At 35.6% G+C, this 66,787-nt stretch overlaps 1 protein-coding gene across 1 annotated transcript; it reads left to right on the top strand.

Annotated features, from left to right (window-relative positions):
• The first annotated feature begins 8,999 nt into the window (after positions 1–8,999).
• ITSN1 (intersectin 1) lies at positions 9,000–63,521 on the top strand. The gene is given in 24 exon segments (XM_010723076.3): positions 9,000–9,097; positions 13,562–13,654; positions 15,738–15,801; positions 22,374–22,534; positions 23,937–24,116; positions 24,729–24,822; positions 26,798–26,898; positions 27,570–27,633; positions 29,773–29,910; positions 30,844–30,959; positions 33,463–33,725; positions 34,515–34,664; positions 34,834–34,974; positions 39,025–39,112; positions 39,287–39,426; positions 48,692–48,813; positions 49,908–49,981; positions 49,984–50,136; positions 51,432–51,553; positions 57,945–58,186; positions 59,117–59,276; positions 60,114–60,319; positions 61,005–61,087; positions 63,262–63,521. Coding segments are annotated over 24 exon segments (3,228 nt in total). The 5' UTR covers positions 9,000–9,069; the 3' UTR covers positions 63,507–63,521.
• Positions 63,522–66,787: the final 3,266 nt, after the last annotated feature.

Here is a 66,787-nt window from a genome sequence, read left to right as displayed (position 1 = left end):
AAAAAAAAGAGGAGGTTGGGGGTCTTTAGCTGCAGGAGGAGTATGGTAGATGATAGATTAATGTATGATTAATGATAGATTAAAATGATGCATGAGAAGGCAGGGACACCGGGGTAACATGGTAAAAAATGGGGGAGTTCATGAAGAATTGTGTTGTTCTATCAGTAAAACTCTGGTGTACTTATGAGTTCCTTGACTTGCAAGTAATACAGCAGTGTACTCCTCCTGGCCCAGGAGAACTGAAAGCATTTTGCCTTGATACTCGGTACAGGAATAAGGAAAGAGTTAATCTACAGGACAAGAAAAGAAAAAAAAAAGTAAGTAGTTATCATACTATTCTATAACTGGGCTATTTTTTGCTGAGGCAGTGAAGGAAGAAACAAGGTTACTTGTTATGTGGATTGGAAAGGTTAGAAATCTGACAAGGGAAAAATGCCTAGTGAAATAGAAGTCAGCCAGTGCTGCTTTGGGCTTTCAGAACAACTGTGTTCAACTCTCTGAAAAAGCTAAAAAGTCAAAGATGGCTGAGTTGAAACTATGATGTGATTGTCAGCCTTTCCTTAGAATTATATACCAGTATATACGTAACATAAAACATGTACTTAGATGTTGAAGAACACACAGACTTTGTCAGAAATTGTTTTCGTTTGGCTAAGGCTGAACTCTGGACTTTCTCCACTTTTCTCTTTTGTTCCTAGTATATCTTTTAAGACATTGCCACTACTTAGTGATCCTTGAGCCTTGGAGACAGCCAGATTAACAGTTCTGTAATAAAGGATCACTGTTTCGTTTTGCCTAAGGTAAATGGCAGAACCAATCTTCTTTATCTGATTCTGTTAGCATTCACTATAACTACAAATGAATACTTACTTTACTAGCAATTGAAATCACTGCTCAAGTACATGTTTGTAAAATAAGACAGACTTTAAGAGTCTAAGAGAACATGATACTTTCATATCTAGCAGTGTGTCATGCATTTCCTTGTCCTTCTTACTAAATTCTTCTCAAAGTAAATGCATGGCTATTATTAAGGTTATCTTTCAGCTATAGTATGTATTTCTAACTCCATAATTTGTGTTTCAGAATTTCAGTGTAACAACTTCAGTGATGAAGGAGGATGAGTCAGAACTTCTCAACTGCAGTTATGTTAATGCAGCTTTTTACTATAAGAAGCACCTGTGTAAATAAGGCAACTATTAAAAAATGAAGTTGTAAGTTTTCAGAAACTTCTTAAAAGTCCATTCTAAATAACAAAAAAAAAAGAAGAGTCAAAAATTCACATCTTACAAGGTCTGGTGGTTCAGAATGAAGTCAGCAAATACTAAAGTGAAAATAAACCAAGATTTTTATTTTATTTCTCCATGAAGATTTTTAGAACTAGTCAATTGATACAGTAGATTACATTAAATCTTTTTAAATGAAGACCTGCCATCTTTTTAAAAAAGATACTGTAATTCAGACACAGTTCACTCATGACTGGAATTATTGGATGAAATGCTGTCAGGATTAAAAGCTGTATATATGTATATAATTAGAAACAGCAATTCAAATACTGCTGGCTAGACTATACAACAAAATGCTCTTGTCACTGCAGCCTTTGCTTGCTTTCCTCCCAGTGCTAATTCCATTTGATTAAATTGGGAACTGCTTAAGGGAGAGGCTTTTGCTTGCTTATATAGTCCTTAGTGTACTGAAATATTTTAAATACTGTGCTTGGGAGCTCTTTGAGTACTGCTGGTAATATGTAGTCATCAGCATATTTCTTATCTGGATGAGGTTGCTGAATGTAATCACATTGGAAGATATTTAACTTTCTATTTCCAACTTGATCATTTAGTTTATCTGCTCCTTGTGGTTCCCTTGTGCAAAATATGTTCTTGTGGTTCACGATAAGAATGAAGTAGGTTTCTGTTCCAAGTTACACTATTAACTTCTACCTTGAATTAGAATAGAATAATTGTTCAGATGGAAGGGAACTACAAATCAAATCCAACTGCCTGACCTCTTAATGGCTAACCATAAGTTCAAGTGTGTTGTTAAGGGCATTATCCCAATTCCTTTTGAATGCTGACAGGCACGGGGCATGAACTACCTCTCTGGAGTCTCCCTGAGGTCACCTCTTGGCTTTCTTTTTTCCCAGTCTTTACCTGTGTCCAGCATTACTCTATCCCTCTTGTCCCTCCAGGAAGTCAACAGCATCTCTAGTTTAGTATTGTAAGTGAACTTGCTAAGGGTACACTTCAGTCCTGCATGCAGACCATTGATAAAAGCATTAACAAGACTGGTCCTAGCATTAAGCCCTGACAAATGCTGCTGGTGACAGTGCCAGCCAGATGTAGGTCAGTTTAAAACATCCCCATGAGCTCTGCTGTTCAACCAGTTTATTGTTCAAAAACTTTTCCAAGAGCTAAGGTTAGTCTAACATTTCTGTAGTTTCCTGGGCTTTCTCTCATACCTATTTGGTAGCTGAGTGTAATTCTGGCTAGCTTGAAATGAGCCAGGACCTCTCCAGACTCCTGTGACTTTTGGTAAATTGGTGAGAAAGGTCCAGCTAGAACATCCACCCTCAGCACTCTGGTGTGAATCCTGTCAGGTCTCGTAGACTTATGAATGGAAAGTCACTGTTTCCCTAGTCATGGTTCTCCAACTCGGAGGAGATGGAGAAATGGAAAGTCACTGTTTCCCTAGGCATGGTTCTCCAACTCGGAGGACCAGAAAGCCCAAAATCTGTCATTAATATTAAAAGCTGAAGTGAAAAAAGGCATTAAATCCTTCTGTATTTTGTTCTCCCTTATTTGTTAATTGACCATTTCTGTAAGTATTAGTGCAGTGTTTTCATTTGACCTCCCCTTGCTATTAACATACTTAGAAAAGCTGCTTTTGTTACCTGGCACAACAGAGGCCAGCACAAACTCAAATTGCTTTTTGGCTTTCCTCGTTTTCCCATTACAGATGTAAACTGCAGCTCTGTACTCACTGTATGAAGCTAGACCGTGCTTCCAGAGCTCATGTATTTTCTTGTTCTGCCCTAGTTCCAGGAGAAGCTCTGTGCAGCCAGGCTTACATTCTACACCTTTTGCTTGATATGTGGGATTGCCTGCTCCTGGACTGTTAAAAGATGGTTCTTGAAAGGCAACTAACTCCCATGGACCTCTAAATCTGCTTCAGCAGATTCCCAGGGGGACACAGCTAACTAGCTACCTGGGAAGCTGAAAGTTTGCTCTCTGAAATTCCAGGGTGGCAATTCTGCTGACCTTTTTTCTCATATTCACTTTATGTCTGGGAAATTGAAGTCTCCCTTAAGGATGAGGGCAATTGATGCTGTCTCATCTTTCCCTTACATACAACACCTGTTCCACCTGTCCTTCCTGAGCAGCTTATATCCCTCCTTTCCAGCATTTATGGAACTCATCCTACCAAGTCTCCCTGATGCCAATGAGGTTGTAGTTCTGAGAAAGAACCAAAGCTTCCATTTTGCCCCCTTTGTTCCTCAGGCTGGGCATGTTGGTATGCAGGCATTTCAGATGTGTCTGATTCCCTGTGGAGCAGCAGCAGAGGCAACCCCTTAAACCCTGCCATCCCCAGGCAGTGCCACACCAGCCCTTGGCCAAAGCTCAGTGTTCCTAATGGTATCCCCTTCTCTAGTTGCTCCTAGTTTAAGGCCCTCAGTTGGTCTCACCAGGCTACAAGAATCTTTTCTCCCACTGACTGCCATTGCTTCCTGAGCTTTGGGATGGGGATTGTCATTCTTGTTTGCTTTAGAAGAATAATGCTAGTGCTTGTAAGAAGTTACTTGATTGCTTCTCATTCACTGGAAGAAAAATGGAATACATTTTCAGAGAACCTGTGAAGTTGCTCTGAAAAAATAGTCTTGAATAAAAGAATATCCTGAACACATTGCTTACTGGTTAAATTAGGAATTATTAATGTAAGTATTTTCAGGTTAATTGAAGAAATGAACTCACACCTGAAAGTGTGAGCTACTGTAGTTTGGAAAACCAAGTAGTGTTTTGGTGAAAGGGAAACTGGAGAAAACAGCAAGCCAGTTATTGGTCTGGATAGCAAAGAAGTCTCCTGTCTGAACTTTGATAAAGATATCTCTGAGCATTAAGGGTCTGATTTGACCAAGAATGTTCTTCATAACATTTCTCTTGAACTTTGATCTAAAGTGTTGAAGAAATAAAATGTATTTGGGGCATTGTATCCCTTAGGCAGCCAGAAGAGACAAAAATCTCATAGATCCTGGAAGAGATTGAGATCTTTCTTCCAAAACCACTCATAGCAGAGTGACAGAACAAGATAGAATGATAGTACAAAGCAATAAACAATGGCCATAATTGCTTGCAAGTTTATTGTACACAGAAACATCATTTTTGTTTTTTTTCCCGGGTCTTCCACTGCTGTTGTCAACATCAGGTTGATGAATGTCTCAATTTTTCCTGTTTTTAGGAAGTAAGGAGTTTGTTCTTTGTTAGAGTCCTGAGCAATTTTCTGATTTGGAGCAGAGCAAAGAGAAGAGCGCTTTGTTACAGCACCTTTTGCCTACCTGCTGAGTTTGTAGTGATTTTTCTTCCATTTGTGGCCAGCTTACTCTTTTTAGCAGGACATAGATACTATATTTACAAAAGTGACCTTCTCAGCCCTTTTGATTATTGCTACAGTAATGTGAACAGCATCTGCTACTGTCCCTAGCCTTGTTAGTCTGCTGCTGCTTAGCAAAAAAACACAAGAAACAGTAGAACTTCCTGACGTCTGGGATGGTGTTTCAGGATAGTAAACGATTCTTGTGAAGAGCTGAAACTCTGAAAAGTTGCCTGAAACTGGTAACTGTATTCATGATTTGATCTCCAAAGAGCAAGAGTCAGACTCCCCATGAATTCCTCAACAATATCTATCTAAAATAACCAGGCTTTGAAATTGTTGATGTCCTTTTATTAATAGTAGTCTAAGGACTTTTGCATGTAACGTGGGAAAGCAACAAAACCTGCTGTTAGTCTGATACTCTCACATGACATCCTGCTTGGGGGTATTTGGCCATAACTTGGAATTCTTGAAAAGGATGTGGTTTATCTGGTTTTCTTTTTCTTTCTTTCTTTCTTTTTTTTTTTTTTATACTTTTTTTTTTTTCTTTTTTTCCTTGCAGGAGGAGGAAGGTGACCGATAAGTTGCTTCAGGGATTACTGTATGTTTTGTATGCCCAATTTACCTTGTGAATTACCGTTTTGGAATAGAAATGTTATGAGGCATTTTGAGGAGAGTAAAAATACAGGATTTTTTTCTAGTGAAACTTTTCCATTCAAGGCCAGGCTGAATGTGGCTCTGAGCAGCTTGGTCTAGTTGTTGGTGACCCTGCATATAGTAGGGGGGTTGAAACTAGATGATCATTGTGGTCCTTTTCAACCCAGGCCATTCTATGGTTCATATAAAGACATATAGCACAGAAACAGTTAAATTGCACTTAATTTATATCTATTTTTAATTTTTTAGTTTTTTTCCTTTTTTTCAGTTTTGTACGTTAATGTTCTTCTAAGAGTACAGGCAACTTTGAATAGAAATAAAAGCAAAGTTTTGAGACGTTTTCTGTACGTAACATATAGGGGAGGGAATTTTTGTACATTTGATTTCTGTGTTTAAGCGTTGTTAATGTCATTGTTTTCAACTTGATTACTTTTCAAAAGTGATTTCAAAATTGTTTTCAAAATTTGAAATAAGATGTAAGTACTTAAGTTTACACCACCACCACGCTCATGTATGGGGAAAGCTTCATTTTGCTCTGAAGCCCATGGGGAATCATGGATGGGAGGACTGGGTTTATTAAAGTAGGGTTGACTCAATAGAAGAGAATCTGGGCTGAGAACATGTCTCCAAGTATTGTCTATAGAATCATAGAATGGACTGGGTTGAAAAGGACCACAATAATGATCTAGTTTCAATCCCCCTGCTATGTGGAGGGTTGCCAACCACCAGACCAGGCTTCCCAGAGCCACATCCAGCCTGGCCTTGAATGGACAAGTTTCACTAGAAAAAAAACTGCTATTTCATTTTATCAACCCCGTTATTTTGATAATTAATACACTCTTCTCCTATTTTCCTTATTGGAAGTGGGCACTCCCAGTCTTTGTGGGTTTTTCACCTCTGTATGCCAGAGAGGCTCTTTTAAGCTCTTTTTGTAGGCAGGTGAAGATTTGTGGCTCAGAGCTTTCTATTGCTCTTTCTAAAGGAAACAAACTATCTGAGCAAAACAAAATATTTGATGAACCTTTAACATTTTTTTACTTCCAGAATTTCGCTTATGTTGTTAAGGGTTTGAGGCTGGCTTTCTAATGACAGTGCTTACTAGAGATGCAGTTATGGTTCCCCTTATGGTTTCTTCTACTTCCTGCTTGAGTAACTTTTGAACTCTTGGTCAACTGCAATCAAATCTATTAGAGAATTAAAAATACATTGGAAAGAAAAAAAAAAAAGCCAAAATAAGAATCGCAGAATGACAGAATGACCAGGGTTGGAAGGGACCTCAAGGATCATGAATCTCCAACCCCCTGCCACATGCAGGGTCACCAACCTCCCCATTTCATACTAGACCAGGCTGCCCAGGTCCCCATCCAATTTGGCCTTGAACACCTCCAGGGACGGGGCATCCACAACCTCTCTGGGCAGCCTGTGCCAGCACCTCACCACTCCCTCTGTAAAGAACTTCCTCCTGACATCCAGCCTAAATCTTCCCTCCCTAGAAGTCCCTACAAATACGAATACTGGTAGCTCATTAGAGAGATCCTACAGTTTTTTTTGAAGGTAACTGGTGTGTTTACCCATACTGTTTTGCTACCGTCTTTCTGGCCCCTACATAATTTTTGTTTCACCATGCTACGTGTTCTTGTTGGGAGGATCAAAGAAGGCAGAGGAAGGAGCTCACGCAGCAGAGATTGGGGAGTAAAGAATACTGATTTAAACCAACTTGTTACTACTTCAAAATGGTGTTGCAAATTGAAATGTCAATGCTTGTATTTCCATTACAATAATTCTGAATACACGGTAAGTTTATAATGTAATGAATATGCCAGATGGTTTTCAGATAAATAATATCTGCTCTCCATCCCAGAATTCTTCAACTCAAACATTAATCAACCAAAAAACCTACAAAGTTAGTCAGCATTAGACTCTTTTAACCTTCATTTTCATGTGTAACAAACCTTGAGCTGCTGGAATCAGCTGTCTGCATTTACAGAGTTTAATTTCTGCAGAGATAGAGCCCTTGGGTATGTACCCCTTGGGGCTCAAATGAAATGTAAAATGAAATCTCTGGTTATGGAAGATGGATGTAAATTGGTAATAAAGAGCAAACAAATTAATCTCTCACTGGAGAATATTGATCTTTTATTTCTGTTTTAAACTCTAAGTTGTCTTCTCAAGTCTGAAAAGAAGTCTTGTCTTTCTGCTCCTATCCTCCCGTGTGTCTGCCTGCCTTAAATGCCTTTCTTGTCCTTCTGCATAGTGTGGGAAATGGAAGCAGGGAGAAAATCTCTGCTCTGCTTGTGTCTCTCCTGCTCTCTTTTTGACTTGAGTGTAAAAGCTGCCGTACGGTTCAATGTTACATCTGTGGTAGTTATGAGAACTCTTTTCTTACAGGGTTTGCTTGTAGTTTTGAAAAATAGAAGCATAGTAATAAAGATAGTGAGTACACTTCAGAGATTGGAAATACCATATGGGTATATGTGTGATTTTAAACTTTTGAGATGATGCTTTCTGTGCATGAAATTAGTATTGGACACATCGCCTGGCGTTTGGGTGAAGGTTTCTGAGTTACGTACCGTGCTTGATTGCTTTGCCAAATTATGAGGGAAAAAATCAGTATTTTTTTCATGAATTGCAACTGATGGGGAGAGTGATGCACAGAACTGCTGGGTTTTTGTTGTTGTTGTGGTTTCATTGGTTTTTTTTTTTCTTTTTTTTTTCAGTGACATCTGTGGAGTGTATGTATAGTAGGTTCCCAAGTTGGAAGCTAGAGGAGTACGTGGGAAGTGTGAAAGGGGGCTGGGGAGAGGGGAACAAACCAGAAATTCAGACAAAAGGAAATTGTTGGTTAATGCCTCTTTTTAGTGATATTGATAAATTTCTGCCGCTGCTCAAGCAGTCTAAATAATTCTCCTTCTGATTCTGCTTCCTTTGCTTTTCTCCTGTTGCCTGGAAAACATGAGTGGAATCTAGTAGGACAAGAGGCTGCTTTCGCATTGTTTGGTGGCTCGGTGGCTAGCTATTGTCCCCTTGGCTCAGGCAATTCATGTCAGTCTTTGTGTGGAGCAAGAAAAATGTTTTCCCTGTGCTTTTTTTTCGTTAAAGATTAAATTTCTGGACTCTAGGCTGCTTTTATTTGAAAAGCAAGCAGCGTTAAGAGTCTCGCCCACCGACTAAAGTGTTTTTCCTTATGATGTCAGCTTTAGCACTGTATTCATCTAAACACACTTATTAAATTCGTGAGCTAATTGAGGGGTAAAGGAGTCTTGCCATCTAATTTCGTTTTTTAATGTACTTTGTTTAAACAAAGGGACTTTAAGCAAGGCAGTGCATTACATGATTTTTTGGTCAGGAGTGAAAAACAGATCTCTGCCAACTTTGTATGATTTCAACAGTTGGAACCAGAGCCAGTTTTGCTCTTTAGTAGGAGCAGAACTGTTACACTTGGTAAAGTAATGCAGCATTGGGCAGTGTCACTGAGATCTTGTCAGTTGTGGCTGACTTAATTCTGTTCTTTACTACATCGCTGATTATTTATAAATGAAGATCATTTTTGAGGACATTGCTTGAACAGAACCAAAACATATCTATTTTCTCCTATTAAGACACTCATGGATGTATAGGGTAGTGGAAGAAATTAAACATTTAGATCTTACGTAAGTAGCTGTTCTTACAAGTAGCATTTATACTGCTGCTTCATTGCCTTGGTTTGTCCTGTACTAATTGATTATGTGGTGGTACAGTTAATACATTGAAAATGGAAGATGCTGTAACTGTGACTGTGTTTTTCTTTTAAAATTTTCAGGCATCCATTAATAAGCTAAAAGTGAAAGAACCATGGCTCAGTTTCCAACACCTTTTGGGGGTAAGTTGTTTATAGTGTATTCTGATACATTCTTATATGCAAAAATTCTGCATGAATGCGTTGTCTTCCAAATATGTTCTGTATTGAAATGTTTTTTGGTCATGTGTCTTTCTGAAGCGATACCTTACCTGTGATGTTTTTGCAGACCCATTAGAGAACATGCTTGAAATCTTGCAAAGGCATTTTGGGAGGGTCAAGCAGAAAAGTTGCACCATTTCCCTTTTTGCACATTGTTCCATTGCAGTCCTCAGTTTGTAACTAGGGCAGATCCAGGTGACTCAGCCACTAACAGCAGTGCTTATCAACATTCTAAAGGTACCTGGTTTTATCTGCCTAAGTTTCCCTGCTCGGGCCTGTCTTTTTTTTTTCCCTCAGAGGAAATTCTAAAATGCTACTTAATTATGATAAATTCTTGTTTCACAAGCACTGTTGGTGATTGAGAAACAGATGTGATTTTTGTTTTAGGACTCTTGGACTTTTTCATTGCTAAAGCATATGGTAGATGCCTTTGTATGCCATCACTTCGTACATTATCCCAAAATCTGTGTTTGGATTGGAAACGAAATGTTAGTAACTATTGGAACTTGTTTGATTCCACTTGAATGATGCATCTGTTGTGGACTTTTTTCTGAAAACGCAGATATGATTCTCATATATATGTATATGTTTATGTATGCAGATGCAAATATACATAAATAAACAAAAATGCTTACATGTGTTTACATATATAAATATACAAATATATATAAATGGATGTCTAGTTTTTGGGATATGAAATAGCTAGGAACTAAATTTCTATCTAGTGTTAAGAGTTTCAGTTAGAGATTGCAGTAAAAAAAGCACATTGTTCAAAATATGTTGGAGAGAGACAGTTGTTTGGATGCAATCTCTGCCACTGTGAAAAAGCACATGAAACATATCAGAAGAAATTTCTCTTTGCAATTGACAGCCAGAACAAATATATAATAGGAAGCTGCCATTCTCTGCCTTGATTATCCATCTCTTTGGAATTACATCTTGTTTGGTGCCAGACATACTCAGTTGTGAGCAAAACTGGCTACTGAAAGTTTTCATCAAATAAATTCACTGATCAAGTCCTGTAGGATACACCTCTAGATTATATAAAAAGGTATGAAAAGCTTCATTTTATTCTGATTTTCACTCTCTGAGATGAGTCATGATGTGAATGGAATCTACTGGTTTGGACTCATATATTTCCTTGTGTTTATGGTTAGGGCTGTGCTTTGCATGCACCCACATTTAAACACATACATTCTTACAAAAACTCTTGTCTTCAAAGCATTTTAATCCACCATCTTCAGAGAGTTCTTATTGCATTGCAGATGGATACCAGCTTTCTTTTTTCGACTTTATGTATTACCATTTGATCTTGCACATGTTGTCCAGGATCTTGTTAACTGTACTATGTGGCTTTAAGAAGGAAGGAATTTACATTTCTTCTCATACAGCTTTTCCAATCTGGCTGCTCTACAGCAAGCAGCTTAAAATAAGCATGTGGTTAATGTAGTTTCTGGAGTATCTTTAATTTCAAACATGGTATGAGAAATGCCTGTTACAATATTTGTACTAAAACCAAATCTACCAGGCAGCATCATACCTACTCTTAGAAAAATGACAGGAAAAATCTAAGATTGTTATGAGAGGAAACAAATGGGGTTGTAAAGAAATTTTCAGTTCTTGTGGGGGAATTATTCCCCTATTCAAGAATCTGTCATTTACTGTTACCTGCAGTCGCTGTTCAAGATGCAGGTGAAATTTATGCGATCTCCATCTGGGGAGAGCTCTTGCTCCAAATGTATAATGTCCAGTATTCACCTCCATGCAAATATAAATAATTCTAGTTCTGTTTTTATTTCACTTCTTTCCTTTTAAAGAATATTCCAGTCTTCTTGGGGAATGGGAACAGAAAGAGCACAGCACCCACCATTTAAATTGGAGTGACTCACGGACGTTCTAGAACACTGCTCATTTTAAGGATGACTATCTCAATGAAGTGAATGTGCATAATAGGCTTTTTTATAATTGTTGGGGAGAATGTGGTGTGTTCAACCTTCTGTTTATTTGTTCATGAGAAGAAAATGCCCATTTCATGTATGAGAGTGCACTGCATCACTTTTGCAGATGTGATGATTGCCAAGCCTTTTATAAGAAAAGAAGCTTAGAGGGCTTGCTGCTGCCTTCAAGAATAACTTTCTGATGAGTCAGTTTTGTGGTTTGGTGGCTGCTTTCCTTGCATTCAAAGATACTGCAGTGCACTACAACTTCTGCAGTGGCATCCAGGATCTGGAGCCATGAATGATGTCTTGGTGCTGGGAAAGATCCTACTTCATGCTCTCCCATAGATCTCATTGTTTCCTCAAATATCAAAAGATGGAGATGAGGCATCAGAGATGCCATTCATAGCTCTCCTGAAGAGACTATTACACTTGCTTGACTTAGCTTCAGCTCTTTTGATGTTTACATCCCCCAGAGGAGATCTACTGTTTTAATACTGACTAAATCTCTATTGGGAAGAAGAAAATACAGTCATTTGTTTTAGTTTCAAGGAATCCAGAGAAAAAAGCATTAATTTTTGTTTTGAAATAGTTAATAACATTTTTGATTATCTCAGATCAAAAGAGTTTTAGTTTGGGGTTTATTTCTTTTGGGAATAGATAGGAAGAGCTGTTTTTTGCTTTTTTTGTGGTGTTTTCAGTGGGGGAGAGGTTTACTGGAGTCACGTATATCTCAAATTGGGCTAGAGCAAGTCAGAGAATCATTACAAATGCCATGGTATTTTTCTTTTACTCAAACTATATTCAAGAAATTTTCTCTGCATGTGCACCCTACCGCATCCAGCTTTTTGATCTTATGCCAGACAAGAGCAGTCATGTTTCCATTACAGGCAGATGCTCATCTGCTGTTAGTTGGCCTAGGCTGCATATTGGTCATAAAGTCTTGTCACCAATTTTTTTCTCCTGCCAGAAGTTTGTGGGGGAAATTATTGCTTTTACTAACTGTTGTGTTTTGGAGCATTCATATTCAAAGGAGAATCCAATTTAATTCATACAGGCAGCACAGCTCTGAAAGCTGTTTACAGTGCCTCTGTTTCTTTGGAGTACTATTGAATAAACAAATGTCCTTTCTTTGAATGAGTTATTATCAACCTGCCTTCTTCTAGAAATTCATAGATTATCTGAAGCAGAGATGAGAATTTGTTACCAAAAATGTAGTTTTTATGTAATTAATGAAACGTAACATTTAAAAGGATGTTTCTCTCACAATTGTCCATTTCATTTTCTCTCAAAGTACATTTTGCCGCATGAAAGTAGTTTTTAATTAGAAAACATTTAGGAGGCAGGAAATCCTCTTGTTCCTCTTATCTGCTGAGTTTGATTCTGCCTCACCCTGCAAGCAGTTTGAAATGCTTGCTGTAGAGATTTGTGGGGCCTATTGCCTGAAATTGAGTCTCTGAGAGTTTAGTGCTGAGACAGAGTGAATGTTAACTCTCCTCTTTATTCCCACAAAACAGTAGTTCCATTAACTTAGATGCCTTCAGATCATTGCATGTGTATACAGTAGGAGTTACAGGAGGTTGCACCAACATAAAATACTTCTCAGGATGTTGAAATCACAATGTGTTACTGGTCTACAAATTGTTGAGACGAGTCTGCAATACATTATTAGTGAAATGTCTGGAAGAGGGGAGAAACTGCTGAAAAAATGAAAGTAGAACTAAGGAACACTTTGGAGCATAGTCCTGTAGAAGGTGTAGTAAATCTTAATGCAAACTAAATACATCCAATTTACAAGCATGGTGTGAAGAATCTGGGCTGCGTAACACGATCTGATTACTCAGACTTCTCAGTTTCAGAGGAAGGAGGAGTGTACTCCTGAACTGTTTCTCAAATGGTGCTCTTGTTGCCCATGAAAATTGTTAGCTGTCTTGTTGCATCACTCTTCTAGACAAGTGTGGAGTTCTCCTCTTACAAGAGTAGAGAACTACATAGTGCACATCTCATGAATTGACATACCTTTTCAGTTAGAAGAACTTGAGTTGCGTGGTATGTGCTCTTTGGGGCAGGTGGCCCCCTGCCCGCTGAATATTTAGTTTTGTAATTTTTCTGTGTTATATCCTCTGATGTTGTCTTTTAACAGCCCGTTTTAAAGTTTGATTGCACTTTAGGTGGCCTAGTTGTGACTTAAGATTCCCCTGAGCCACTTGAGTGAATTAGTGTTCAGCAGTCATCGTAATTTGTTAACATGTAGTTCTACTGTGATCACAAGTACCAACTAGCTGTTTAAGAATTCATAGAGCTTTCAGCTAGAGACTTTGGAGGAATAGCTTCTGCGTATTTGTATGTTGTTTTCATAGGTCCAATATGGGATGATATACTCAGAAATAAGGAAGGTTTTTTTCAGACAATATTTTTTAATTATATTTCTCCATCTCTTTTCAACTAGGCAACCTGGATATCTGGGCTATTACTGTGGAGGAGAGAGCTAAACATGATCAACAGTTCCACAGTCTGAAACCAACATCTGGATTTATCACTGGTAATGGAAGAGATTTCACTTCTAATTTCATTTAATTGCATCTTAGGTAATGAGCCTAAGTATGTACAGAGCTGCCTAGGAGAAAATAGGGCATAAGAATTTAGAAAATCGAACATCTCATGTTCACTCTGCATCACTTTGTTATTTGTATGCCTCACTGTTGACTCCACCATTTCTGATACTATCCTATATACACACACTATTCCTGGTTTATGCCACTTGATTTTTAAGTACAATTAAAATTGTTTGTAACTGGCTTTATAAAGCAGCTCTGTTGTGTAGAGCCAGCTGTTACTGTAGTAATAATTCAGCATGTGGAATCACCTCTATACACGGTAATATTTATAGTGTTTCTAATATCCTTAATGAAGTAACTCACTGTCCCGAGTCTGGCTGAGATGGAATTAAACTTCTTCAGGGCAACCCTTATGGTGCTATATTTTCCATTTGTGACTAAAGCAGCAGAACCTGCTTTGGCAGGGGGTTTGGTCTCAATAATCTCTAGAGGTCCCTTCCAACCCCTACAATTCTGTGATTCTGTGATTAATAATACCATTTCGGCTATTGCTGAGCAGCACTTATATGGCCTCAGGACTTTGTTTGTTTCTCATGCTGCCCCCTGCAGTAAGTAGGCTGGGGGTGGATAATAAGTTGTGAGGGGACACTGCCAAGTCAGTTGTCCTAAACCATCCAGAGACATATGCTTTATCGGCGTGCTCAACAAAAACAACAAAAAAATAGGATTATAAGGGTTCAGTTGTCTTCCAAAGTAGCTGTTGCTCAGAAACAGGCTGGGCGCTGGTTGCCCGTGGGAAGTGGTGAGAGTTTTTACCTGTGTACTACTTGTATTTTTTTTTCCATGTTTCAATTATCTGTATCTTGACCAACAAGCTTCCCAAGTTTTCACACTTTTCCAATTTCCTCTCATCTTGTTGTGCGGAGGGAAATGACTGAATTATTAATTTCTGCCCAGGAACAACCTGTTACACTAACAGACCAAGAGAACAAGAAGTCTATTCAAAAAATTTGTCAACTTAACTGAAGTCTGATTCAGAAACTGCGCATAAAGTTATGAAATCGGTGTGGATGACCTCTTAAAAAATCTAAATGGCAAAAACTGGTATAAATTGAGGGAAGCAAGGCTGAAGTAAAGGCTGCACTGTTCCCACTAATTTTGTGTTAAGACCCACTGATTTGTTTTGGCTTTAAAGGCACTATGATGTCTGCTATTTTTGTTTGTTTTGTTTTACTACATTAAAATATCTTCAGTCCTATCTAAACTCCACACTCAATGAACTGTGAGGCATATCAATATGTTACCTTTTTTTGCTGTCCACTCCATCAAAGTTCCAGAGTATCAAATCAGTATCACATATCACACTAATGCATACCTCCAGTTTTATTGTTTCTGCTCTGTTATGTGACAGATTTGATATAAAATCTGTTACAGTTCAGTGTGCAAGTTAGTACTGTTTCATTGACCTCTTCTGATGTTTAGTGCTATTTCTAGTTTGTTTACAAATCTCCTTTACAGGTCACAATATTTCCAAGTGCCCAATTTTTTTGTAATTGTTTTTCTTTCCTTACTTTTAATTCATACTTGGAAAAATGAAGTGCACTATTATTTTCTCTAAAGGCAGCTTATCAGACTCACATCAGGATGAAGACCACTTTAGTTAGTTAGTGCCAGCTGACTGGCACGGTGCTAACAAAATATCAGGAAGTTTGTATTGGTATAAATCTTCTTGGGAAGAAACATTTTTTTGTTCTCCCAAAGAGTATGTTGCTCAAAGAGAGCCATTGACACAGATTAGGGACTGTGAGTTTCCCATTATCCTGAATGTTTATGTCCAGTTGTCTTCAGGTGGTGCTGACTGTAGCAGCGTGAAACAGCGCGTGCTTGCTGGAAACATCTTGTAGTGACAAACCCAATTTAAATCTCTTGTTCTGTTGTGTATGTGTAGCATTAAGTATTTATGGCTTTACTGTTGCTTCTGATTTAGATATTTTGATTCATAATTTCCTCCTTACTCTTAGATGTATTTTTAGCATTTTCTGAAATGATGTCCTATTTATTTTGTAGGTGATCAAGCTAGAAACTTTTTTTTTCAGTCTGGGTTACCTCAGCCGGTGTTAGCACAGATATGGTGAGTATATGCAGTGGGGGAAGATTGCAGTTGTCAGCGTGAAGCTTATTAGTACAGACTTGGACACTAATCATATTCTATATACTGGCATTTAAAATCACCCATTTTGTCGTGTGTGCTTCCTGAAGTCTACAGTGCTTTCTAGTATAATTTAGCATGAGTTTTTAAGTTACTTTATGAGCTGTTGGAAGTAGCCATCCTACAAATGGCGTTTCTGAAGTTAATGATTTGGAAACTTCATTTCAAACCTCTGAACGCTTTCTGCTTTGTTAAAACTTCACTAACAAAATTATTAAGCATAGTAAGTAGTAGTAAAAATATTTTTTATTGGAAATTTAGTAACAAAATTTGTTACTAAATTAAGATTGGCAGTAGACTGTGTCTGTTGTAGTTAGAAATACAGTTTGAAATATTGAAATTTTTACTACTTCTTGGTGAATTTAAATATCTTAAAATGTACATTGCGTGTATTATGCATCACAGGCATTTCTACAGTCTCCCAGTTCTTAATGCTGGAGAATTTCCTCTTCAAATTACATGAACCTTCTGGATTCAGAAATGCTAACTTACATTGGCCGTTCATAATTTTTGTTAGTTGAGTTACTACAGGAACTTTCTAGATTGGAAAACTTACAAGAGCAACTTTTGGCAAAATATGTTAACTTTTTCTCTGATGTTAACTGTTGAAAAGAGAGAGTGGTTTATTGCACTTACAAAAACTTTTTGTTGTAATAAGGGCTTCTAAAGGCAGAGTCCTACACAGAATGGAGAAGGAATGTCATTTTCATTCAAGAAAAACATTTGCTTTGGAAATATGTGTGCCTTAAAGAAGGGCTGAGTTTACATGGCTTTTAAATAAATAGTTTATTTTGGTTTCGAATTACTTTTGTCTTACAAATATCAAATCTGATCTGGTTACCTTAGTTGCAGGGAGACTCAGTGAAAGTTCAAGTGTCCCTGTGGAACTTCTCTTGCCTCTTAATTAAAAAGCAAAAGAAGTTTTGTCTTAAACAAAAAAGCCTTTCTCCAAAATCATTCCATAGGCATGAGCTTTAAATAGGTGTTAACAAAACTAAACAGTTGTAAATAGTCTGACTTAAAAATCTCTTCCTCTCTGAATTATTCAGTTTTTCAGCCTCTTGAGAGGGAGAGAATCATTCCACTAGTTCTGTAGTTGTCATAGAGACAAGACCTGAACTTGCACAATTTTTAAATAAAGCTGAACTAAAACTTATTCATGCTGCCTTTGTAAGTCATACAAAACAATGTAGATATCTCTCCTTTTCACCATCTCTTCTTTTTTCAATTATCTCTGAATTAAGAGAAGTAATTACCTAAGTTAAAATCTAGATCACTTGTATGCATTCTCAGTTGGAATTAGAGTAACCAAGTAAGACAGTGTTTGCTTAGTGGTTATAAAAATAAGAATCCTTAAAAAAAAAAAAAAAAAAAGAATAAATAAAAAGAGAAAAAGAAAAGAAAAAAGAAAAGAAAATCCTTATTTTCCCACCACTTGAATTATTTAACTCTTTTGATGAATCGGTGAATGCTTGTAACCTCCCATGTATTAATACTGTCCCACAGAAACAATAGTAGTCAGACTGTTAGTGACACGAAGTCCATTTCAGTCGCCGAAGGATGTCACAGTATGTTCCAGACCACACTGAAAAATGTGGATCATTGTTTGCTTTAAGTCCCAGGGTTAAGACTTGGAAGTGGCATACTTGCTTTGAGAATCTAGAAGTTCATAGCAGTATCCTAAGGCTATTATTCTGAATTTGAGCAACTTACACAAATCTTCAAATTACTTTTCTGATCCTGGAAATGTGGAATTGTATGCATGTTGAGTGTTGCAAGCATTTTTCTATTTTTAATTTCTATTTTCTATTTTATTTCTACTTACTTGAATACAGCTTATTACATCAATAACAGATGCAGACAAGAGCGTAGTATTTGTTTTGTAAAGCAATCTTATCTATCTGTGTGACATAATAGAATGGTATCTATGTGTATATAAGCCTATGCTAATAGAAAGTTTTGTCTGTTTTATTGGCTGTGGAAGTTCTTATATAGAAAAACACAACTAGGAAAGGAATTGTGGAGGGGATTGGCCTAATGAGTGACTGGCCAGCTTTCTGCAGAAAAAGCAAGCCCTCTGGGAATTTCCAAACGTATTATCTCTTGAGAGAGAGTTTTGTTTTAGTGAGCAGTGTCATGACAGTAGCTATCTTATGTTTTAATTTTAAATCAAACTAAGCTGCCATTTTTTTATCACGGGAAAACACTTCAAGAAACACCAAACACCAGCTGGCTGAAGCATCAGTTAAATGTCTTCTTCAAGGGCTGCTTTGAGGATATTCTGCAGTTGGTGGAACTGTTCTCTGAGATGCACCTCCAAAGAGTGTATCTTATTTTAATTTCTGTTCTTAGTCTAAGCTTCCCTGGAATTCATATTCCTAATAGTATCATATTTTCTGGCACAGAGAATTCCTATGTCCCTTCTTCTCAATATTCATGTAAGAAAGAAATCTCTGGGTCCTCAGTGTAGCAAATTAGTGGAATTATTATGGTCTGTCATGTATGGTACTATTCAATCCTTTATAAACTTTGCAGTATGCCAAGCTGGTAATCTATTAGGAAGCCTCTAAGTAAGCTTTGAATTAAGAGTGCAGTGGCTTGAAAGATAGCTGTTTTTAAGTAGGTTATAATCTGGCTTTCTTCTAAAGCTCTCCTGAGTGGTGGCCTTTAAAAGCATTTTCTGTGTAGCCTGTCTCTCTTGAATTAAATGGGAACGAAAGTAATCAATGCCAGCTGCTTTCATCCATTTGGAGTTATTTGTTTTATTTGGGACAAACTAAAGCCACTGGTTGACACTACTTTTCCCAGACATAGGCTTCCTTTGCAAGTTCACAACTTATTTTCATGGAGATGGATATCTTGTAGCCTAATAATAAGCACATTTGAAAGAAAAAAAAATAGCTTGCGTGCTTAGTTTCTGCCTTTCATAGATGCAGAAATAATCAAGTTGTTTCTGCATTCTGCAGAACAGAGGAGAAAAAAGCAAGGACAGATTTGTAGGGAAAGAATCTGACCAGCACCTGAAATCAAGCATTGTGATGAATCCCACAGTAATTTTTATCATTAAAAAAACCCTGTTGTAAATACAGGCATGTATATGAAATATAATCAATATTTAGTTAATGTTTAATCCATTTACTGCTCTCTACAGGTTTCTGGCCAGATGTTAAGTGAAACAAATTTAAGGACATTACATTTTTCCAAATTTCATTATAAGCAGAACAGTGTAATTAGGTAGTGTTTACTGTCAGCCACTTGCTGCCTTGAAGGTGATGTTTATTCAAAATCAGCACTGTAATCTAACAATATGACAACTAGCTTCAATCATTAGAAATGGAACTTTGTCCTGTGTATTCACTAAAGATTTTGCCAGAAAAAAGCTGATTTTGTTAACAAGCTGTAAGAAATGGTATAAATTTTATAGGATGTACTTTATCTTTTTTTCACTGAAATTCATACTCTTCAATTAACTAACAAAGTCATTGGTACAGAATAAGTGAGCTGAACCAGCAATAAGGCTGGTGCATGTTAAAGTTTCTTAATACTGGTCAATTCATATTTTCTGACGTTGAATGCAAAGGCTTACGTGTTCTTACAATAGGTAGTGTCTGTAGAATCAAGGTTGCCTACAGTAGAACTTATTATTCTTATGCTTTTTCATGGCCTTGTGTTTCACCATGCCTTTGCTTCAGCGATGAAGGGCCTTCACTTGTATAAATCAATGTAGTTGCATATTTGGAGAAGGCACTTGGGTTGAATAAATAAGAAAATTATAAATAAATCTTTGCTTAAAGATGCAGAGATGTAAGGAACATTGAAACTATTAGTTTGAGTTGTCAGTGCCAGTTGGTCTCAGTGGAGGTGGCTGACTCCTCCATGTATTGAGGAAGGTGTCTCCTTTGGGAGGACTACTGGCTAATTGGGGTGCAGTCAAAAATCTGCTAGAATAGGTTTCTCCAGACTCTCTTCTCTGACATTGTATGAACATCTGCATATCTTCTACCTATATAAACCTGTTTTTTGTTCTCCCTTTTCCACTAGGCATCCGACAGGAAAATGACTAAGCAACCACTGAACTAAACTTTTATTAAAAGAACACACATTTTCCCTATTGATGTTTTTGTGTTTTCTTTAGTTGCCTTCAGAAATGTGTGGTGTCTGCTTGTAAGCATCAATTAAATGAAACTAATTATCTTCTCCTAGCTTCCATTGTTTTTTTAATACTCTTTATTTTCTAATGAAATTATTTTACCCTGTTTGTTTACTGTATGTTGGTTTAATTTCTAATACAAAACCCACAGAAGAGAGCACCTCAGAAAATAAATTTAGCAATTAAGTTTTTGACATTCTCACTCTCCACATAACTTTTTTCATCTTCACCTGTGAATATTTCAGGCTTGTAAGACTTGCAGTCTATTTTTCTCCCAAGTGAGACTTTTAGAAATCTGACATCACTGTTCATACGTGGTAACGAATGTATATGAACTGTTTTGGGTCTGAAAAGAAAAATGTATGTGAGGAAGCAAATTAAAATATCCTGAGAAATACTGTTCATTATAAGCCCGAGTGATTGTTTTGGACACATTTATTATTTACTATAATTGCAGTCTAACCTTGCCACTTCCTCTGCCTTCACTAGGGTACTCTCACTCATTTCTGCAAGTTGCATGAAAACAAAAGTATTACATTTCTGTTTTACTTTAGCCAGCCCATTGCTTCAGGTGGTACCAATATTTTATTTGCTCTTTGTGGAGGAGTGGTCAGAGGCTGAGATTCCAGAGCAGTGGTTCTCTGCAAGGAAGGGATACTCATTCCAAAGTTTTGGTTCAGTATTGCCATGCTAGTTTTGTCTGTTCCTTTTACTGGTTGGACTACTAGATACGAAGTCTGACTACTGCAGTAGGCTACTTTTAACTGAATATTAGTGAAATGAATTGCATACTAGGCTGTGAAACTTGAATCCAAATTGCATTATGCTTTGTGTAACCCAGAACCAATTTTGACTACAAATTTGGGTTTCAAAGGCTATGTGGAATTAAGGCAAAGTTTAAAGTTAATGAAAAGCAGACAGCTTTGATATGTAAATTAAATTTCACTGTGATACAGAGCTTCAGAAGACAACATTTAGATATTCACACAGCCAAAACTTGTTCTTGAATGGAATGTATGTATTAATTCAGTATTTTAGAGGGAGTAGTGTAATGCACATTTCTCTTTCTGACTGTAAGTCCCAGCATCTCCCTCAGTTCACTCTTAGGACTTTCATCTTTAAATAATGCTGGCAGATTCTTTGTAGTGTTTCTTTATTTTACTCCACCATGGTAAGAAGGTTGCTACACTGGTGAAAATGTATTGAAAGTATTAGTTTTTCTAGTTTTCACAGAATGCTACTGGCACTCTAAACCAGGCTTAAGATGTGTGATTGGTCTGCTGAGATCCTAGGTTTCTTTTCTTTTTGACATAGACTGGGAGGGTTTTCATTAGTTTGAATGCTATGCCACTGTGTTTTCCAGACTGCCTACTTGTTTAAGTATCAATTATAAATAACTGTCAGTTTATTGCAGTACTGTTTTGATAACTTTTGATATACATGTATGAAAACTTTTGTTGATGGAGATTTGCTCTAGAAATAAAAATCTTTGTTTAGCTAAACTGCCCAGGTCCTTTACATGTCCATGACTTGTAAATGTATGTGTGAACTTAAAAATATATATTATTAAAGTACTGAAATGTGTACTTCATTCTTCAAATAAGCAAATTCAAATTCTGCAAAAAATAAGCATAATTTGAAAATTTAAGCTTACATCTGATTACATCATTAATATTCATTTACTGTGTGGTTTTTTTGTTTTGTTTTGTTTTGTTTTGTTTTTTTTGCAACTGCAGGAGCTAACATTCTTTCTTCTTCTCCCCCTTCCCTCACTCCCATTCCATGCTGAGCACTGTTTTCTTAACCATGGAATGAAAACACAAAACAAGACAGTTTAAGTCAGACTGCTCTGAATGAAAGCCTACACAAGACCTAGTCTCTATGTTTTATCTTTTGTATTATCTTTTATGTGGAAAACTGTTTGTACACATAATGGTGTTTAGTAAAACGCACAAATTTAAAGAACATTTTGTTGTAAGTTTAGCTGAAGTACTAATTTGCAGACTCAGTCATATGACTATCTGTGGTTCTGTTCATAGTGCCATTTAGTTTTGTGTGATTTTGAAAAGTTTTTGTACAGCCACATTTCTCTCCGTTTGCTTTGTTGTGATTTCTCCAGGAGTTCAAAAGTGTCTAAAACCATTCAGTAATCACTCCAAGAAAGAAATCAAGAAGCTCTTGGTTTAAACGATGTCTTGTTTGATAACAGTTTTTACCCTGGCATGATTATTTTTGAGTGAATTTTTATTAGTCTTGAATATACAGGTCTGTGTGTGCATGCTTCTAAGTCAGTCCTGAAGATCATAATTTAAGAATCTAACTGTGAAAATTGTGTATTTTATAGGGCTTTAGCTGACATGAACAATGATGGAAGGATGGATCAGCTGGAGTTTTCAATAGCTATGAAACTTATCAAATTAAAACTACAAGGCTATCAACTCCCATCTGCGCTGCCTCCTGTCATGAAGCAGCCACCTATTGCTCTATCTAGTGCACCAGGGTTTGGTAAGCTCTTTGTTGTCCTTCTAGTTAGCATGTATTGTAGCAACCTAACTTTAATTTGATTTTCATTTTGCAGTTTCTGAAACAACAATGCTTGGACTCAAAAACAAATGCTTTCACTTGCATGCACATGCTAAAAGAAGAATGTCAGTGAACTTTGAACACCCAACTATGCTGTATAAAATAAGTTGAGATCCTGTTTGCTTCAGGTCTTTGACCGCTCCCTGTATGTTCCAAATGGACCTGAAAGGAGGTGGCAGTGAGGAGATGTTAATCTCTTTTCTCAGGTGACAAGTGATAGCACATGAGAAAATCTTAAGTTTTATCAGGGGAGGCTTGGATTGGATGTCAGAAAGAATTTCTTTCTGAAGAGGATGATCAAACACTGGAACAGGCTGCCCAGGAAGTGGAGTTCCCATCTCTAGTTGTATTCTAGAAACTACGGATGTGGCACTAAGGGGTGTGGTTTAGAGATGGGATTTGGTAGGTTCAGCTGAGGCTTGGACTTGATGGTTTTGAAGGTCTTTTCCAACACAAGTGATTCTACAATTCTGTGTTGAAAATATCTAAATGAAGGTGAACCTTGATATTTTGCCATAATTAGAGGTTCTTTATCTTTCTGATTCAGTCATTGCTGTGACTGTAGTTGATGGATGCCTGAGAATTACTAGCATTAAGAAAAGTCCTATTTTATAAGTTATCACTTCCATAATTTTACAGTTTTGATTACTGACTAAGAAATAAGTGAAATTGAACAGAACAAATGCTGCTCTAAATACGAAAAGGTATCATAAAATCAGCTCCCCAAGAAATCCAGCAAAATCCATGATTTTCTTTTTTGTTATTTACTATAAACTCAGCTGCTTGCACGCATCCTCATTCTTCCCATTGGCATGACTGGACCTCCTTAACCTCCTTGTTATCCATACAACTGTGCTTACACCTAAAATACTTCATTACTGTGCTTTATCTGATTAGCTTTGCACTGTTTCATCTTCACAATAGTCTGCAAGCAGTTATCCCAGAGCTTGTTCTTTTCAGCTGTGGCTAAACGTAGACTGTGGGTTCATTATTCACTGGAACCTGACAGTATTAGTCTTCATTTAGTTCAAGGCAAACAGTTGTTTTCTTCAGCAAATGCTAATTAATTTTTTTTTGTCAGTGTTACATTCAGTGTGATCTTAAATGCTTACATTATAAAATGGTATTTTGTTCCCTCTACATTGTTTTATGTTCCCCTGCCATGCTAATGGTGCAGCGGATTGTAAGAGTGTGTGAAAGTTTCCATTTCAATTCACTGTTTAATCCTGTGTTTACTTCCTGGAGTGCAGGCTGCCATTAAATTTTTATACCATGTTGGGAGTCTCCAAATTAGAAAAAAAATGTCTCCTTTTCTCCCCCATAGGTATTGGGGGCATTGCCAGCATGCCATCTCTTACAACTGTTGCCCCAGTGCCAATGGCATCTATTCCAGTAGTAGGAATGTCTCCGCCATTAGTATCTTCTGTTCCTGCAGCAGCAGTGCCTCCCCTGGCTAATGGAGCTCCTGCTGTTATACAGCCTCTGCCTGCTTTTGCTCATCCTGGTATGCTACCTACTGAACCTCTGTGTACAATCTTGCTTTTAACAAATCGTTTTGCCATTTTCTTTAAATCCAGAGGAAAACATACATTAAATTAGCCATTCTAACTTACTTTAAAGAATGATTTGGGTTAAGGACTGTAATTTGATTTAGCCCAATGTAATTGTTTAGCAGACATGTATGAAAGTTAAAACAAGGCATGTGGAACATAGCGTACTGTAACAGTCAGTCACATTGAGCAATGGTATGATATACAAGCTTGCCTGTAAACTGTTGACTAGAAATTGGACCTCTGCTCCCTGTTTATAACTATGGAAGTATTGCTGTTTGTTGGTATTATTTTAAAGTAGTGGAATGTAAGTTCTATCATTAATTGTAATATAATTTGATATCGAGAGTGTATACATAAAAATACAAATGTAAGAAAATGTGAGAAAAGCACCTATGTGTTTTCACTATTCTGTTAGACACTATTTATTTCTCTTAATATTTTTAAAGTCACGCTATCAAAAGAACCATAATGCTTTTTTTGACATTAGGAATTAAAAGAATGTCATTGAAACTACACATTTTAAAAAGCTTGTGCTAAATATCTGTGATGCCTTATTTTTACAGCCACATTGCCAAAGAGTTCTTCCTTTAGTAGATCTGGTCCAGGATCGCAGCTGAACACAAAACTGCAAAAGGCACAATCGTTTGACGTGGCTAGGTAAGTTGGTGAAGAGTGAGTGGATGTGTGTCTTTTTCATCATAGTTAGAAGAACTATTTCTCTTTAACAAAACTATTCTCTGAAAAAATACTTGTAGAAATTGATTCCCGTTGAGATACTACTTCAGGATTTTGTAGCATGCTGTGGTTTTTCAAAGAATGCTGCATGAGTACTGAACCATTAAAATGTAATAAGCTGTTACAGTATGTGTTGATACTATTTGCAAGCTCTTGAAACCTTAGTATTTAGAAAAGCATTTGATTCTGTAAACATACTTTGCATTGTTCACTACTGCACAGGGACTCCTCATTTTAGCATGGAAACATAAGTAAAATTCTTTAAAATTAGCAAGTGTAGGATTTCTGTTAAAAAAATATATTTAATATTTCTTATCTTTTAAATGAACTTCACAAAAGTATTTGTTATGTGTACTCAAAAGTTCCTCTTTAAAAATCACCTAAAAAACTTGAAATGTATTTCAAGGCCTAGAAGAAAGTATGGTTAGGCAAAATATATTTTATTGTCATCTGTAGAAATGTATCTAATAATGTGGAATCTCTTCAGTTTCTTCAGAAGAGTTAAGATGGTAGTTTTGCCAAAATATTCATTATTGGAAGAGCTAAATCCATTAAATTGGAACTACAATTTGAAGAGATGGCTTTTTTCTAGCTACGATTTAGTTTTGATTTGGAGAATGGTGAATTTCAAGATTCTTCTTATGGTGCTTTTATTACCTACCATCAGTAAACTCCTGGCATACATGCTATTTGGCATATGTAAGACCACTCTTTTGTCCTTCAGCATTTCTTCTTCCAAAACTACCATTGGAGTATCCATGAAGGAAAGTTTTGCTTTTTAATACAGTAACATTACATCACAGATCAAGTTATATGTATACATAAAACAAAAGTAGAATTAATGTGAGTAGAAACTCCACATCTAGCAAAGCTGATGAGAGAGGAATTCACATGGATAAATGTATATATTTTTTATATGAAGTCTCAATTTTTATTTTCATTATTTAAGAAAAAAGCAGCTTCTTTTTATTTTGCTCTCGGGAAAGAGAATATTAAAACTTCTGAAGGAGTAGAAATAAAGATATTAGCATTTTGGACTCTTGTCATGTGAAAATAGGATATGAGGTCAATTAGTAGCTTGTTCACGTAATCCTCAGCTCAATTTTGAAAGGTCTTACTCATTGGACTAGGGAAAAGGGATTCAGTGGGTTTGTTTCAGTTTTTTCGTTGTAATTTGGTATGCTTTCAGACATGCTTATATAATCTGCTTTTTTTTTTTTTAACTAACAAAAAAAGTTTTAATGTGCCTAAAGACAGAAAAACTACACGCACTGGTTTGCAGTAGGAAGACTTGTCAGCCTTCAAGCATGGGAAATTATAGCTACAAATAACAGCACTCAGCCTACTATGCATCTGAATTATAAGTATTGCATTTGTCTGTTGAGTTTTGTAAAGAAAAAATCTGATTGCTTTAATGTGTATTTTTTTTCCACACTTTTTAATGTTTTTAGGAGATTTCACATTTGTTTTCCTTAATCAGCTTATGTATTATTTGGCTAAGACAAGTAGTTAAAGACAGGGTAAAATGAGATATTACTTCCACTGATTGTGGTAAAGCATTTCCTATCATATGTTTCAGTAAAATTTTTTAGCTCCTCTAAACTGTTTAGGTCACTGAATTTCTCTTCTAGTAAAGAAAAAAGTAAAGATCTTAGGCCTGTCATTTATCTTTCCTAAAAAACATCTAAGACACTGTGTCATGACAAATGTTTTCAAACAAGAAGTCAAAACTTTTGTGGTTTCAGGAGTAGAAAGGGATGTTTGTGAAATCAAGCAGTACAGGCATGAAACTTGACCTCTTTGCAGCACTTCGTTCTCTTGTATTTGTCACTTCATGCAATTAAAGTGAGTAATATAATATTTTTTTCTCTCTTCCCTATCCCTTTTCTCATTCTAGTGTGCCTCCTGTGGCAGAGTGGGCAGTACCTCAGTCATCAAGACTGAAATACAGACAGTTGTTCAATAGCCACGATAAAACAATGAGTGGACACTTAACAGGTATTGAAACAGTTATTGTTGTCTCCTTTTTCAACTATAAAAGGCCAATTGTAGCAGCATGCTAAATGCTGTTCAGATAGTAAAGAAACTTTCATCTCTCAGTTATTACCATCAATATTTTTCAGCTAAAATTTTCCAGCTGCTCAATGGTCCTTGGGAGCAAGTGCTTATTATAGTTGGGATCCTTTTTTTACTTTCTTTCCTGAATTTTCTGTAAAAATAAGTTGGCACTGGGAAATAAAGATATAGTGGGCTTTGTGAAAACTTCTGCAGCCATTTGCAATGTTTGATGTATCTGCTGGTAGGGGTTCCTACCCAGTTTCAGAAGTAAGATTGACCAATACACTCATTTAGTTTTACTAGTTCTGTGAACATCTTTTCTGGTAAAGAGGTGTTTGGATGTTGTTTTTTGGTGGTTTTTTTTTTTTTTTTTTTTTTTTTTTTTTTTTTGTCTGACTGAGTGTTGTGAAGAAGGAAGTGTTATGCATTTTTAAATACCTTCTTCTTGAGGGACCTGTGAATAGTAGTATGTGTAAGCCTCTTCATGCTGGTAACATCACTTTGGTGTTACCTGTTCAAATCTAACTTCTGCTTGTGCATTAACTGCTTGGTAATACAAGAAAAGGATAAAATTGCTTATTTGTTTATTAACCCTTGTTTTAATTTGTTAGGTCCGCAAGCAAGAACTATTCTTATGCAGTCAAGTTTACCCCAGGCTCAGCTGGCCACGATATGGTAAAGATAAATCTAACAATTTCTGCCAAACTGGAAATTGTACTTAACCCTCTGTCCTCTCCTGTATTGTTTTCCCCCATTTTCAAACTCTCTCTATCATTACATTCTTCTCTTTTTAGTATGTAATTTTATAAAACAAAACCTGCACTGCTTTGCCTACCTAACCAAAAAAGAGTGTATTTTGCACTATTCACACAGATGCTTTATATGTTGGGTTTCAGTTACTCCAGGTAGAACAAATTAGATTCCTATCTTATACATCCTCAGCCATATGTGGTAAAGCACCAGTGAAAGTTACAGGTTTGCACAGGTAGTACAAAAGAAAGCTTAATGTAGAACCATACATTTTTGGAGGCTTCTCTGCTTTTTATGTGAGTTTCTAGGGCCTTATTTCCAAAGATGTGGGATTATGTACTTACCATTGTGGATTTTAGGAGGGTTTGTTTTGGCTATTTTCCTTTCAAGTTCTCATTTGCCAAATTTATTGTGGTATTACTGTCACATGGATTAGTCTCTTTTTGCCTTCACACTTTGGAAGTCTGCTGTATGTAATGTGTAACTTTCTACTTTATTACTTAGTAGTACTTGATTTATGGTTATCTGTGGTGATTTTTCAAATAACTTTCATACTGATTCTGTATTTTTAACTTCCAGTTTTCCTCTACAACTTGTTTCTAGTTAATCTCTTTGTCAGTCTTTCCTCAAAAAACAATCAACAAAATAATCCATCTGACTTCTGTTGTGTGAGGATGTCAGCTCTGTTGTAACTGTAATGTAATGTCACAGTACTGTAACTTTCTTTTCTAAGCACTGGTGTTTTCGTTATATCTTTAAAAAGCACCCTCTTCTTCTCTGTTTCCTAACAAAGCTACTATGAGGAAAAAAATAGCAACCCAGTCATCCCAGTTAGCCAGAAAGTTCTGTGCTTGTTGCCAGTGCTTGAGTTGGTTGCATGGGCAGGGGAATCCAGGCGTTCTAGACATATCATAGCAGTGATTTTTGACATTCAAAATTGCCTGCTCTATTGAGATAAGGAATAGAATTTACAGCTTTTTCTGGCCTGTGTATTGCTGTCTTTCCTGAATTTATTCTGTCACTGAAACCACTGTTACTGCTCCCTGGGGCAAGAGTTTTCAATCTGTATTGGGGTTGGCTTCAATTTGTTTTGGGAGTTGATTTGCTGTCTCATAGGCACACAAGGTAAAGTACTGATGTGCAGAATGGCAGCTGTTCTGAAGCTGCTGTTTCAGTTTTGGGGGGACAAGGATGTGGACTCAAACTGTTAGTGCGTCGAATTTATATCCTTACATGCTAAATTTTCATTCTGTTATCTCGTTCCTGTGCCACAGCCTGATTACCACAAGCATAGATCAAATGAGGCTATGATAACTTCCCAGATTTGAATTCCATAACCAAAGTCCTGTACCTTAAGACATGAAAAAATCAATTGCTCACCTTAGATTTTTCACAGCATCATGGGGGATTTTCCTGTTCTGGTTAGAGTCACAGGCATGATGGAGAAAAAAGAAGCTGATGTATAGACTGTTAAATTTTGTCCAAGATCTCCTTCATATGAAAGTGGTGTTGGAGATTTCATGAATCTGTTGAAGCACTGGATTTAGGCCATCCATTTTTTCTTGCGTGTGCATAATGATAAAATGTTTTTGTGCTTTTCAAAGTTACAGTGTTAATGGTTTTGATTTTAATGCAGATATGCTCTCAGGAACACAAGGTGAGAGTCTTCATGAAAGATGTAAAACAGACCAAAAATAAGCCAAAAATTCTACCAAAACTCTGAACCATTCATTTTTTGAATTATATTGCTCAGTGGATATTCACAAAGTGTCCAAGAATACCACATTGATTAACATTACCTACATAGCTTATAGTAACTGGCAGCATTCAAACAAACAAAGTGGAAGCCACGACTGTATGGATAGTTCCAAGGAACATACAAGAGAAATGTGGAAAATTGTGATGCATTTGAATTTTACCTTTCATTTGTTTTAAAAAACAAATAGGGTGAAAAAATAATGGAAAAAATAAATTAATTTGGAACTGAATATTCAAAGTTGTACTTTTTAACAGTGATTTTTTATCTTTAATAATTTACTTACTTTGTATCTTTCCTTTGAAAAGGAATCTTTCAGATATTGATCAAGATGGAAAGCTTACAGCTGAAGAGTTTATTCTGGCTATGCACTTAATTGATGTAGCTATGTCTGGTCAGCCATTGCCACCTGTACTGCCTCCGGAGTATATTCCACCTTCATTTAGGTAACTAGTTATAATTCTGGAATCTTGCTCACAAATTTTTGTTTCATGTGGGAACGCTGTCCTGTGAGTGTGAAAAGCAAGATACTGGAAAATAGCCCTTCTTGGTTTTATGCTGCATAGATGGCAGAGAGTGCCTTCTCATTGGGAAATGCTTGTCTACCATTTTTTTTAATTTTGTGTTTATTAGAAGTGCTGAATGCTTGAAAAAAGCCTTGTCACAAAAATATCCTTGTGAGAGTACAGTTTTTGTCAGTGTTCTGCTGACTCAGCCTGGCAACATGGACTTAAAGGTTTTTAGTTAAAGCTTATACTTCTGTATGTGTTAGGATGTTTTAGAAGTTAAAATGTGCCCTAAATTTTCACTGTAGCAAATTCTTTTTTTTTATTATTATTTAAAAAGTTTTATTTGTGAATAGTAATGCTGAGTCAGTACTTCTCTTTCTCTATTTCACTTCTTTTTGGTGGAGAAATGGGTGGGAAGACAAGTTACAGAAATGAAAGGAGATGTTTACATGCAGTCACAGCTTCATGCTCTTAAAATATAATCTTGAAGATGATAATATTTTGTTTCTTCTGCTTGGTGTCTTGTTTTCAGTTTGACTATATTAAGCCTTCTCTGTCTTTGCAACTTTCATTATAGTTAAATTCACTATTTCCCCAGCTTCAGACTGGTCATAATTAAAAGATTGTAGTGAGAGTTAAATGCATCTGTAGACTACTTGATGCTTAGGTCACCACTGTGTGCTATTGGTGCTCTGGAGAGTACTATTCTCTTAATGACAACCAGAGAGTAAAATACATCAGACAATGAGAATTAAATATCACTAACCATTACATCATTGCATTTAATTTATGATTCTGTCATTAAATTATCAATAAATTTGACAGGCATAGGTTCTTTTAAGCAACTTGGAATTATCCTTTTATTGACAGAAGAGTACGCTCTGGTAGTGGCGTATCTGCTGTAAGCTCAGTATCTGTAGACCAAAGGTTACCAGAAGAACCAGCATTAGAAGAAGAACAGCAGCAACTGGAAAAGAAATTACCAGGTGAGCAAGCGTAAATAGAGATGTGTTGTGTGCTGTTATCAGAGAGACCATCAGATTATAAGCTCTGAAGTTATAATCATGTTTTAAGAAATATTTTCTTTTCATATCAGTTTGTCAGAGGCATAACCAACACAATATTTCTTGGCCAAGCTGATTCCTGAATCATTTGTTCCTAACAGTGGAGATAGGAACAGCTTTCAGGCTGTTTACCTTAGGTACTTTCAATAGGGGAAGCACTTTGCAGCCTGTTTATAGGACTGCAATGAAGACTTTACTACCTCAGTTTTCTGTCTTATAGGCAGTATAATTTGTCGTATATAGAGAGAGGCTTGTTTCAGTGCTGTGTAGCAAAATGCTTCCTTTATATAAGCTTTAGCAGCTCTGTTTTAAAAATAAGAGAGAGAAGCATAAAGCCTCAGAGATGCTAAATGGCAAGAAACTTTTTTTTACACTTCTGGTCATCCCCTCTTGTTCTTTTTACACTTTTTGTTCTATTCAATTCTAAGATGACCAGAATCTCAAACAAAAAAAACGTTGAAGATGTAGCAACGTGGTGGATTTATACAGTGCCAAGATAATGCTTTTCTGTTTTGTTCTAAACACAGCTCTTTATTAGACTTGAGAGGCAGCTCTTCCCTGTATTGATTCTTCCATGTGGTTATCTTTTTTAGTCATGCATACATAGCCTCTGCTACTTTGCCCTGCTTGAGATTAAACTGACTGGTCATTATACTGTCTTTTCTTGAAGACTGGTGTTACGTTTTTCATCATCTAGTCTTACTGCACTGATGTTGTTTAAAGGATGGCTTGCGGAGCACATCTACTATCACTCAGTCACAGAGTGGTTGAGGTTGGAAGGGACCTCTGTAGATCATCTGATCCAAGTCCCTGTTCAAGCAAGGCCACCTTTAATAGTTCCTGAATTTTATTTAGTCTTTGAACTATGGATTAACATTCTCTGGGCTTTGCAACCTGTTAATATTTTAGAGTTTATTTTTGTTCTATAGCCATTTATTTCCAGTTCAAGAACTATGTTGAGTGCATGAATCTTTCACTATATTTGATGTATAGATTTCTGCTACAAGGATCACTCATGCAGTGAATGACTTCTTGCTTCTTAATTGGTTTTACTAAATCTAACTGGTTGGGGTTATTTTTTTTATTGAGACTTTTGAAAGAGTTTCTATTACTAGTTCTATGAACTTTTAGAAGCCATCCCTTCAGCACTTAACATAAACCAATAGCTATTCATTTCATTTTATTTGTTCTTCTGTTTTGATACTTTGTTTTGTTATGTCTTGATTTTGTTGAGTAACCATACTAGTTTGTAGACTGTAAGAGAGCTTGGTGTTTCATCCTATTGGTATATGTTTTCTTTGAGCTTTTAAGATAATTTCTTAAACAGTACCTATGCTGATGGCAAGCTTTTTGCCCTTCTACCCATTTCTTTTAAATTTCTTTGACATAGTTTTTTTTTCTTCCCCTTTTTCCTTCATTTTCTAAAGCAATGGTGTTTATAATCACATTCTATATCTTAACAGTCTGTATCTTAGTATCCCTTGAATCTAGTAGCTAATTTGAAATAAATAAATTTTCTCAGAGTCAAAACATTAAAGTGATTGAATTTCTTCTTCTGTGAAAATTGGTGATAGGTAATAGGGAAGAGACTCGAACTTAAGAAAAGACAAGAATTCAACTAGTTGAGCAGATGTTGGGCCTACATGTCAAGCAGTTGGCACGTTCACGCTTCGGAGTGAACATGAATTATCTCTTGATTCAGCTTGCACATCAATAGTTGAGCATGAGGGAAGAGAAATACAGAGTACAAAGTATGGGAATGAGACATAGAGGGTATGAAAAGAAACAGAAGGTCATGTGGAGGGAATAATGTGGAGGAACCATGAAAGGGGGGTCTAGGGCATGTAATAGGGGAAGGATAACCCCTGATATTGCAGAAGAATGTCAGAGAACCTGTGCTGGAACTGATGGCATTATTTTAGGACAGTAACTGATGAGGATGTGTTTGAGCAGGGTTGTAGTCTTCATGAGTATTTCTGCTCAACAAATTAATTAAGCAAGCTATTTCTTTTCCTGACAGTAATGAGTTATCTTATGAGAATATCAAGTTTAAATACATTCTGATCATTTGCATAATAGCTTTTAAATAACATCTTTGTCTGAATTCTTTGCCTTTCTTTAGTAAAAGAAGGGCTGGTTCTTGTGCTATTACTATTGTCAGTGTATAGAGGAACTTCAGATCATGTGTCTGAAAAATGAGGACTAATATTCACTCTACCTCAGGTTGTGGGTTTAAAGGGAACTACGATATAAAAGGTAATGATAAAACCTAGGATTGCCTATAGAGCTGTACTATCAGTAGTTGAATGCTGTTTCTACTATTGTTGGAAGATTATTTCACTTTGATTCAGCATACGCTGAATTTTTTTTCAAGACAAAAAAAAAAGTTTAATTCTCCTTTATTCCGTTTTTCCACAAATTAAAGTTACATTTGAAGATAAAAAACGTGAGAACTTTGAACGTGGCAATCTAGAACTTGAAAAACGGAGGCAGGCTCTCCTGGAACAGCAACGCAAAGAACAAGAGCGTCTAGCACAGCTGGAGCGGGCAGAGCAAGAAAGGAAGGAACGTGAGCGACAAGAGCAAGAACGGAAAAGACAACTGGAGCTAGAGAAACAGTTGGAAAAACAACGGGAATTGGAACGGCAGAGAGAAGAGGAAAGGAGGAAAGAAATAGAAAGGAGAGAGGTAACTGGATAAAAGGAAGGTGGCTATGTCACTGAGATCCGTGTTTGTTTGGAACAGAATAGAATGTGTACACTAAATATTTTACCATCTTTATTTTTAATAAGCAAATATTTAAACAATTAACATATATTTTGGGGTTTTTGAAGGGAAGGAAAGAGTTTGACAATTTCTTTCTTAATTTTTCACATGAAATGAATGAATGAGATCTTCAGATCTAAGACAGTGTGCGCCTAGTTTCTGATTTCTTTAAAAATAATGCTAGTCCTTCTCTTTAATGTAAAGAGATGTTTGAATTAATGATGAAAGATTTCTTGGCATTGGTGACATTCATGATCTTCCTGTGATGAGACAATTTGTTAAAGAAAACACATACTGGTTAACTTAACAAAAGCTGTTACATTCTCACATTGCCAATCAGTGCAGTGCAGTAGCATTTGACTATTCTTTGCCAAGATGGAGATTGCCTTATGTTAGGGATAGATTTGATGCTATTTTGAAGAGCTTTTGAAATCTTAATGTGAAACAACTTATTAAATCAGAAAACTAGGTCTTGAATGATATTCTGTTAATTCACGTATCTTCTATATAAGTGAAGCACCAGTAGTTTCAAGTGAGCGTTTAAACAATTGAGCAATTTATATGCTTAAATAGAGGTACATAGTTATTCCACAACTTAGCAGCATGTTTATATTAATGTTTTAATCACTCATTAGAATATGAATATCAGTGATTAGAATATTTTCTCAAAATAGATTTTTCGTATCTTTTTGCTTTGATTAAATGCGGAAGGCTGCAAAACGGGAACTTGAGAGGCAGAGGCAACTTGAATGGGAACGTAATCGTCGGCAAGAACTGCTAAATCAAAGAAACAGAGAACAAGAGGACATAGTTGTTCTGAAGGCAAAGAAGAAGACTTTAGAATTTGAGCTGGAAGCTCTAGTAAGTGGTGTTGCAAAATAAACGCACAAACACGGTAATGTCTGTGACATAGTCCTATTTGTTTTCTATAATTTCAACATTAAGTGTGGAATAGAAGTATTTTTTAGATCCTGATTTCCATGAGAAGCGTTCTGGTAAAACAAAGAGGTCTTTTTCTTTTTATCTAAAGAATGATAAAAAAAATCAGTTGGAAGGAAAGCTTCAGGATATCAGATGTCGTCTGTCTACCCAAAGACAAGAAATTGAAAGTACAAATAAATCTAGAGAACTGAGAATTGCAGAAATCACTCATTTGCAACAGCAGCTACAGGTAAGGAAATTTTTCTAATTTTGTTCTTAGTCTTGCACTTTGCCCTCATTAACTACATCAACAAAACAAAACTTGGCACAAAATATGATGTATTGTTTCTTGTATATGAGCAATTATTACAGATGGTTATTTTTAAAGTTTCTGTATTGTTCTTCAGACATTTAGGAATTGCTTCCAACACTTGAAGGTATAGCTGTGATTACTGCCTTGTCCTCATGGAATTCTTTTGTATGGAGTAGTAAATAAATGGGTTTGGGGATGAGACGAATCGAATCTTGTGATGTATTCTTATTGTAGTGACTTCTGCTTCTGTGCCAAAAGGAATGACCTCAGTAAAGTGACTTGATTATGCTTTTGTTATTATAAAATAAAGAAGAATGTATCAAAACTTCATTTGCCAGTTAAGCCAGTCATTTCTTGACCAAGTCCTTGCATTCTTCTTTCCTGCTTTTCTATTTAAAATTCTGTCAGATATGAAGATGGGACTTTCTGGTTTTTTGTTTTGTTTTGTTTTGAGCATGAGTATTTTTTGGAATTTCGTCTTACTTTTTAAAACACCTCTCATTTCTATTTAGGTTTTGTGTGCATCATTACACCTGCCAATAGAAAGATGTCTTTCTTTTGGCAGCAGCTTGTTATAAATTGTTGTTGAGGGATCGTGTTCTTACAGTATTTGTGTCCACTTGATACAAACAAGAAATGCTACAACAAGAAGCTTGTGACATTTAAGAGCTACCATAGTTAGCTTGAAATCACACACCTCCCTTTAATGAAATGTTCCTGTATTGCAAGCGAAAATGAAGTCAAACAGCGTTTGATGAAGTGTAGGAAATTATATCACTTTTAGCAGTACTGGCTCAGAGAAGCAAAAAGCTGGCTATGCTTGATGAAATTCATGAAAAAGCACCCACTTACCTGGACATGTTAAAGACTTAAGATCTTATGTGCACAGCCAATTTCACATTGCTTTCTTTTTTTTTTTTGAGCATTTTGAAACCACTCTGAAATTTACCACTTGTTTTAGAATCACTACTATCTTTGTAGTGATTTTTAGCTTTCTCTCATTGCTGTTAGATGATTTGTACTCAGTAAGGTGTAGGGCACTTCTAACTATGCACTTTTTAAATTGCTTCATTCACAATGATTGTGACAGCACTTCTGTAAGGAAAATTACATTTGATTCTCTTGGTGGTTGTTTTGTTGGATTTTTGGGTTTGAGTTTGAGGGCTTTTTTCTTTGTTTGTTTGTTTGTTTTATGTTGATAACAATAGCTATGGCTTTGTGGAACTCTCTTTTCTTAGCAGTTCATTGTTCTCTACCACTAGTATTTCAGTTAGTTTTGCTTGAGGGGTTAATCACAATTTTGTTTTCAGAAAGAAATGCTACTAGTTAGTAGAAAAGGTCAATTCTATCTGGGGAGAATGGAAAAATTTTTCTTGAAATAGATGAGTTTCTCCAATATCCTTTACATTTTAGTGTCTAATTTGTAGAGGAAAGAGAAGTTAATATTGTGAATTCTTTTTGTAGAATATTACATCTTTACTTGGAAGTATTATAATTTAATACATGTGACACTTGGCATGAAAAGTGAGATAATTAAAAGAAGTAATTATTCTTTAACCTATTAATTAGTTTCAAGATGGAGTTTGATTAAAATTTTTGGAAGAAATTGTCTAACAGTTAATACTGCACGATGAAAATCTGTACTAGTTATGTGAATCTCTCGTATCTGGTAGAGTTATATTTCCAGGGGTGTTTAAACCACATGTATATTGTCTGCAGGGCTTTCACTAGTTTTTTGCAGAGGTTTTTTTTGCCTCCTTGATGAACAGTTAGGTTCCCAAATAATATGACTTTTCTTTGAAGCACTGGGAGCAGAATATGTGACAGAGATTTACAGTGTATTAGTGGTATCTCAATTTCTCATTTACCCTCTTGCTCAGAGCATAGAGTCAGAAGAGAAAATTTTCCCTCATTGGACGTAAGAGAACTTGTTTTTGATAGTTTTTTTTCTTTTTTTTCTTTTTCCTTCTGCTACTATATAGAAAATTGCTGTTGCATGAAACTACAGTGTTAGTGATGCCATTAATTTCTTCCATCTGTTTCCTCAGTAGAACTAATGGATACAGAAGACATTCTTGGACTAGATAACTGTTGCATAGTTGTCCGTGACAGCAGGAGACAACTTGATCCTCGTGGTCCCTTGACATTCTCTTTTCTTAAATCCACTCAGAATTATTCTGGGTATTCAAATTAATGTCCCATTAAAAGCAAATACATTGAGTTTACATTCTACTCTGAAATACTGTCCTGTATTACTTTCTGCACTTGTAGAATGTAATTTCTCTGTAAATCCTGGATCAATTTGAGATTTGTTCTGCTATTTTTCTTAACTAAATCATTCCTTGATTGGAGTGATAGAATTTTGATATCTATGTGTCTAGAGGGCCAGTTTCCTTTCCTTTCTTCTATTGAAGTTAATCCCTCAGTACGTATAATTAATTAGAGGCCGTCTTTCTTCGGTAATACTATTTGAAAACTATTTCCAGTTTAGCTGTGTGCAAGACCATATTTCTTTTAAAATTTTTCATCTCAAACTGTGACATGGAGCTTGCAGGTATTTCAGTGGGAAGGGAGTTTGGTGGAAGGGTGAAGCAGAAATGCAGAGGACAGTATTTTGCATGTAGTTTTAAAACATATCAGTGGTGATTTATTGGGAACAAGGCAGACCTCCTCAGGCAGATGAGTTGGAAAACGCTGCATTATATATTGCTGTTCCTTTTTTGTTTCTAAATAAAGAAAACAGGCTCATGGTAGAACTATCTGGCCTTCATTATATCCTTGAAAAGCTGAAAAGTGCTATAGACAATACAGCTAAACAGTGAGACGTGTGACTCCTAATAGTCAAATGCACAGCTTATCTTAAATTTTAGACCTTATGAATTTATGGAGACCTTGACTGGTGTGCTGAGTGTGTCTTCTGGAACATAAGGAGATTACAGTTGTCTGTGGCTGTTGCATAATCATAAGATCTGAGCCAAACACTGGCGTCTTCAAGACTGCCTTGAGTAAGGTGGGGCAACTATGAAGTTGTGCCACTGCATTCAAGCTTGTGTTCTTGTGGTGAGAAGTAGAAACTTTTCATGAGTTGTTACGCAACATTTGTTGCTAGAGTTGTATTATTTCATTCACAGTCCTTTGTGACAAATTGGAATTGTCAGATGTTCTTCAAATGCCTGCTATTCAAGGTAGCTGCTGAAATGAGCTACGTAGTTTGCATGAGAGATGAGACATTGACAATTGAACAGCTTTGTACAATAAGCTGTTTTACATCATGCTTCTATAATTTGCTGTGATAACTTGAAGCTGGAGGTCAAGGCTTGATCCTCCAAAAAGAGCAAGGACTATATATAATCCACAAAAGGATGAATTTCTCAGTCTCCTATAATTTTGGTAAAAAATTCTATGAATGTATGTTGAAATTTAGAGGCCTTAATCCTCTTTCACAAGTACTAAACATATAGCTTTAGAGATCTCTGTTCTCATCTAACAGTTTGTGTTGCGTAGCTTTGTCCATAATATAAGGTGAGAGCTTTTATTTTCTTTTTTTGTATAAATTGATAATATTTGTCCTACTTATTATTGTAGTTAATGTTTTTTTACTAAAATGAGAAGTAAACAGTTAAGAAGTGTTTTTTAAACATATTTAGATACAAGAAAAGATGCCTATATCTCCTTCTGTCCTCAGTTTCAATTACTTCTAATCCAACTTACGTATTCAATGAGAAATCAGTCCTTAGGTAATAAACTTAAATTTGATATTCCTACTCTTTTTGTATTAAAAAAACAAGGACAAATAGGCAGAGAACCATTTCTGAGTGGAGGTACCATACAGATAGTATTTCTGTAATAGCAATAATACATGATTTACTGTATGGAAAAGTAAAAAGTGATTTCAGAAGAAATTAAAATGAAAGCTGTCATGACCATAGTTGTTATCCATCACTTACCACTCTGCATTTTTATCATCTTGTATTCTCTTCTTTTCAGGAATCTCAGCAGATGCTTGGAAAGTTGATTCCAGAAAAGCAATTGCTCAATGACCAACTAAAGCAGGTTCAACAGAACAGTTTGCATAGTAAGTATATTTTTTGTAAGTCTAAATCTGTTTTTAAAAGTCATGACATTGCATTCCACAGCATACTCTGTAAGATTTTCTGTGTTGCGAGATACGATTTGAAAAATGTTGTGTGCTGTGCCATGAAATTCTCCATGTAAGAAAATATTTATTTCACAATATATTTAAAAACAGGAGATTCTCTTCTTACTATCAAAAGAGCCTTAGAAGCCAAGGAACTAGCCCGTCAACAGCTTCGAGACCAGCTAGATGAAGTAGAAAAGGAAACCAGATCTAAACTTCAGGAAATTGATATTTTCAATAATCAGCTGAAGGTAATCTGAAACTTTTAATCTCTCTCTTCTAAATGTTCAGTCAATAAATTTATTAATTTATCATGGAGAAGCATATTGAACTAAAATGATCGATTTAGAATGTCAGTGTTAGCAACATATGAGATCTAACATTTTTGTTTTTGAAGAAAATACTACTTAATATTCAAAGTAAGAATTTGTATAAACTTAATCTGCACAATATACCTAAGAATAAAGTTGAAGTCTGATTCCAGAGCTGCAACTACAAGTATTAAATCACTACTTTCTACCCCTATGCATTGGAAGAACTGCATGACTACAGTAGGTCGTCAGATCTGCTGGAATCAGTGCTTCAATTTGAAATCTTTGTTGAAGTTGCTTGTTTTCTAACTAACACACAGAGTTACTTATCTGCTGTTTGTCAGAGCTTACTTGTTCATGAATGTAGTTGTCTGTTATTTGTGGTTTCATACTTTATTGATTAGTCTTTTGCTGAAACTATGTGATTTTGTTTATTTCTGCACAAGAAAACTACAGAAGTTGCAAAAGTCAGTAGAGGAAGAGTTATTCAGAGAGAAGTTATAAATCAGTCTCTAGTTAAAACCACTTACTATTAAATAAAAACTATTTTACTATTTATATTTTACTATTTTATTATTTACTATTAAATTAAATAAAAATACTATTTGTTGTTTTTTCCCCTAGCAAAATATTCCAATGCATAAGTACTTTATTTGCTATTTTATCTGTTGGCTTCCCCTGAAAGCTGACAAGAAAATCTCAATTTCCTGCAAGACAAAATCAAGTTGTGCTACTGGCATTTAGAAGGAAAAGCACAATGATGAATATTTCTGTAGTTCTTTTGAAATTAGATCAATTATGACTATTGCATACACTTTAAGAAGGAAGGTGTGTTGGAATTTATGCAACAAATAGCTTTTTTAAATTTTAAAATTACTCACTGTAGAAAAAATAAAAAGCTGTAGATGATAACACTACCTGTTTCAAGGCAGGGAGGTAGGAAGTGTAGAATCTCCGTGAAGACATGACATACATAAAACTGAACTAAATATTCAGTTCACTTTAAAAGAAAACAGAATAGTTTACCTTACTGGCATTTTCTTTGTATATTCTTTGGACACATTTTATCATATTATGCTTGCTAGGTGATTTTTCTTTTTTTAAATTGATACATTTTGAACCAAATAGAAGATAAATGTGACCAAAGGATACTCATTCTAAAATTAGCATCAGCACTTGGTTTGATAACAGGTGACCTGAAGAGCGAATAAATGGGTAGAAGGGGAGTGTATGTGAATAATCTTAGTTCCATGGCACTAAAAAACTCCAAGTGTCTACATTTAATTTGGTAAATACGAAGGGACTCAATAACTAACAAGCTAAGAATTAGAAAATAAAAATTAACATTAAATGAAGACATTGATTTATCAGAATGTTTGCCATCTATCTTGGCACACTGTGTAATTGTAAGCTATTTCACAGCTTACTGGGAGAATTTACTTCTGTGTTCAAATCTTAATATTTAACATCATAACTTTAAATGCTGAAAATTAATTATGTGGACAGATTTTGGGAAAACCTCAGCAGCCTTTCTTTTACTGAGGACATTGTGTTCTTGATTTCATTATGCATAGACACAGTGCTTAATAGGACGACCACTTTGCAATGCTGAATATTAGTACATTTGCCTTGCTGCAGCTTCCTATTCTTGCTTGGGGATGAATTTAAGAAGTGAAAATGTGGGAGTGGGGCAGTTCTACTAATGAAACTGAAAAGTGGGAACTTAGTTCAGAGAGAATTGTGTCTTCTCCCTTTTGTAGTTCTGTTGAATGTGTAAGATGCATTTTTGGAGACCTGAATATCTTTATTACTAGATTTAAACATCTGCATGCAAACACATGCCATTTCCTGGGCTCAGCACAGGATGGTGATCATAGAATCATAGAATGGCTTGAGTTGGAAGGGACCCCAAGGATCATCAAGCTCCAGCCCCCCCTGCCATAGGCAGGGCCACCAACCTCTAGATCGGGTACTAGATTAGGCTGCCCAGGGCCCCATCCAACCTGGTCTTGAACACTTCCAGGGATGGAGCATCCACAGCCTCTCTGGGCAGCCTGTGCCAGCATCTCACCACTCTGTAAAGAGCTTCCCCCAGACATCCAATCAAAACCTTTCCTCGTTGAATCCCATTGACAGAGAAACTGCTTAGAAGACCCTGTGTATGCAGCACTATTTTAAGGGCCATTTACTCTTGTTGTGGGAGCTCTCAGAACATTTTGCATGTGAGTCTGTACACAAAGCTAGTGAAAAGAGTTCCTGAAACTCTTAGTTTGGTTACAGTTTATGTGAAGTGGAAGTTCTGCTCTTTAATCAAACCAGATCATAGCTATGTCTTAAGTAAAAATACTGCACATTAGTCTAGGAACCTGAATAATTATCTGATATTTTTAAGATAAACAATCAAAAACCTATGACGACCTTAAGATGCTGCCATTGGAAAGATGACCTTTTTTTTTTTTTTCTAATTTGGTAATAATTTCCACAACTAAGAGTGGAATGGCTTGCTTATTTGCTTAGTGATTATTTGCTTGTGCGTAAACATTACATGTTCATTTGGTGCTAAAACATCATACAATTTAGATAATTATCAGTCAGCTGTATAGTGTTTATGTTAAAACGTAAAACATTTTCAAATAATGTATCAAAATTCAACCATATGAGCACTAAATAAAGGCTTATGTAACTTATACACCAAAGAGAACTATGTAAAAATAGAATGTAAGTATTGAAAATGCATTTTTATTAAATAAATAAATTTAAAACACTATTTTTAACCAAGGATCTTCCTAAATTATCTTCTATGTTTAAAAGTAATCATTTTTTTCTATGATGATCTACTCTTCTGTTGTGCTCCAATATACTGAGAGATGCACATTTGATAGATAGCTGTTGGAACATCATCACTCTAATTGACACTGGCTTGTGAATCTGTTTTCTATCAAATGATGGAGAGTTACTGGTGCTTAACTATGTATTACAACTAAATTCTGGGCTAGAAGCAGAATGATATGATACATTTTGTGAATTCTCTGAAAAGAGAAGCATACATGGGATACTCTTCAAATATATACTACCTTGAAGTGTTTTGCACTTACCTAGTAGGAGAGAGAGTACTTAGTCAAAATGCTTAAGTTAATAAAATCCAGAGCCAGGATTGGAAATATGTAAGCTACTGCTCTCTGAGTACAAACTATAGGCCAAAACTAACTTACTAGTTCTGATTAAATGCTTAAGAGACAGTAAAGTTGACAACAACATAAAATCATTAACTTTTATCATCATTATTGAGATCTATTCCTCATGTTTTGTTTATTAATAACTGTTGTATTATCTCCTATGTGAACATATCTTTACATTCTGCAGTGCATTTCAAATTCTTTCTCTTGAAACAAGCTACACTTGATCTACTGAGAGCTGATAGATAAATATGCTGAGTCAGCACAAATAAAGTAACAGTTTAACTAGTGTCTAGCGTACCTTTTCATTGATGAGACTATAAGGTTTACTAGACACTCTAATATTTTTGGTTACAGGTCAACGTTTTAACACTTATCATATGCAGTGGATTGCACTGCATTTGCCTCACTGTTGCAGTTTTATGTGAATACTCAATATTGATGTTAAATCAGCTTATATTTGCTTCGTGTCTTAATAGCATAAATGACAGACTAAGGAGATAAACGACTTCTGATGATAAATGACCAGTTGTCTTTCCAGTGAAACCATTCAATGCTCCAAAACAATTTATTTAAATTTCTTATTAGTCCCTTGGAGCTCGAGTACTTCAGTTACTTCTGTTTCAGGTTAACATCTCAACTGTTCGAAATTTCCATAGTATTTGTTTCTACTCATAATTTTTCTGGAGTATAAATTATTATTAATGCTTCAAAGGAGATAGATCCATGTATCTTTACTGGATATTTGTAGCTTCACCAACTCAGTTTGAGCAAACTGATAGAACTTAGAATTACCTGACTGCCACTGTGCCACTGTGGCTTTAGCCTAAAGCCACCAAGTGCACTTGTTTGGCAAAGAAATGAGTACTTTAGTTTGAAATTGATGAGATATCTTTTTAAATGAGATTTGTGAAATTTTGCTGCAGAAGTCTTACTGTACTAGTCTACAAAAATGAGTGACAGAGTTTGTAACAAGGTTGAAAATTAGGCCATATCTTTGTATCCTTAATTAAATTGTAGCAGTCTAACTCTCTGATCTCTTCACAAATGTTAGCCTAGAAATGTAATAATTAAATTTGATACAGATACTAGTGAAATGAACTAAATTTACTTCTAAATCTCACAATGACCAGTCACTACACAGCCAAATAAAGCAATAAATTAGTTGTTAAGATGGTTTTTGTCTCCAAAGACCAAGTAGCTGTTTCATACAACACTGAAGAATCATATATTTTAGAGCTTATCTGAGTCATTCCACAAGAAAAAAACGGTGTTTCTGAAATATGTTAGTCTTGCTGAGAAGCTATTCTCAGTGCCTGCAAAAAGTGGTGAACAACTAGATTTAAGTTCTTAAGAATGTTTTACATTTTGTGTCATGTTCCAGTTGTTGTCAGTCCCTGTCTAGTCAGTGTGCACTGGACAAGTCTTGCATATGAATGCCTGTTTACATTTGAGCATTTCTTTCTTCCAGTCAATGGCAATGGAAGATGCAATGCTGCAGTGCCTGGCAGTTCTCCTGGGCTGCGTCAACTACTTAGACTCCTTTCTAAAGGTCTCCATGCCATACTCAGGCAGTACACAACTTTCTCAATCTGAGTGATGAACCTCCTCCAGTTATGTGCTTCACTTTTCCATAAACAGATGAGTGTGCAGTGTTTAAATAAGTTAGTATTTAATAAAAGGTGCTAACAGTAAAGCATAACTGAAGAGTTTGTAATTTTATCTGTCTAATCCTTAGTGCCTAAATGAGAAGTGCGCCTTGATTTGCAATCTGCACAAGGTACTAGTTAGTTATTTTTGCCTTTTGCATATCTGACACTTTAAGATTTGAAGTTAGTTGCCTCTTTTGGTCACGATGTTCAGAATTTTTAAAAAGAAAAAGCTTTTATATTAAGTAAAGTATTCCTACACAACACTGTAATTTGGGATTCCAGGTATGAAAGAGATGACAATACTTTCTCAAATCCGCTGTAGCTATGAAATGGGGTGAAAGGAAGAACTCTGTCACGGTGCTTTGGGAGCTGGGGAATAGGGTAGAAGAGCATTTCTGTGGGGAAGCCTCAGTGAGCACAGAACTGTAGGGTTCAACAAATGCTCCTGTTTGTCTCAGAAGATTTGATGGAAATCTTGTATTGTAATCCTTGAAGAGTGTTATAAGCTCTCTTATCTTTCTGTGAAAAGGCAAAATTTGGGCTTAAACAATTACATTTTTAAAGTTAAGGTTTTCATAGCAATATGACTTGTCTGTATATAGTTAATATTACTCTGCTGTATGAAATTTGTATTTTAATTCATATTCAATATTATGTGAGTCTCAAAGTTATTTTTATACTTGTTAGTGTGTTTGTGAAAGGTAACAGTTTCTCTCTGCTTTTATGATAAGATGTTTGTTGTCCTGCACACCAGAAATAAAGAGAGCATCATTATGTCTTCAGAGTTACAATATACAATTTATACAAATTTTAAGTTGCTTGTGTTTGTAAAAGGTGAGTGTAGGACTGTGCTGAATATTCAGTAAATGTTTCATTCTGTTGACTGTTGAAGTGTTACTATAATTCTGTTCAGTTGATGTCCTATAGCACTGCAGTAGATGCTGATTATTTCTTCCCTCAGCCACCCACTGATACTTGGTAAAGCAACAGAGCATCTACCAGTGGTGTGAGATACCAATAAAACCTTTCTTTCTTCCTAGCTGGTGCAGAGAAGGTTATTTACTATGTTTTTTACTTCCAAAATATTCTATTCAGTGCCAGCTGTAAAAGTTAGGTTGCATTTTCTTACCTGTTACAGACAGATATGTCTGACAGAAGAATCTCCTGACAAAATACTGAACTAGCATATTGGTTTAGCTGGGAAGGAATAATATGATAAAATTTCTGTGGAAATCTTTGTAAACTTTATCTCGAGATCCTCACTTAGCTGAGCACATATATAAAATGATGAAATAAGCAGAGAAAATAATTTAATTATTTGAACCAGAGTTAATGATGCTGCCTTTTGTACTACATATGATAAATGACTTGCTTCAGACAGACATGGAGAGATGGCTCATAGCTGGGACTTCCAAAGTATTCTGTTTGGCAGTAAAAGTGGCATATATTGTATGTTCATTAGTGTGATAAACTTATATGTCTAAACTGTAATTAGAATGTAGTTTGGGCAAACCTTGCAGTTAGACATCTAATAGAAGTAAGTAGTGTTTGGTGTAGAGATGTATTGTAAAGTCTGACTTTTACGTAATTGAGAATCAGAGATATTTTTCTGAACTGAGCAAAATACCAATTGTTTATGAATTAGAGATAGATTCGTCCTCATTCTGTGAGTGTAGGTGAACTGAATTATTCTTTTTAATATACAAATTTCTTGTTAAGTAAACTAAGCTCATGTATTTGCATCTGGATTGTTACATTTAAAGACTTTGTGATTTCTTGTTTTGTTTTAACTATGATAGTCTTCAAGAATACTCTTCAAGAATTTTGGTTCCTCTTTCCTTGCTTGATGATTATTCCTATTTAATTGCTTGAACAACAGACATTGAGAAAAAGATGCAAAGGGAAGAAAAAAATAGAAAGTGCTATCACCTAAATAGCTTTTGCAAGAAACAGTTATCTTCAGTGTTACCACGTTAGAACTGTACGTGGCTACCTCAGTTCTTTCTGTTCAATAGCAACAGCAGGGTTTTTTTGTCTCATCAACTAGGACTCAGAAACTTGAGCTTCTTGGCATGCACAGTTCAGGGGCAGCAGAGGGAATGAATGTGAAGGAAAACAACAACAAATGGAATAACAAAAGATTTCTGAACTAAAGGTTGTACTACAATTTAATAAAAATTTAAATTTAGGAGACAGAAACCTGTGCTTTGGATAGCAGTATTTTAACCGGAAAAGAGTGGCAGATAGTTGACAATCATGAGTACTACTCAAGATACTCAATACTTCTGAGCAATAGCATTCTTAACTTCATGAGCTTTGTAAATACTTCATTTTGCACATCACCGAAAACTGTTGAAAGCAGTTTTTCACATGGCTAACTAAAATCAGATGAGTGATGTCTCTTGTTCCCTGCCCAATCTGTGCCTTCCCATATCATCTCCAGCCAGCAGCTCCTACAAGGGGCAGGCAGGGCAAGCAGGTGGTGGCAGCACACCAGTCCCTGATGGAAAGAAAGACCTGCCAGTAATCTCCTGAGAAAACCTCTTCTCAGGAAGTCCTGGCACAGCTGCCCAGAGAAACTGTGGAGGTGCTCAAGGCCAGGTTGGATGGGGCCCTGGGCAGCCTGAGCTGGTGGGGGGCAGCCCTGCACACGGCAGGGGTTGGGGCGGTGTGGGCTTTGTGGCCATGGTCACTGCCAGCCCAAACCATTCTGTGATTCTGTGAAACTGCCATTTTTTAATCTATGACCTTAGAGATTGATGCTTGTAAAACTCTTTACCGCCAGTGCTTTTCTGGCTGTATATTTTGTCCTTTGCACTTGTACCTATGTACTTTTTAAATACAAACATGGGTTCAGGTGATCATATAATGAAGACAATGTCTGTGTTTCCTCCAGAAGAGTTAACTGGAAACAAGAGTCAAATCCTTTGTACCTCAGTGTAAGTGTAGCAGCATGAAGGAAGCTGATACACTACATCAGTTATTAGAAATTATCTCTTACTGTGGTTAGCACTACAGAAAAGTCTGGTGCAGGCCACATCTAGCTGCAGGAGCAGTTGTCCAATTGTGTGTTTGCTGCAATATGCTGATGGCTTTTTTTTCTCCTTGTTCCATGTGGGCCAAATATGATGAACCCATTATGCTGAATATTGCTAATGCTTTTCTGTTTTAGAATTCCTTTTCCTTAGTCCAAAATAAGGCAATGTATGAGTGTTTATAACTGTAGATATTCAGGGTTTAAAAATTTTCCCAAAGGCACTATCCTGCCTGAATAATTCTGGTGATTTCACAAGAGTAGTTTACTTTATACTCTGCAATATCTATTCTAGATCCTAACTTTTGGCTAAGCTTGCATGTAACTGTGGAAAATAATGATGATCATAAAATATAGTATTGCCCAAATTATCTCTGTACTTCAGTAAGTTTCATGGCCCTAGCAGAGTTTTAATTAAAACTTCTATAGGAACTGATTATCTCTCTAATTATGCTGAACTCAGTTTTCATTGAATTTAAAATTGAGGATCATTAAGAAAATAGGACTGAAAGCTAGAACACAAAATTCAACTTGACTTTTTAAAAACTTTCATCCATATATCAGAAACGTTTTAATACCTTGCAAAGGTCATATGTTAGTTCTCTTAATAATGTAGTTTGTTTGGCTTGATCTTAAAATTTGATGTTGTACAGTGCAGTCTTTAACACTAATGCATGGTTTAATTTCACTATTTTTCACAAATTTTTAGACGCAACGTAAATTCAGTCTGTAAATTAATAAATATTAACTTTCAACTTTTATAACTAAGCAGTTATAAATCATTTTGTGAGATTAACTCACTTACCATTTTGGCCCTTTATTTGAATCACTTGAAGTCTTCATCTGTGAATTTCTGAAAAAAAATCACACTACTTTCGTGATAAACTATTTTAATGCCTGAGTAAGTGAAGATAAAGCTTTGTAGGACACAAGAACTAAACAAACCTGCTTACTGTCAGCCGTATATTTCAATAGAAACAGAAAATTACTAAGATATGAGTTTAGAAACAATTTCCTGTTTCTGCATATTTAATGTATCTAGATGAAACGTTGTCAAACTTTTGTCAAAATCTTAAAGCCACATTTTAGTAAAGTCTGACTTGTTTCTTAATTCTTCACCATCTCAGTATGGGTAAAAATTAGGAAAATATTAAATGGTTTATAGTCCTTTGAAATGTACCTTAAATATCTACCAATGCATTTGCCATTACTGGAAGTTTGAAGAGATATCCAACATTTGTGATTTTTGTTATCTCACGATAATGAGATAATGAAAATATATGAGGCCATTAATTATGATTAATATAGCATATGTTTACACAATCTTTGCTTTTTTTGTCTAGGAGCTGAGAGAAATACATAACAAACAGCAACTTCAGAAACAAAAGAACTTGGAAGCTGAGAGGCTGAAACAGAAAGAACAAGAAAGGAAGACAGAACTGGAAAAACAAAGAGAAGCTCAAAGGTAGCAAAGTGCTCTAGTTTATGCCCTTTCTGCAGAGGTGTTAGAGTGCAAAGCATTTTGCAAAAAAATCGAACAAACTTCATTTTCCCAGCGCATAATCTGATCTCAAATAATATATCACTAAATGGCAAAAATATCCAAGACCTAGATCAGGTTTCAGTTCAGTGCGGATGACTTATTTTGAAATTAGGAGAATCTTTTTATTTATCCTTGAATGAAAAGCATGTTGTGGAGGTGATCTACATCTGACTGTGACTTTTAACTGTCACATACATACAGATTTCAGCAGCATTACTTAAAGATACTTCTACATGTAGGCACATAGCTAATATTTTCTTGCTATGCACATGGAGAAGTTTTCAAATGTATTTGTATTATATTTATGTAAAGCGAATGTCATATAATTTAGTGACTACTTTAATTCTGACATCATTCATCTGTAGCTGCTTGATTCCATTTTTAGCAGTTTAGTGTTTTTTAAGTTATTGGGGACCATAGAGACCTTTTTGAAGAACTCCTAAAGGTGATTTGCTTTAGTAAGTCTACTTCCATGCAGACTTGTATGACTGTGGGAATAATATACAGTTCTGAGGAAAAAACAGATATGTTAGATGTTTTTTTCACTTCCTACCTTCACCTTCTACTAGCTCCAAAATACAACAGGTTTTTCATTTCTTACTGTATGCTGAGGTTGCTCTGTAACTCTTATAGAGTTCTGTGGAATTATCTTCTGGGGGCATAGACATGTGAGTTAAAATGAAAAGTCATATTGAAATTGGGTTTTTAAATGGAAAGACAAAGCAACTTAAAGTAATAGAGTCCTGCAGCTACTAGTAGTTTACACAGAAAATTCTCTCACTTGTCTGAGAGTCACAGCTCTTTCTTTAAGAATTCATACATTCTTTTTTGCCTTTTAAGAGTCACTGTTAGAAAATGTGTTGGGGTGCTTGCTAATTCACCAAAATAAAATTACCAGATCTGACAGGATACAGAAAAGCCATAAGGATTACACATTTTATTGTCAATTATGTACAAGGAAAATCTCTGGTATTTTGTTCAACTAACTTAAGAAAGATTTTTTACTTATCCAACAGGCGAATCCAGGATCGGGATAAACAACGGCTGGATCGAGTGCAACAAGAAGAAGAACCTCAATGGCAAAAAAAAATCAAGAAGATGACAAGCAAAAAAGGGAAGAAATAATTAAGAAGAAGGAAAGTGAGGATAAGGGGAAACAGGAAATCCAAGAGAAACCGAGTAAGCTTTTCCAACCACATCAAGAACCAGTTAAGCCAGCTGTCCAGACTCCATGGTCAAATGCAGGTAGAGGAAAAATTCAAAAAATACTGTTGCACGTACCTCACTTAAATTTTTTTTTTGGTTTTGTCTTCTCATGTAATACAGAAAAGTACTATGTTTCAAGATTGGATTGCTCATTTTGTTGAAGTAAATAATGTATGATTTGAGCTTTAGATTCCAAAAACTTGTTCACTTTTAGGCTTCAGTATTTTTAAAAGTAAGATGTTAAGCAGACAGAATAAAATGTAGTTGATGAGACTCACAGTCCAAATCAAACGGACTGTATGTTTGTGTAAAATCCTGCTATAAGTTGCCAAAAATTACTACAAGACATCTCATTACAAGTCTTGTATTGATGTGAATTTTTTATAGTGTTATGCAGTTACCTTTTTTCCTCCTCACTGTGCATGTTGCTTACTGAACAAATGACCTGAAGTCTATGATAGAATCTCTTTTCTTCTGCTATGCACTTGACCACTTTCAGCTGAGAACTTTTTGTAGTATTATAACCTGATTTTTTGCCCATATTTGGAATCATGGTACACTCTTAAGTAGCTTTGATAATTATGCATGAGAATTAATAGGGAATGTAATATTTGTTTAAATAGTTGATCAGAGGACTGCATAAAAGGGAAATTGCCTTCTATCTTTCAGGTTTAATCTAGCATTTATCAATTATATCCATTTGCTAGGTATTATTTGTACAGGGCACTTCTATGACAAAGTAATCAAAATAGGAACTGCATTATACAGGAGAAATGTAGCTTATCTGTTTTTTCTCTACTCTTCTTTTCACTAATAATGCATCTGTAATACAGCATGTGATTTTTAAAGCACCGATCTGTAAGTGACCTCTTTTCAGCTAATCCGTGTGTATTAGAACATTTTGAGACATCTTTTTTGAAACTATATTCAGGCTGCAATTGAGGCTGCTACATAAGCAGGCTCTAAAAGTATGCATGCAAGAACGTTACTGTTTGAATTGAACCTATTGGTTAGTGATCAGACTTGAAGATAATCAGTGAAGCATTTGATTAGTCATGTGTGTTGCACCATAAGTACACAATTCTTTTTGTAAAAATAATTGCATATATCACAAAAGTTAAAATATAGTAATTTTTTACATGATTTTAAGAAGAGAGAACAGTATGAGTTACATTCAAAATCATTAATTTTCCTATTTTCCCTTGTATAAAAACAGGCTAATATACAATATAAGATATGGGCTTTTTTTTATTTATTCAATTTTACCATATTTTTCAAGTATGGAAAAATGATGTGTTTTTTTGTTTGTATCTGTGTTTTTTTTATTTGCTCAGGAAAAGCTCCACTAACAATTTCTGCTCAGGAGGATGTAAAAATAGTGTATTATAGAGCACTGTATCCTTTTGAATCAAGAAGCCATGATGAAATCACTATTCAACCTGGCGACATAGTCATGGTAAGAACAGACTGTGATATAATCGCTTGAAAAAATAATTTGGGTTTTGCACTTGTGTGAGAGAAATTAATATGGCAAGATTTATTTTTTTTTTTTACAAATTTGAGAAACATATTTTAGTGAATACCGAAATAAACAGGATGTGACACAGTAATTTCTTAATTATGGATGGCTTCTTGAAGTTCATTGTATTGTAAAACTGAAAGATAATATATGTGTATATTGTACTAGTTTTAGTGTGCTGAGCCGTGTGTGTCTGAGATGCAGAGGTTTTGAAAAGGTTCCTGTACATGGTGAAAAGTTTCTTGTTCTCCAGGGTACCTAGGAAATACAACTCCTGTTATTTTCAAATGAGAGTATGTTTGCTATGGGTTAAATAAAAAACTGACTTTGATGAATAAAGAATGTTTCTAATAAGAAATTTGTTTTCTTATATGAGTAATACAAGAGCAGTGTTAAAAAAAAAAAAAGTAATGAAGTAATAATTTGTTTTTATTAAGAAAATGTGATGTCCAGAGTAGCACAAAGTGAAACAATTACACTAAGCTACAGGATGACTACACTTCTACCATGATTCCAGGAGTGCTGATGTAGTCTTTGTATTGTAGCAGTACATCTCGAACAATACTGGAATTTTTCTACAACTCTTTTGGTCGTAATTTCTGACTTAATGACCTAATTTAGTTGTAATTTCAAACTGTATAATTTACTCTCTTTTTTCATGAAAGAGTTTACATTTATTCTCAAGAGTATATGAAGTAGATAAAATACCACTTTAAAAAAAATGGAAACTAGAAAATGTAAAAATTTGCTTGTAAATGTGTTGAAACAGAAGGACTTCCATTCATTTTTTAAGAGTAGAAGAGATACTGGAATATAATCTACCCATAAGCCTATAGCTGTCATATTAAACTTCAAATTCTTGGAAGCTGGTTTCTGCTTGTATGCATAATTATATTTTAAAATTTCAGTTCTGATGTTAATGACTACAGTTATGGAAATTATATTAATAATAATAAATTGCTAGTATGACCTTTGCATGCATATGTCTGCTCATAATGAAAATGCCTGGCGTGGGTATCAGATGGTATCTTGCTCACTGTGGGAGGGTATATTCATTACAGTGTTCCACCCCAAAAAAACTGTTTTAGGAGCTATTGTGTTTTAGCACAGTAACAATGAATTTTGGAAAAAAAATGTGCCTTGTAGCCTGTCCTAAATTGCAATGGTATCTCTAAAGGAAATGCATTTATTCTGCAGAGATGAGCCCTCATCTCTCAGCCTTTTGTTGTGCCACAGTGCAATTTTGTGACGTTAGAATCTGCATTTGGAAAATAAACGTGTAACCTGGATTAGTAGCAGTACTGAATGACTTGTAAAGAGGACCAATCACATTCTGAGTAATAGTGCAGTTTTTATTGCTCTTCATCAATAAATAGTATAGGTCAGTATGTTGTTAAATTAGAGAGGATGTGGGTACATGCGTGTCTTTAGGCTCTTGGAAAATGCTCTATCTTACTTTATTGGAAAGTAGATTATTGCCTAGGCATATAAGTAAATGTTTGGATTTTTTTTTCTTGAGGAAGAGTGATCACCACAAGGTAGAATCACAGGGAAATACCATTTTGCCAAAATAAAAACTTAGGGGTAATTTGAGTTTTCTTGTATATTGTTTTGGACATTAACTTACTCCAGAAAATATTCTCAACCTCTCAGTTTTCTTTACTTAACATCCATTTAACAATAATTAAACCTGATGATTGATTCTTGTGGGATTTATCTCCTGCTCTGCAGTAATTGCTTAAATGGGCTACTCTTAGAAAATTAATGTAAGACACTTTTTGAAATGTGTTATAATTCTGCCTTGCTTTAAATCATTGCTTTCCTGATGGAGGTTAAAAGGGAATGGGTAAGTGTGCTATCTGGCTGTTAGGAAGTCTATGCAATTTATTCGTGTTCATAAGTCAAGATTCTGTTATCATGTAGTTTATTTGTTTTTTTTTAATTTATGTAGGAGTAAAATAACAAATCAGCCCATATTGTCAAAAGTAATTTAAGTGCAGTGAACTAGAACTTACTTTTGATAACGGGCATTTGGACTCCTAGACTCTGTCCTTCGGTGTTTGTCATGTCGTGTGGTTCCACAAGGTTCCAGTCAGTTATGTTTATTGGAAAATAGTAATTTACAAGCTTACATGTTAAAGTGCATCTGATTTCTCATTTATGACATAAATGCAACTCTGTAGTGACGTTGACCTGTGCAGTTAGGAGTTTGCTGTGCTTAACAAAACAAACATTATGAGTTTAGAGTTTAGACACAGTTACTCTAAACACGGTGTAGAGTAACTGTGTTCTAACATAGGCAAATTTAGCATGTCCTCATTTTAGTGCTATAAATGACATTGTCTGTGCGAGCTTGTGAAGTCATGTGCTGTACCTGTATATTATATACAGGAGATATCACCCAACCTGCCACTGCTACAAGAATCCAGCTGAAGCACATGGAAACCAGGCAGAAATCCTGGATTTAGAAGAGACTGCAGAATTCATTATGTCAGAATGACTTGGGGCTTTAATAGGTGTACAGCTTGTAAATAGCTTTTTATGACAGTGTAACACACTTTTACACTGTACATGAATGTTGAGGTCTGTCATGGTGAAAATGAGAAGGAGGATAGTTCAGTCTGAAGGTATTTGCAAAAGTAAAGATAAGAAGAGCTTTCTTCTGCTTTGCTTTTGAGTATGTGTGTTAGTTAATTGTAGGACTGATACATCTTGTGAAATGACTTAGAGAATTTGTGAGGTTTGGGCTGTATTTTTTTTTATATCTATTTTTTCATTATAGGATATTTCTATTTTAACTTGGATTTCTATTTTCTCAGCTTCTTACCTTTTTATGTATGTTTAATTCCTTTCACTTTAAGATTATTATTTCTTTCACTATATAGATTGATTTATAACCCTAATTACAAGTTAAACAAGCTTTTTTTTTTTCCCCTGGAAACAAGTATATTTTGCGCTAAGAAAGCCATGCTTGGTTCAGGGCTCTGTCTATTCAAAAACTTATTATGTGCTTTCTATTATGTATACAATGTATGGAATTCATCTCCTTTGGAGGGCTTTCTGACAAAAACAGGTTCTGCTGGCATTTGCTTCTGTTGGGCTCCATCTTGAAGCAAATGAATGGATTCTGTTGTTACTGATATTCTTTGATATAATTCAGCCTGTTTAAATAAACTTAATTCAGTGAAATACAGTTGAATTATTGAGTAACTGAACTTCAGTGACTCGGATAGCAGAATGTATGTTAAATAGAAAGCTCATAGAAGAAGCTTAAATGGGAGAACTAGAACAATTTCATAATGCTAGTTTGTTGTCAGTTTTTGTAGTTGCTGATTGTGAAAGTTAGAATGACTGTTCTTTGTATTGGACACATAGGCAGCCTTGTTGTTATATCTTGTGTAGGCGTTGTCAACATATGGCCTCTGGCAGGCAGAGCTTAAATTCAGATTTATAATAAGAATTCCAGTATTCTCTGAATAGCTAGATCAAAAGCTTATAAATGAAGAGTTAAAATGATGATTTAATGGGTAGACAGTTGAGCAAAACGAACTGTGATACTTTGCTTAGCTTTCATTAAATAGCTTTTTGAGACTAAGGGTTTGACTTCATATGTAGTGTGAATCACTGTTGTAAAACAGAACTTCTCTTTTTGTGTACATGGACTGCTAGTGATACACAAGCCAGTTCAGAGTGGAGTAGGCCATTGCAAAGCCAGTCCTTTTGTTAAGAAAGAAATTAACTGTACCCAGTGCTTCTGCTGCTGACTGTTGTATTGGTGCTACTTCTGTCACTTGTTGTGTTCAGCCGTTGGGAATGAGAATTTGTAAGCTGTGTCTCTGAAGTATGACTGAGTAAATTAAAAGTACGCACACACTTCTAGTTGTTGCTCAGATGTACGTTTATATTCTAGTTGTATTTTGAAAAAATAATTTGGAATAGAGTTTCTTGTAGGGATTTGGGATGGTGAGTATAAAAATAGAAGGTAATCGGAACAAATTAATTTGAAAAAAAGAATACAAATGAATTTATATAAAGTTCTACTAGTGTGCAACAAAAGTAGATCCAAGTTATATTTTATATGAATAACTGAGAAATCATTTTCAAAGAACTATAAAATAAAAATTGCCTTTCAAAGTGCTTTTTTATGAATATATACTGAAAACTTAATCTGATTGAATAAGCATAGTTTTGAATATCCTAATAAAAGCTGTTTTAAGAATTTCTTAATAATAACTTAAAGCTGCCTTCTAAGGAGACATTAAATCAGTTGCTTTAAAAATCCCTTTGGTGATTTTTTTTATCTGCTGAAAAATCACAGTGTTTTTTTGTGTTTACTGTGATTTGTCTCAAAGATGCCACATTCTGAAGACCCTGGTGACACATTTTTGGTCTTTCAGTACTGATTCTTTTGTGTATTAGTGATTCTAGATACAACCTGAGGAACTGAATGTAGGAACTGTGTACTTGTTATTACTGCTTAGATTATTCAACTCTGCAGTGGGTGCTGTAGTCCATTTCTCCCTTTCTGTCCCAAGATTCACCTCTGCTGTGACCTTCCATCACTCATATTGCTGCGCTAACAAATCCAATTCAGCTCTGCAGTGGAAATTTCGCCCTGCGCTGCAGTAAAACCACATTGAACTGGTCAAGCATGTACTTCATTCATTTCTGGTTTTACTTTGAGTTAATAGGGACTGAGACAGAAGATACATGCAACAAAAAGAAGAAATAATGGATTGTTTTGCACCAGAAGAGGAGCGTGGGCTACAGATTACAGTATAGGCAGTGAAAGAGGCAGCAGAGGGTAAAAAGCAAAGCAATCTGTCTAGCTCCAAGGAGTGATCCAGGAACAATCTTGCTGCTTCAGTTGGAGTCATTTCTATGCAAAACAATGTTCCCTCTCTTGGTCTGGAGTGACTCATTTATACCATTACCACAAATAATTTTTTACCACTGTGGATTTTTGTTGTTTTTTTTCTCCACACAAACAGAATACATAGATGGGTCCATTTCCAACTGTTGAAGCAGCCAGTTCTGAGATACTACCATATGCCATTGTAGGATGTCATCATTTGTCACCATATTCTGAAACCTCCTGTGACTGAAAAAGATAGTATTTCTAATTCTTTAGCTCATGTAACATACTGTTAACAACAAATGCCTCATGTTGATAATGGATACTTAGGAAGGAGGGTGAGGTGATTTTGAATTAGGGATTTAAGCAACTTTCAGCAATAGCTGTATTGATAACTGCAACAGTAAACGCATGGCTTATGCTCTCATTAGAAACTTCTATGTATTTTAAAATAATGTATGCTACTGGCCTAAGCAGATTAAATTCTTGCGAAAAACCAGCCCCTGTGTAGAGCTGATCATGTGACTTTTCATTACTGGCCTGGTTTTACTGCCCACTTGATCATTGGTTGGGAACCTGCAGCAGATAGATGTATGTTATTGACATGCTGGAGGAGCAAGCCTTGTTTGTATGTAAACGTTTGCTTAAACCCCTTGAAATGAAATTCCATTGGAATATCAAAGGCAGGTTGGATAGCTAGATCACCAAATTTGCTGTAATTATTACCTAATGCAATTACTGCCTTTTTTTTTTAAAGTGTCTGCAGCCTCCAGATATTGTGTCAGTGTTTAGCTACCGTATCAATTAATGAGTTAGGAGGAGGAGTAGTAATGGTGGATTATTTGTCTTCTGCAATTCTTGATTACCAGGGAATTATTTCATATAAGTATGTTAGAAAATATGTTACTGTTTTGAATTTGCTAGGTGGATGTTCATTTTAATATGCTGTGTTTCTGTTGTGTTTTCTGCAAAAGGAAATTTAGAAAAAAATTTAAGACTGTTTTAAAGCAGAAATAGCAATACACAATGGTCTTCTCCAGAACTAATATCTCCAAGACTGATGTGCTGTGACAGACTTTCAAGCATCTGTTTGAAAAACTATGCTTGGCTTATGCATTAGGGCTGAAATGAAACTTTTTTTCTTTTCTTTTTTTTCTTTTTACCTTATCACCCAGAAAACCTTTTGATTCTGGTTTGGAAAAAAAAAAAATCATTGCAAAGCATGTTACATTGCAAAATCTTCTCTTAGCTATTAAAAGCTATGGAAGGAATAGCTGATGGCATAATTCTCCCAGTGGTAAATTAAATAATAATAACAAAGCTCTACCTAGGTGGAGCTTATACTTGTAATAAAGTTTTCATTTCTCTGTAAGTAGATAAAGTTAATTACTGTGGATGAGATGTATTTTACTTTTTTTTAGTATTCCATTTGTATATTATGTTTCTTAGCTTTCTAATTTAATGCATCTGCAGGTGGATGAAAGTCAGACTGGAGAACCAGGATGGCTTGGTGGAGAATTGAAGGGAAAAACTGGATGGTTTCCGGCAAACTACGCAGAAAAAATACCTGAAAGTGAAGTTCCAGCATCTATAAAGCCAGTTGAGACAGCTTCTGCACCTAAAGTTTCTGTGCATGAAACAACCACATCACTAGGAACTGCTGCATCTACAGAGTGCACGACAACTGCCAACAACTGGGCAGACTTCAGTTCAACGTATGTTTGGGTAGTGATTATCACCTCAAAGTACCATTGGAGTACTTTCTAATTGATCAGACTATGATAAGAAGTTAACAGAAAGTACACAGATTGCAAAAGATAAAGATTTTGTTTGAAGTAAAATATCTTTCTGTAGTAAATAGTTACAATTGCAGCCTTGTAAAACTGGAATCATTCTCCTATCATATCTAGGTAGATAATACACACTTTCATGCTTTTCATAAAAATTAGTAATGCTGTCCTTGACATGAGTTTTGTTGGTTGTGGGCTTGGCACAATTACAGTCCAGACATACAACTGATTATTCAGCTAAGAGCACATGAAGCAGGCAAAGAAAACAGGCAGAGAAGATTTAAGTTGGATTATTTTATCATGCTCCTCAAGTTCACTGAATTTTAAGTGGGTACTTTGAGGCAGAGATATGGATCATGAGATTTGTTGGACATTTTAAAGGATAAGAGATAGCATGAAAAGGATAAGAGGTAGTGCAAAACTTTTTAAGAATTGGAAAAGTCAGTAGGAAATAATTTTAAGCAAAAGGAAAAAGGTAAGGATTTGAAGTAGCAATTTGAGACATAACACAGAGGCATGTGAGAGGTCAGTGACTGTGTAATACAGACTGCAGTACTTAACATTTTCATTGTACTGTGGCACACCTGAACAATGAAACTAAATTAGAAAATGCTTGGCCATAAATGAGCAATGATGAGCAATTAGCTGCTCTTAGAGGCTGCCTTCTAGAAATGTATTTCTTGTACCGTCTCTTTGATTGCCTAACTTTCACTGCAGAGTTAATTTCACTGCTAATAACTCATGGAGTATTGAATAACAAGAAATAGACCTAGAACGTAGAATTTTTTTTCTTTGCACATGAGCATTTTTATTCCTTTGAATACAGTAGGAATAATGTAATTCACTTATTTTCAGATGGCCAGCAAACACTAATGAGAAAGCAGAGACAGACAACTGGGATGCCTGGGCAGCTCAGCCGTCTTTGACAGTTCCCAGTGCAGGGCAGCTGCGGCAGCGATCAGCCTTCACCCCTGCCACTGTTACAGGATCATCTCCCTCTCCTGTTTTGGGTCAGGTGAGCAACTGTGTTCACTGGCATGAACTTCTGGATAGCAAAGAGGGAACATTTACAATTGAAACCGTTTCCTGAGATGCGTGAACTATGACAGTTTGGAGTGCTAAAGCATTAGTATACACCCATTAACAAAGTCAGTGGCAGAATCTAACACAAACAGGCTGCTGTTCTGCTGTTCTTTGCTGGCTTTTTTAAACTACAGTGGTCCAGTCTTCTTAAAGTTTTGGCTGAGTGCTATTTTTGGATCACTTCCTTTGGGCTTTATTAAATCACATGACAACAATCTTTGTTCCAGAGTGGATTATATGGTTAAGTGCTGTAGATGAGACTAAGCTTCACAGTAGATTAATTCAGTCCATCTGTAAGAGACTGCACTTTCCTCAACTGGACATGTTGTTCTTGTAAGTTAATGTGTTGTTCTGATAGACACAAAATACCTTAGTGTCTTTGAACAAAACTAAAAGGTAGGAATATACAATATATTATTAGCAGCAAAACATAATTTTCCATAAAGTTTGCTTTAAACCTTTTCAAAATAACTTTGTCAAGGTTTATTGTATCTATATCTTAATTGCAGAACTTGCAAAGAAGCAGACTCCCAAATAGTCTTGCATTATAGTAATTAACACATTAACAGATAAAAATGTAGGAGGGCTGTGGACGTTTCTTGTATTACTTGGTAATTTTGACTGACATATTTTGCTTCATACAGCTGAGGAGAAGTCACTGTATTTTGTGGCTATATAAATAGTATAAGAATGTAACTCCTTAAGGAGTTTTCTTTATGAAAAGTGTTGCAAGACTGAATTCTTTCTGTTTTTCTCTAATTTGTATTAGGGTGAAAAAGTGGAGGGACTTCAAGCACAGGCTTTGTATCCTTGGAGAGCAAAAAAAGACAACCACCTTAATTTCAACAAAAATGATGTCATCACAGTTTTAGAGCAGCAAGATATGTGGTGGTTTGGAGAAGTTCAAGGACAAAAGGGGTGGTTTCCTAAGTCATATGTGAAGCTTATTTCAGGCCCCATTAGGAAGTCAACAAGGTATTGTGTTTGCTTATACCATATTTTACTTCCATACTATATTGGTTAAATAAATATGAAGAGTTGCTCACTTGAGTTTTAAAGTTTAGACTCAACTCTGTATAAATATTTTTATGTGACTCTTCTCTGTTAGGTTTTTACTCCTATCTCTGAAAATTCAGGTGAGGAATATGTAAACTGGCCTCAGTTCTCCTTGCACCATGCCCCACCAACAATAGATCTAAAACTTAATCTACGGTCTTAATTATATGTGACTTGCAACTAAGAAATTACTATTTTGACATGAATTATAGCTATGTAAGTCTCAGCTTATTTTTCCCCAGAATAAAATACAGTACATCAAGGCTTAATCACTTATCATTATTCTTGGAGGATGAAACAATCAGAATCTAGTTCTGTAAAAGGTGAAGTCAGCATTAACATCACTAACACTAATTACAATGTTTTTAGATTTTTTTTTTCTTCTGAGGGAGAAGGAGGGTCAGCAAACTGTGTATTCCATGCAATTACTTAATTATTACTACGACTAGCCATCGTACTTGAAAGATGTAATTTGTAAGTTTACTGTCTATTAGAAAATTTAGGGAATTGCTTAGGGATACATGTGCATATTTTATTTTTGTCATACATTAAGCATCTTCTGAAGAGATTTAATTTCTTAAATAACTGTTATTCTCTTGTAAAGCATGGATTCTGGTTCTTCAGAAAGTCCTGCTAGTCTGAAAAGAGTAGCATCACCAGCAGCTAAAGCAACTATGTCAGGTGAAGGTAAGCATTCCAGACTGGATGGCATTAACACTATTACTATGCAATTAAATGTAAGTAGTCTGCGTATTACCAAAAATGAGCCCAGAATCAACAAAACAGGCTTGTTTTAAGATCAGGCCTGTAAAAATGTGGATATGTTGTATATGTAGAAACAATAATTGACCATTTCTTCTACAGTTTATAGCGTTCCATACGTAAATATTTCGGTATCAGTTCAGTTCCTCATGGAACTGTTTAGAATGTGTTTTTGCAGAGGGCCAGTAAAACACTTCCATGTTGTGTTTATTTGTAATTCATTAGTAACTAATGATGCCAGGAATTGTTAATGAATGTCTCAATTTCACTCAATACTCATTTCCACTGTTCCATTTATGCTCCCTGTAACTGACTGTAGTTTCTTTATTTGAAAGTTGTGATACTTATGGTCAAAGCTACCTCTCATTTTTAAGGATGGAGCATATGGGGCACAGACAGATAATTGTCAGGTCTCTGAAGGGTTTTAAAAGACTTGTATTCTTGGTTGTTACCACTCTTCAACTGGAGGTTAATGTCTCCATATGAGCTGTGCTAATAGACTGTGGGCACCTCTAATCCACTTCAGTGCAATGTCTGTGAGGTTAACTTAAATCACAGTCAGAGTAAATTAATGGATCTAAATTTAGTTTACAAATTAACATCTACATAATCTTTTCAGAATGACTTGCATTTTTCAGCTACAATTCTACATATAATTTCAGGTGGAAGATTTTCTTTGCTTATTGCTGTACTTGATACACTACTGACATGAGCACTAGAGAAATTAAAAGAAGAGAATGTTAAAAATCTGTCCAAAATGGAAAGGGGGATGATCAGTTATTTTGAAATCTAACTAGTCTTGATCAGTGTGTTTTTCATTAAAAGCAATTTGGAAATGCTGTCTTTTTTTGTAAAGTATAGGATATCTCAGGTTATATGTTAGTATTAAAACGGACACAATTTATATAAAAACATTTCAAAAAAAGCTGTATTTTTAAGAAATAACAGAAGATGATAGATCAATATTTTATTAGATGTAGAGAACGTAAGAGAATATACATGTATATGGCATACATTGTGAATTTTAATGTTTTTGTGTACTTGTGTACAAACAGATGTATGTCTCCTTCAACTGCATTTGTTAGGTAAACTATCTCTCAGCTTTCATTAAGAAAATTTACTATGGTTTGAATTCTTGCTGAAGTTCAGTAGTCAAGATGAGTGTTTTGGTCAGATTTAGTGTTCAAGCAAATAGAACAATTGCCAGTTGTGATGGAATACTTGAACATTTCTGTCAAGTATGCATGATAATCTTCCTGAAATACTGTGAGCTGTTCTTAATTCCAGAGCTGATCACAGAAACATAGGATATAATCTTCAGTAATCTATTTTATGCCCATGTAAAGTTTGTTTTATGCCCATCTAAAGTTTGTTAATGCTTACTTAAGTAAGAATGTATCAAGTTGTGCCTAAAATGTTAATTAATTGTTCAAAATGCTTAGTAATCCTTTATGTAAAGTGTTTTTTTTTTTTCCCGTGTAGTTCTGTGGTACAGTTATGCACTGCATTACTTAACATCAGTCTAGTGTTTTTGCACTTGAATACTAAGTGGGTGACTGTGTTTTAACAAAATAAAACATTCAGGCTTTGTCTTGACACTTCCCAGCCATCTGTTTCAAAAGATGCAGTGAGATATGTGCTCCCTGTGCAAACCTTCAAGTAATGAAAGAATTCATTGTACATGAGAGCCAAACAGTGTATGTAAGATGAAGACTCTGTGTACAGATGTTTGGATACTGAGATTTTTTTCTGTCCTCAAATCTGAAAATGCTGGTCAACAGCACAAATCAGAAACCACTGGGAAATATGTTCAGAATACTTTCTGATATAAAGTAATAATGTATGGACATTTTAATTATACTAGCACACTATTTTACCAAAAAGATTCCCCAGGGCAGACTTTTGATAGATTGTATTTAGTTCTGCTATATATTTCATTTTATACATTAAATAATATTGAAGCTTTATAAATAAAGTAATTAATCAATTTATCTTCTGTCTAGCTTCTAGTTAGATCATATTCTATTTGGCTTTGCAAATGATAATCGAGCAGGTTATCAAGTGTTTCCCAATGTTGTGTATCTATTTCCTTCTTGCAGAATATGTTGCTATGTATACTTACGAGAGTTCTGAGCAAGGAGACCTAACCTTTCAGCAAGGTGATATGATTCTTGTGACAAAGAAAGATGGCGACTGGTGGACAGGAACGCTGGGTGATAAAACAGGAGTTTTCCCATCTAATTATGTGAGACTCAAAGATTCTGAGGTAGAGACATTAAATTGTTTTAAAATTGGCCTGAGGGAGTTATGTTTTCATTGGTGTTGTAGTGATATTTGCAAGTGAGTTGTTTGCAAGGGAAGAAAAAGTATTTGCTGAACATGAATTTGGAAAAGGAAGTAATAGTTACATTTCACAACATAATTTCTTAAGTTCCATTCTGAGTCATTTATGACAATAACTCAGATAATAGTTAACTTAGCAGTTTTGTAGAGACAAATAAAAATAGCTACAATTACTTTTTTTTTCAGGTAAGTTTTTAATGGCTCAGTTGTATCCTTCTGTCATTTTCTTTAAAAAAGAAATTAAGGGAAATATTTCAGTTTATTATATTTTTTTCTTTCCCTGTTTCAGTATTCTTACAACTCAGGGAAACAAATTAGGCAATTAAAATTAGCTAACTACTGTATTTATTGATTGAATAATAGAGGTCCTGACTCATCTGATTTTATCCTGGAATAATCTGATAGAGCATGTCTGTGTTAAACTTTTTTTTAGACATTCTTAAGAAAGATGTGTTCTCATTTATGTTCTTTGTCTATCTGGGAGGATAATTCTCACCTACCAGTAGGAATTAGCTTATTGTCAGCTGTATATGGTACTGATCTCTTAATGGGAAGGACTTTTTGTTTGTGTCTCTGAGAATTATAGGTTTTTTTAGGTAAATAAATACAAATTTATTTAGGTGTCATGATGAACAACAGATTGACCATGAGCCAGTAGTGCTGTGCCCTTGAGGCTCACAAGGTCAATGGTGTGCTGGGGTTCATTAAAAAGAGTGTGGCCAGCAGGTCGAGGGAGGTGATCCTCCCCCTCTCCTCTGCCCTGGGAAGGCCACTTCTGGAGTATTGTGTCCCATTCTCTGTACCTCAGTTCAAGAAGTTCAATCTTCATTTTAGAATTGAAATGTTGTGCTTATGTTTAGCGTACAGTTTTGGATATGCCTATGCTCTTTCTCAAAATCTGGGAATGTGTATTGAGATATGTTAAGCTGCCTTTTGTGTGTATTGGGTGTATCAAATGCTTGTCCTGTCTGATGGAGAATAGGCACACATATTGGCAAGTCTTTGTAGAGAGCTCAGAAACAGACATTTAATATTGAGAACTGTGTTTATTAGAGAACTCAGTTTCATGTTTGTCTGATCTCAGCTTGTCTGGGCCTGAAACCATAAAGTGCATTTTATTAAAAAGTGGTCTGACTGCTCTTTTTGCTGGTGAAAACCACATCTTCAGATAAAATCTTGATGAGAAAAAAAGAGGAAAGAGTACAGAGCTCAAAGAGATTTATATTCAGGATGGTTATTTTCCTGAAGTGATTCACATGCCCCCCAGGAGATAGTAGTTGTTCTAAGTGGATAATTGCCATTACACGTACAAGGTTTTGCTATTCAGCTTGGTCACAGAGCCAGTTTTTGCAAAGGATTTCACAATAGCGGCTGTCTTAACTTTCAGATGTGCTGCTGTGCTTGGACAGCTGCTGGCTGATCATGAAAAATTTTGCTAAAAAAGCAAATTAGTTTGCTATGTTCTGCTCTGTTGACTTAGGCCTGAGAAACAAGGCAGTGCTAATCATTCAGTAGTTCTGTTCATTTACCTCAAGCAACCATACTAAGGAATTTTCTCTCCCTTAAAGTTTGAACATATTAACAAAGTGAATGTCCTTATGTTCTTCAAGTAAGCGACTTGATGGTCTATTCTCAGAGTTTTCATTAAATTGAGATAGGTATGTACAGATTTTTATTTTACCCTTTCCTTGAGACTGATGTGATAATTACCTCTGCAGTAGAATATGGAATTGATATGGTGGATTTGGAAAACCAAAAATGTAGATCCCTCAACTTATGAGACCTTGTATAAGTGTTCTGAAAAACGTCTAGCAATCAAAACCTATTCAGTCTGGATTCTTAGGGCATTACTGTACAACGCAATTGGTAATTCTACTGCCTTGTTTTATTACATTATCAGAGCAAGTTCTTCTTGTTTCAAAAGATTTTATCATTTGGCACAAAATGTCTTCAAATGCAGTTAGTATCTTAGATGTACAAAAAGGAGATAAAATGAGTTATTTGCTCTCCACTTGTTTTTTTTTTTTCTTAACAAAAGGATACAAGATATTTCTCCAGGGGAGACCAGAAGTTGTGTCTATCTTTAAGTGCACCGTTTATTAATTTAGATAATTTTTGAAACAGTTTTTTCTGCTTATTTCTTCTTCTTTTTAACAGGGATTCAGAGAATCTTAAAACAGAACTCATGCACAGTTTAGTTAAGGTGATTTTGAAACTCCCCTCTCAGGATAGTCTTATGTTTACCAGTGAACTACAAAGATACAGTGTCACATCCTGCTTTATCTGTTCCTACATGCCTACTCTGACAACCTGGACGCTGGTTAATTGATGTGTGAAAAAATCTTTTATTTGGAAGTCCAAATACTTGTTCTTTGTTAACAGGGTGAAGTGGTATTTCTCTGCTGAAAAATCCTTACCAAAGTAGTATCAATTTCTGGTATTACTGTATTAGTGCCAGTCCTCTCATTTGGTTCCAGACCTTTTAATCTTTCCTCCTCCTGACTGTGGATGGAGCCACCATCACTTTGCATGGAACATCTTGTTTCCAGACCTAACTTTAGTCTTTGCATCTGATCACTGTATGATGCTTTCACATTTCACTTTTTAAAGTTAATATAGGTCACAGGAGTCATAGAGGAAGGAGAGTGGGGAGGCAGGAGAGAAGGAGAACCAAGGAAAGGAAGGAAGACTTGCTGGCTTTCCAGAAAGTAACTGTAATCAGTCTTTTACAAGAAAGTTGCACTGAGACCAAATGGTTTTTAACTTACCGCATCCATTTTCCACAACTCTTCCCAGAATGTAATTACAAAATGTCAAAGGCTGTTGTAGTATACTACGTGTATGAAAAGTGCTTTTGTGCCAGATGTTTGGTTTTTTGTTTTTAATTTCTTCCGTACCCTCACTGTCACCTTCCAGTGATAGTTTCAGGTAACAGGACATGCACACCAGGACAAAACCCACTGAGTTTTCTGCTAATACAGCATTATGAAGTATTACAGTTCAGTCTGAAAGATCAGGATTCCATAGTAGCTTTCCTGGAAAATGTCCAGAACATTGAAGTCCTAGAGCAGCCACATACTCTTCAAGACAGTTATTTTTCCTAATAAGCTGGGCAGTAAGAAACCGAATGAGGTTCAACAAAAGCAAGTGTAGGGTCTTACACCTAGGGAGGAATAATTGCATGCACCAATACAGGCTGGGGGATGAGCTGCTGGAGAGGAGCTCTGCAGAGAGGGACCTGGGCGTCCTGGTGGACGACAGGTTGGCCATGAGCCAGCAGTG

The sequence above is a fragment of the Meleagris gallopavo genome, chromosome 1 (assembly GCF_000146605.3).
Source record: "Meleagris gallopavo isolate NT-WF06-2002-E0010 breed Aviagen turkey brand Nicholas breeding stock chromosome 1, Turkey_5.1, whole genome shotgun sequence".
Taxonomy (NCBI): Eukaryota; Metazoa; Chordata; class Aves; order Galliformes; family Phasianidae; genus Meleagris; species Meleagris gallopavo.
Note: the sequence above shows the minus strand (reverse complement) of the source record. Positions and strands in the feature narration are given on the sequence as shown.